General features: G+C 39.4%; 3 protein-coding genes across 3 annotated transcripts; all 3 read right to left on the bottom strand.

Annotated features, from left to right (window-relative positions):
* Positions 1-23,215: 23,215 nt before the first annotated feature.
* LOC140235936 (uncharacterized) lies at positions 23,216-26,517 on the bottom strand. Its single transcript, XM_072315927.1, has 3 exons — positions 24,981-26,517; positions 24,387-24,733; positions 23,216-23,602 (listed from the first exon to the last, which is right to left on the bottom strand). Exons 1-3 carry the CDS (start codon positions 26,515-26,517, stop codon positions 23,216-23,218), a joined length of 2,271 nt encoding a protein of 756 aa, XP_072172028.1.
* An 11,373-nt stretch (positions 26,518-37,890) lies between these two features.
* Positions 37,891-40,557, bottom strand: LOC140235935 (uncharacterized). The gene has a single exon (XM_072315926.1). The coding sequence runs from the start codon at positions 40,555-40,557 to the stop codon at positions 37,891-37,893; it is 2,667 nt and encodes an 888-aa protein (XP_072172027.1).
* A 43-nt stretch (positions 40,558-40,600) lies between these two features.
* On the bottom strand, positions 40,601-41,932 carry LOC140235933 (uncharacterized). The gene has a single exon (XM_072315925.1). It carries the CDS (start codon positions 41,930-41,932, stop codon positions 40,601-40,603), a length of 1,332 nt encoding a protein of 443 aa, XP_072172026.1.
* Between the last annotated feature and the right edge of the window lie 30,157 nt (positions 41,933-72,089).

Below are 72,089 nucleotides of genomic sequence, written 5' to 3'. Positions count from 1 at the left end.
CAGCTAGAAATTAGGCTAGGGTCGGTGACGCTTGTCGCTACTGGGGTACTGAAAATGACAAAATTATCACAGTTTTTGCATTCATTTCATGAAGAATTCATCAAAACGCCATAAAACTATACATATGTCCATGTTGCTAGAGATGTCAGCAATACAATGGGATACAGTGTAAGGTATAATATTGTGCATGGTTACCATGGTAACCGGATGCCTACAGGTGATTGGTAACCCCCCCCCCAAAAAAAAAAATGAATAAATAAATAAATAAATGAAAATAAAAATATCTGGAATCTAGACAGGTTTGTTTCTTTTGCCTGTCGTGCACTTCTGTAGCAGGGAGGTGGGAAGTATTCCCACCTCCCTGATTGTAGATCGGATCTTAAAGTACCTACCTCAACACTATAAAATTAGCCTGGATAAAAGGGAAAGGACGCCCAAGATTTTTCCCTCATTCTCTCCTTAGCATGAATTCATTACTGCACGTTTTGATACAAATTTACATATCATGATTTTTAATTTTATTCTTCTTTTTTTTTTTTACAATAGCTAACGAACACAAAAGTACGCTGAATTCTTTGATGGATAATACAGCGTACGTGTATATTCCTTCTTTAGAAAGGAATATATCTCCATTCTTGAATAAACTTCCTTTAAGAATATGAACAATCAATAATGCTTTCCTCTGCTCTTTTCCAGGGTTGTTTCTAGTAACCATCGCTCTGTAAATACTCAAAAGGGCTAACATTATAATATAATTGGCTTTGGTCTCTGTCTTCACCTATATTTTCAAGGGAAATTTGTGTCCATACATTACTAAAACTACATTTGCCTATACTTTGAAGTCAAATTTGTGTTGAAAGTACGACGGATGCAACTTTTTCATGCATTTTTCTATTCGAAAATGATATCTTTCTTTCAATGGCCGTTTATTATGCCTTTGTTTACAAATTTTGCTGTAACTTGAGAATGCTTCAACATATTTTTCACATAGTGGTACACTTATGCAGAAGAAAGGACATGCTTATTGAGCTTTTTGAAATTATGGGCTTTAGTTTTTAAGTTATTGACAGCTGAATCCTAATTGGATAACACTGGTTGCCATGGCAACAGGAGAAAACTTTTTAACGATAATCAATCAAAATGTTGTTTTTTTTATTGCATCTATAAAAAAAAAGATATCAAAGTTTGCAGCAGTAGGAGGCATTTTGGGGGTTACCAATCACCTGTAGGCATCCGGTTACCATGGTAACCATGCACAATCTTATACCTCACAATGTATCCCACTGTATTGCTAACATCTCTAGCAACATGTACATATATAGTTCTATGGAGTTTTGATGAATTCTTCACGAAATAAATGCAAAAACTATGACAATTTTGTCATTTTCAGTGCCCCAGTAGCGACAAGCGTCACCGACCCTAATCTAATTTCTAGCCGTTTTTATTTCGTCTTTATTTTTCTGAGTTGCAGCTTGTGTATTGTGCAGAAGCCCGCTGTATTGCGCTAAGCCGAGTGAGGGCGCATACCCAGTGATTGCGACAAAAAACGGTTCGGGCGTCGCAATCACTGGGTATGCGCTCTTACTCGGCTTGCTGCAACTCGAAGAAATAAAAACGGCTAGAAACTACACTACACCGACCCCAGCTTGGCGTGAAAAGTTAGTTTGCAGGCAAAAACCCTTGTTTGTCGAAGAAAAAGTCTGTGTGCGCTAAGACTACTACACGCACCACTGGCACTGGCGCCTGTGCCAGTGGTGCGTGCAGTAGTCTTGGCGTGCGCAGACTCTTTTACGTTTGCTCCAACAAATAATGATGAAAAGTGCCCTGTAAAATTCTACTGATACCATAATTTGGAACCACATACTACCTGGGGATGTTCATGGAGGTCCCATCTACCACCCTGTCTGGGCAAACCTTTTCTGCGGGGTGGGTTGAACGAACTCCTTAATTAAGCCCCTTACAGGAATTAGCGCCTTGACTATTGCTGTCGGGCGAAAGCTCGGTGGTCTAGTGGAGATGATGCCTGTCCGGTGATCAGGAGGCCGTAGGTTCGAGTCCTGCTCGAGTATGTACGTCCATGATTTTTTTTTTTATCATGGCTACTTCTAAAACATTGATCAATTCAGTGCTTATTTACGTCGATGTAGGGCAATTTGTCAATCAGTTTCAAAGGTAAAAGAACTTGTAATGTTATTTATGGTGTAATATTCATAAAGGAGAGTATGAAAAGAAATGAAATGAATTGAATTGAATTGAATTGAATTGAATTGAATTGAATTGAATTGAAAATATGACATGTGTGACCGCTATCAGAGAAAGATGTGCAAGTCGCCTTTTTGTTAGTATTGCTTAGTGCGTTGCCATGGTAACGGCAAATTAAAAAAGAAATCTTACAAAATGATGTAGATCGAACAACTCTCTCATTATTGGAGCAATTGACCCCAAATTTGACATATGTGACCGCTATCAAAGGTAGATGTGCAAGACACCGTTTTCGTTAGTATCGCATTATGCGTTGTGATGGCACAGCATAGTTTCATTAAAGAACTTGTGGAACGAACTGCTCTCATTTTTTTTTTTTTTTGAGCAATTTGGCGTATATGACTGCTTATCACAGGTAGATGTGGAAGACACCTTTTTTTTTTTTTTTCGTTAGTATTGCATAATGCGTTGTCATGGAACCGGCAAATTTCATTAAAAAACGACTTACAAAATGTTGTGGATCGAACTACTTTCTCAGTTTTATAGTAATTCAGTTGAATTTTGGAATAAACGATCAATATAATGTGTAGTTGTGCAGAACGCGTTTTTGTTTGTGAATAAATCTGTTTTCATGGTAACAACTTTTTTTTTTTTTTTTATACCAATCACACAAAAATGTGTGGATTGACCTTGCTCCATGGGTTTTTGAGTATTTGGCTTGAATTTTGGCACATATGACCACTACAGTATGTAGATGTGCTGAACTTTTTGTCTCTCGATGTTGAGCAATGCGTTTCCATGGTAACAGCATATTTTCACTAAAAATAATGCAAAAATATTGTGGATTCCCTCAGTCTTTGAGCATTTGGCTTTAAATTTGGCACATTTGACTGCTATGGCACATACATGTGCAAATTTATTCTTCCGTCATTGTTGAGCAATGTGTTGCCATGGTAACAGCACATTTTGAATGAAAATCATACAAAAAATACTGTGGATTCAGTTAACTCCCTCGTTATTTAAGCATTTGGCTTGAAATTTGGCAAATGCAACCGCTATAGTACAAGATGTGCAAACTTCATCTTTCGTCATTGTTGAACAATGCGTTGCCATGGTAACAGTATGTTTTGCATGGAAATAAAAAAAATGGAATCCAGCTAACTCTCATTTATTTTTTTCTTTTAGCATTTGACTTCAAATTGGCAGGTGTTACTACTATATTACCTAGCTGTGCACAATTTATCTTTCGTCATTGTTGGAAAATGTGTTGCCATGGTAACAGCATATTTTTAATCAAAAACATACAATAACATTGTGAATTCACCTATCTCCCTCAGCTTTTGAACATTTGACTTGAAATTTGGCACAATCATGTGACAGCTATGATATTATATAATTGTGCAAACTTCATTATTTTTTCTTAATATCAAACGTTGTGTTGCCATGGTAACTGCATTTTTAATTGAAAATCATAAAATTGTTGATTTATTTTCTTTACTCACTTAGGTTTTGAGCTCTTGACTTTAAATATGACATATGACTATCAGTAAGTAAAGTATACATGTATTCATTGTTGAACAATACACTGTCACGGGGTAATTAGGTGATCCGAGTATCCTCTCGGATCACCTTCTGTATCTGTACTGATTCTTTGTTAGGTGATCCGAGTATCCTCTCGGATCACCTATTATATCTGTACGGATTCTTTCTTCTTCTTCTTCTTCTTTATTTCTTTCTCCTCAAATCTTGTGCAGAGGTTAACTCAAAAAGTCCCCTACCTATCACTTTCAAACTTATACCATATATGTATCATGTCCTAAGGACGACAGATCTAGTGTATCAATGTGATCAGTTAACCGTGACGTCATTATGACGTCATTATCTAAAATCACGTTTGCATCAATATCTCATTAATGGAACGGAATTTTCGAATGAAATTAAGATATCATATAGTTCAAGTCAAGGTCTATTTATATAATTCATAAAATTTAGTCACGTTCATAGTAAACGAGCGCGTACGCGCGCGTTGAAATTTTAACATGCTCTAATCAACCTCAAAATTGTTTTGCACACGTTTCAGTTCATTTACAGCATTTCAAAAAAAATCGACGGACGCGTACGCGCGCGTGCACATACGCACGCACAGCTCATATGCAATAGAAATTTCCCATTTTATCGCACGAATCGAATGTCTGAAATGTCAAGGAATATTTCTACCAAGTTTCAAGTCGATCCGACTCAATATGACGTCATACGGGCCCGTCAAAGTTGAAATTCCGCGCGCGCGTCAATGGCGATATACAGTGAAACTATGCCAAAAAATCGCCAATTTTAAATCCGATTTTACTCGTCAGGATGGACGGTGACCCCCCATTTTCTTTACATATTCTAAAAGCTGATGAGTTGTACATGTCATTTCATGGGTTGGCGATCCTGAAAAAATGATTAAAAGATATCAAATTTCTTAATAAAGTAAAAAAAGTAAATTTTCAAAATGACGTCATCAAATTTCAAGTTCACTCAAGCGTATCTCACCTATTCTTCAATTGATTTTCGTCCAAATTTCAATATGTTGTAGCTTATTAAATGGTCTTTCAGTCATATAATAACAACATTTTGATTAGATGACAGCATCATCTCGTAAAAAGGGATTGAAAGTAATCTTGTCAAATTTGACCAGTTTACGTGTTATCTCTATGGGAGTGCAGTTTTTCTGGAAATGAAAACTGACATGACTATTTTTATCGAGCACTAGCTCAATTATGCTTCGGTGAATTTCTCCGATATTTTAGTATGTTGTAGCTGAGACTTTGGGCTATCGTAAGTGTGCCCTTCGTTTTTTCATAAGGAGTCGGCATCACGTCCAAAAACTTGGTTGAAATTAAAGCTTATCTTCGATGTATTGAAATATTTCTTTCTTACTGCAACTTTCTTTGCAATAACTCAAGAAAAACAGCCCCTATCACCACCATATTTTGCACATGTTTAGTTCATGTCACGTACATTATTTCACAAAATAACAACTACTTGATCAGACACTATCTTGGGTATGTAAATTAGGGTCAAAGGTCATAAATGTTTCATCCTGTATCTTGGTGAATACATGTCCTATCTTTCCCATATTTTGCACACGTAAAAACCATGTTACAAGGATCATTTCACATAACAACCATTTTTGGCTCAGAGGCCATCTTGTCTGTGCAAAGTGGGGTCAAAGGTCATATGTACTTCCTCCTGTATCTTCGTTATGACGTGTTATCTCTATGGGGGAATTTTTCTAGATGTGAAAATTGACATGATTGTCTTTATCGACGACTAGCTCACTTACCCTTGGGTGAATTTCTTCCAGATTTTAGTATGTTGTAGCCAATTTAATACTCTTTAAGATTTGTTCAATCAAAGTTTTAATCGGATGATGTCTTCACCTCGTGAAAATGGATATAATGTAACCTTGTCAAATTTAACCAGTTTACGCGTTATCTCTATGGGAGGGAATTTTTCTGGAAATGAAAATTGACATGACGGTCTTTATCGAGTACTAGCTCACTTATTCTTCGGTGAATTTCTCCCAGATCTTAATATGTTGTAGCTGAGACTTTGGGCTATTGCCAATAATCTCTACATTTTTTCATACGAGGCCGAGATCACGTCCAAAAACTTGGTTGAAATCAAACTTATCTTCGATGTATTGAGATATTTCTTTCTTTCTGCAACTTTCTCTGCAATAACTCAAGAAAAGCAGCCCCTATCATCCCCATATTTTGCACATGTTTAGTTCATGTCACGTACATTATTTCATAAAATAACAACTACTTGATCAAACACCATCTTGGGTATGTAAATCAGGGTCAAAGGTCATAAATGTTTCATCCTGTATCTTAGTGAACACATGTCCTATCTCTCCCATATTTTGCACACGGAAAGACCATATTACAAGAATCATTTCACAAAATAACTACTTTTTGCTCAGATGCCATCATGTCTGTGCAAAGTGGGGTCAAAGGTCATATGTACTTCTTTCTGTATCTTCGTTATGACGTTTTATCTCTATGGGAGGGAATTCTTTTATATGTGAAAATTGACATGATTGTCTTTATCGAGCACTGGCTCACCCTTTAGTGAATTTCTCCCAGGTTTTAATATGTTGTAGCTGAGACTGTGCGCTATCGAATGTGTGCCTTCGTTCCTTCATACAATGTCGGGATCATGTTAAAAAACTAGGTTGAAATTAAAACTTTTCTTCGATGTATTGAGATATTTCTTTCCTTCTGCAACTTTCTTTGCAATAACTCAAGAAAAACAGCCCATATCACCCTCATACTTAGCAGATGTTTAGTTCATGCCACGTCCATTATTTCATAGAATTACAACGACTTGATCGGACAACATCTTGGGTATGTAAATTAGGGTCAAAGGTCATAACTGTTTCATCCTGTTTCTTGGTGAATACCTGTCCTATCTTTCCCATATTTTGCACACGTATAGACGATGTCGCAAGAATCATTTCACAAAATAACCACTTTTTGCTCAGATGCCATCTTGGGAGTGTAAAGGTGGGTCAAAGGTCATATGTATTTGTTGCTGTATCTTCGTTACCTAGTGTATACAGAATTTAGTACCAAGGATGGCAGATATGACTCCCTTTTCTAAATGAGAATCCAAACATCACACGGCCAATCTCTCTGAATACAGATGAAACCTGTATGGTCATGCGTATTGCGATCAGGACTCGAATCATTGATAAAAAAAAAAAATCGGATCACCTTAATTTGTCAGTGATGACAAATTACAATCTCTAGTTTTTCTTCTTCTTCTTTCTCCGCAAAAATTGTGTATCGCTAATCTCTTCAAAGTCCTCTTCCTATCAATGTCAAAATTATACCATACATGTATCATGTCCCAAAGACGATCCTCCTAATAAAATCATAGTGATTAGTCGACCGTGACGTCACTGTGACGTCATTATATGAAAACACATTCTCAATCATATCTCTTTAATGGAATGAAAATCTTCAATGAAATTTACGTCACATATATTTCAAGTCAAGCGCATTCTACTCATATAATCAAAATTCGTATTTTCTCTTAAAACGTGCGCGTACGCGTGCGTTGAAATATTTGTATGCTCAAATCGAGCTCAAATTTGTTTTGCACACGTTTCAGACCAATTAGAGCATTTTTTGAAAAATTGAACAAATTGGACGGACGCGTACGCGCGCGCACACATACACACGCACAGCTCATATGCAATAGAAATTTCCCGTTTTTTCACACTTATCGGATGCCTGAAATGTTAAGGAATATTTCTACCAAGTTTCAAGTCAATCTGACTCAATATGACGTCACACGGGCCCGTCAAAGTTGAAATTCCGCGCGCGCGTCAATGGCGATATACAGCGCAACAATGCCAAAAACCCGCCAATTTTGAATCCGATTTTACTCGTCAGGATGGACGGTGACCCCCCGTTTTCTTTACATATTCTGAAAGCTGATGAGTTGTACATGTCATTTCATGGGTTGGCGATGCTGGAAAAATGATTGAAAGATATCAAATTTCTTAATAAAGTAAAAAAAGTAAATTTTCAAAATGACGTCATCAAATTTTAAGTTCACTCAAGCGTATCTCACTTATTCTTTGTTGATTTTCGTCCAAATTTCAATATGTTGTAGCTTATTATATGGTCTTTCAGTCATATGATAACAACATTTTGAATGGATAACGGCATCACCTCGTAAAAATGGATTAAAAGTAACATTGTCAAATTTGACCAGTTTACGTGTTATCTCTATGGGAGTGCAGTTTTTCTGGAAATGAAAACTGACATGACTATCTTTATCGAGCACTAGCTCACTTATGCTTCCGTGAATTTCTCCCATATTTTAGTATGTTGTAGCTGAGACTTTGGGCTATCGTTAGTGTGCCCTTCGTTTTTTCATACGGAGTCGGCATCACGTCCAAAAACTTGGTTGAAATTAAAGCTTATCTTCAATGTATTGAAATATTTCTTCCTTTCTGCAACTTTCTTTACAATAACTCAAGAAAAACATATCCTATCACCACCATATTTTGCACATGTTTAGTTCATGTCACGTACATTATTTCACAAAATAACAACTACTTGATCAGACACCATCTTGGGTATGTAAATTAGGGTCAAAGGTCATAAATGTTTTATCCTGTATCTTGGTAAATACGTGTCCTATCTTTCCCATATTTTGCACACGTAAAGACCATGTTACAAGGATCATTTCTCAAAATAACCATTTTTGGCTTAGAGGCCATCTTGTCTGCGCAAAGTGGGGTCAAAAGTCATATGTACTTCTTCCTGTATCTTCGTTATGACGTGTTATCTCTATGGGAGGGAATTTTTCTAGATGTGAAAATTGACCTGATTGTCTTTATCGACGACTAGCTCACTTACCCTTCGGTGAATTTCTTCCAGATTTTAGTATGTTGTAGCCAATTTAATACTCTTTAAGTTTTGTTCATCAAAGTTTTAATCGGATGATGTCTTCACCTCGTGAAAATGGATATAATGTAACCTTGTCAAATTTAAATAGTTTACGTGTTATCTCTATGGGAGGGAATTTTTCTGGAAATGAAAATTGACATGACGGTCTTTATCGAGCACTAGCTCACTTACTCTTCGGTGAATTTCTCCCAGATTTTAATATGTTGTAGCTGAGACTTTGGGCTATCGTCAATGTTTCTTCAATTTTTTATACGACGCCGAGATCACGTCAAAAAACTTGGTTGAAGTCAAACTTATCTTCGATGTATCGAGATATTTCTTTCTCTCTGCAACTTTCTTTGCAATACCTCAAGAAAAATGACCCCTATCATCCCTATATTTTGCACATGTTTAGTTCATGTCACGTACATTATTTCATAAAATAACAACTACTTGATCAGACACCATCTTGGGTATGTAAATTAGGGTCAAAGGTCATAAATGTTTCAACCTGTATCTTGGTGAATACATGTCCTATCTTTCCCATATTTTGCACACGCAAAGACCATGTTACAAGAATCATTTCGCAAAATAACTACTTTTTGCTCAGATGCCATCTTGGCTGTGCAAAGTTTGGGTCAATGGTCAAAAAAACTTCATTCTGTATCTTCGTTATAGTGTATACCGAATTTGGTACCAAAGATGGCAGACCTGACTCTCTTTTCTAAATGAGAACCCAAATATCACACGGCCAATGTCTCTAAACACAGATGAAACCTATATGGTCATGCCTATTGCGATCAGGACTCGAATCATTGATTTAAAAAAAAAAAATCGGATCACCTAATTTGTCAGTCTTGACAAATTCCGAGTCTAGTTGTTGGTTGTTTTTTTTAAACTAAAAAGCATACAAAATAATCATTGCTAGTTGAGCTAACTCCCTCAGTGTTGGGTGAGGGTATTAAAAACAGTGAGTGATAGTTCTAGTTTAATCTTCCTCAGTCGAAACGAAAAAAAAATCGTCAATGCTATGAAGACAATAGTTACTGAAATTTTAGTTTTAATTATGGCGGATCCAGGGGTTCCCTAATAAGGGGGTGTGAGGGGGAGGAGGGGGAGTTATTTTCAAATTTTCTGCATGCTCTTGAAAAATCTATGACGAATTTCACCAAACTTGGCAGATGGTATCTTTTTAGTGATAATGATCTTAATTTGTTAAACTAAGCCCAAATCTAGCATGGCTCGTCGATTTTGTTTTCATCTGTAATCTAAAGGAGTATAGGCCCAGTCCCTGTATAAATCCGTGCTTGCACGGGCTACTCCCTACCAATAGATGGCTAGTCTAGCTAACTACAAACTATCTTCTACAAACGTGATACACTCTGAGACATGCTTGTAGTACAATTTTTCTTGTAACTTGCACCGAATAACACCTAAATACAGGGCAGTATAGTTAATCTAGGCCAGATGTGAAGTTCACTCAAGTCAATAAGCAGTGCGGTTGACTACAACACAAAATTTATTCCGACGAATCCCGATTGCCAAGACTCGAATGACGTTTTTAAAAAGCGATTCTCAAAGAAATTGCAACAAAATACGGAAGAAACTGTATTTAAGATTGATGAAATTGATAATACACACAATATCTACCGGTAGGGGATATTAACACTTTCCCTCCGAAATAAAAATAAAATTTAGCCAAGATTTAGTGAGAAAATAATCGTCGACAAATCACATACCAGTACACAATATCGCGTTGTACTACTCGCAGTTAGCGCAGCTAGCTAGCTCGATCGATTGGAATGACACGTGACATTTCTCCTTAGACTCACGTCTCTGGCAAATATGGCGTTTCTCAGTTCCGATTCGGAAGAATCTCAGAATTTTCCGAAAATCTAATCAACTTTTAATCTTATTTTCACTTTAGTATGGTTAGATTGGGCGACAGTATCTCCATCGTGTTCACAGCGAAATAACATTCCGAATGAGGTGTATATTCCAAACATAAGATTTTCTTCCGTATTGAGTTTTAATAAAGATCATATCCACAATAAAAGAAAAAAAATATATATATAATATATATATTCTGCCAAGTTTGGTGAAAATTAGTCGTAGATTTTAGGCGCCTCGGCAGATTACATTGTGCGGGAAACCCGCGGAGTGGCCGTTCATCGGCGCTTTGAGCGGTCTTTTGAAAAGCCGGCGATGCATCGGGGTACTCAAGCGTGTTTTCACTTTGGCCCGCTCTACGGCGTTTCTTTCAAAACGCCGCGCGGGTCCTTTCTAATCATTAAATGAGTAAGAAAGTCCAAGTTGTCAAAAGTGTGACAAACCACATTTTTAGCACGACGCCCTCTCGTGGCGGCGTTTGTGGCTAGCACAGTATTGCGTTACGTTTTCACACCTTGTAGGGAGCGCAACACAGATACTATCAATATGTTGTTACATGACTCGTGGATTTCATTTTATCTCCCTAAGTTCACAAAATAAATGCAGCTTCAAACGTTGAGAAAAACAGGAATAAGTCATTATAGTTTCTACGTCATCTTCCTTTGTTTGAATAAGCTATGATTTTATATGTTTTTGGAGATCTATAATTTACAATTTTTGTTAGGTATGTTTTAAATCTTTATTCACATCAACGCATGCAGTGCACTCTGCCAGCGACGGTCTAAATGATCAAGAAGGGGACACTTTTGTCATCTTGTGTTTGTGTGTATTGTGTGTATGTGTGTTTTTTCCTGTATTTTGCCCTGTTTTGTTTTTGTTTGTTTGTTTGTTTGTTGTTGTTGTTGTGTGTGTGTGTGTGTGTGTTTTTTTTTTTTTTTCGGGGGGGGGGGGGATGTCAATCAGTGAATTATGTAGGCCTATACAAAAGTACCCGTAACCAGTTGTGAAATCATGGCATGTTGAAAACGCTATCAATCCATGGGTTGTGGGTTGCACGACGATGGACGAGTACCATTATTGTCTCTCATAACAATTTATTTGAATTCTAGATATCTTTCTATCTGTTTAAATCTGTCAGTACTTTACAAACTTGCAAACTCCAAATATCATAACGAGAATATTATTTTTATTATTCTCTTTCCAAAAGCAAATTCGATCATAAATAAACTAACAGGCAATGTTAGCAGATCATTTCATGTCCTCACCAATTCAACTAAAATTCAATTTCTTCTGATGCGGCAGTTCACAATCTCACATCGCCATCACCCACGCATGTACGGACACAAAGTAGGTTTTTATATTATCTGATTTGCAACGCGGTTCTCGTCTACATAAATCGTAGGCAGGAGCAATACGTTTCATATACGAAAGGGCGAAAGATATTAGATTGCTGACATATTAAAAAAGAAATAACAGAAACAAATAATTACACATGCAGTGGATGTGATGGATACATACACTTATTTCACCATGTAGTGAAACATGACACACCATTTCATAAAAACAGCATGTCTCGAAGAGGTCATAATATTCTGTAGCATGTATGGTATTTTGTGAAATGAATCGAGTCTCTATTTAGCTCACCAGCCAATGTATATTGTTTGACATTTATGGATCGCTCAAGTCCATGTCATGTATAGGGCTATTATATAGGGACTGCAGCCAAGAGATAGTGATCGAGGAGGCTGCAGCGAAACGATTGAAAAAGCTGCGACCAAAGAGTCCAATGGGCCGCGGTAAAATAATCACAAGGGCTGCAACCAATTATGTAAGGGGCCACAACCAAAGCCACCGAAGGGCCGCGGGAAGGGTGAAATGGGAGAAAGAATACAAAAAAAAAAAAAAAAAACACCCACCTATTTCTAAAGATCGCCAATAGACTGCGCGTATACAAATCGGCATACAGCGAAGTTGCTACACGTACAATAGATTTGAGACGTAGAAGTCTCTCTTGAGTGCCCTACCCCCCCCCCTTTTTTTTGTCCCGAGAAGATTAACTCTTCCGCGATTTTTTTTTTTTTTTTTGTTTCAAACAATATTTTATTTCGATTCCATCATCCATCGTTGATTACAATTCAACAATTAGTTGTGTTGCCTGCTGCGTGACATTTCAAACGTATATTAAAATATTACAAAATAATTCTTAGGACTGTCATTGTGTCAATTTCTGATTATTCTACTATACCATACACAGCAACTGCTTCACAAATATAGTCATCCCCGCAATAATTATAAGATCAATTTTTGATAATGGGTCAGCAATACCATTATGTATGTACAATACACATTACAAAATATATCCATTGACTGCGTCCTGTATACTCATCACAGCAGTAATTATTAGATAATGGAATCAAATATTGTTGAGGGGTCAAACAAAAGGCCTGCATACCTATGTATCAGGGGTCAACAAAAAGCCTACATACCTATGCACACACATACATACAAAAGCTTTACAAATCTACATGATCAGTGTCTGTACATAATCCATACCTATAAAACATTACCCCTTCATCGCTCACCCGTATAACCTCATCAACACTTCCTCCTCTAGATAGGCATACTCCATGTATACCTCACTCCAGCACAGATGCACACACACACACACACACACACACACACACACACACACATACACACACACACGCCCACAAACACCGAACCTGTTCACCAAACAATCAACAACAAAAAGCACAAAGAGGTAGCAATAGATGCGGAATACGAATCACCGTGTCATTAATTGATTCCATTTCCTGCTGTGCAAGGCCAGCGTCCCTCGTTTCATTAGGTGATCCGAGAATCCTCTCGGATCACCTTCTGTATCTGTACTGATTCTTTGTTCTTCTTCTTCTTTTTCTTCTTCTTTATTTCTCCGCAAAAGTTGTGTAGAGATTAGCTCAGAAAGTGCATTGCCTATGAATGTCAAACTTATACCATATATGTATCATGTCCCAAAGACGACAATCGAACTAAAATCAAAGTGATCAGTCGACCGTGACGTCACTATGACGTCATTATATGAAAACACATTCTCATTCAAATCTCATTAATGGAATGGAATTTCTCAATGAAATTTACGTCACATATATTTCAAGTCAAGCGCATTCTACTCATATTCTCAAAATTCATATTTACGCTTAAGACGCGCGCGTACGCGCGCGTTGAAATATTTGTATGCTCAAATCAAGCTCAAAATTTTTTTGCACACGTTTCAGACCATTTGGAGCATTTTTTGAAAAATTGAAAAAATCGGACGGACGCGCACGCGCGCGCACATATACGCACGCACAGCTCATATGCAATAACAATTTCCCGTTTTTTTACTTTGATCGGATGTCTGAAATGTCAAGGAATATTTCTACCAAGTTTCAAGTCAATCCGACTCAAAATGACGTCATACGGGCCCGTCAAAGTTGAAATTCCGCGCGCGCGTCAATGGCGATATACAGTGCAACAATGCCAAAAAACTGCCAATTTTAAATCCGATTTTACTCGTCAGGATGGACGGTGACCCCCCATTTTCTTTACATATTCCGAAAGCTGATGAGTTGTACATGTCATTTCATGGGTTGGCAATGCTGGAAAAATGATTAAAATATATCAAATTTCTTAATAAAGTTAAAAAAGTAAATTTTCAAAATGACATCATCAAATTTCAAGTTCATTCAAGCATATCTCACTTATTCTTTAGTTGATTTTCGTCCAAATTTCAATATGTTGTAGCTTATTAAATGGTCTTTCAGATATATAATAACAACAATTTGATTGGATGACGGCATCACCTCGGAAAAAGGGATTAAAAGTAACATTGTTAAATTTGACCAGTTTACGTGTTATCTCTATGGGAGTGCAGTTTTTCTGGAAATGAAAACTGACATGACTATCTTTATCGAGCACTAGCTCACTTATGCTTCCGTGAATTTCTCCCATATTTTAGTATGTTGTAGCTGAGACTTTGGGCTATCGTAAGTGTGCCCTTCGTTTTTTCATACGGAGTCGGCATCATGCCCAAAACCTTGGTTGAAATTAAAGCTTATCTTCCATGTATTTTCATATTCCTTTCTTTCTGCAACTTTCTTTGCAATAACTCAAGAAAAACAAGCTCTATCAGCCCAATATTTTGCACATGTTTAGTTTATGTCACGTACATTATTTCATAAAATAACAACTACTTGATCGGGCACCTTCTTGGGTATGTTAATTAGGGTCAAAGGTCAAAAATGTTTCATCCTGTATCTTGGTGAATACATGTCTTATCTTTCCCATATTTTGCATGCGTAAAGACCATGTTACATGAATCATTTCACAAAATAACCACTTTTTGCTCAGACGCCATCTTGTCTGTGCAAAGTAGGGTCAAAGGTCATATGTACTTCTTTCTTTATCATCATTATGACGTGTTATCTCTATGGGAGGGAATTTTTCTAGATGTGAAAATTGACATGATTGTCTTTATCGACGACTAGCTCAATTACCCTTCGGTGAATTTCTTCCAGATTTTAGTATGTTGTAGCCAATGTAATACTCTTTAAGTTTTCTTCAATCAAAGTTTTAATCGGATGATGTCTTCACCTCGTGAAAATAGATATAATGTAACCTTGTCAAATTTAACCAGTTTACGTGTTATCTCTATGGGAGGGAATTTTTCTGGAAATGAAAATTGACATGACGGTCTTTATCGAACACTATCTCACTTACTCTTCTGTGAATTTCTCCCAAATTTTAATATGTTGTAGCTCAGACTTTGGGCTATCGTAATTGTCCCCTCCATTTTTTCATACGGCGCCGATATCACGTCAAAAAACTTGGTTGAAATTATACTTATCTTCGATGTATTGAGATATTTCTTTCTTTCTGCAACTTTCTTTGCAATAAGTCAAGAAAACCAGCCCCTATCACGCCCATATTTTGCACATGTTTAGTTCATGTCACGTACATTATTTCATAAAATAACAACTACTTGATCAGACACCATCTTGGGTATGTAAATTAGGGTCAAAGGTCATAAATGTTTCAACCTGTATCTTGGTGAATACATGTCCTATCATTCCCATATTTTGCACACGCAAAGACCATGTTACAAGAATCATTTCACAAAATAATCACTTTTTGCTCAGATGCCATCTTGGCTGTGCAAAGTTGGGTCAATGGTCAAATATACTTCATTCTGTATCTTCGTTATAGTGTATACCGAATTTGGTACCAAAGATGGCAGACCTGACTCTCTTTTCTAAATGGGAATCCAAACATCACACGGCCAATGTCTCTAAACACAGATGAAACCTATATGGTCATGCCTATTCCGATCAGGACTCGAATCATCGATTAAAACAAATCGGATCACCTAATTTGTCAGTCTTGACAAATTCCAAGTCTAGTTGCTAATTTCCTTTCTTCTTCTCGACTTTCTAACATTCTTTCTCTTATCAATGGGGGCCTGCTCTTTCCCTTCGAAAATACAAATATCATCCATTTTATCAATAATATCAAATGGTTTATGAGTTGCCCTTTTCCAATATCCTGCGTTTTAATACCGACATGAACAGATTGCCAATCTAACGTTTGCATCTGGTGTAAAACAAAAACCTCACTACACAATTTCCAAATCTGATTGACTTCCCTACAATAAAAAAACAAATGTTCATAAGTCTCAACCTCAGAATAACAGAATGTACATTGGTTATCTCCTACAAAACCAAAAGAAAATAACTTCGCTTTTGTATATATCAAACCATACAACATTTTATATTGAAATTCACGCAGCTTACAATCAAGAGTAGACTTCCGAGGCCTTAGAAAAATCAATCTAATATCTATTTCCTCAAAATTATATAAACCAACTAAATCATTATATGCTGATGATGTTCCAATTCCATCCCTCATCAATGCTTTATAAATAAGTTTTGACGTTATATCCTGTATATGATATATTTTATTCTGCAAATAAAATTCAATGTTCAATTGAGTATCCTCCATATTCATTTCTTGTTTTAATGTACTCTTCCATGATGACGGTAAAGCTAAAAACATTTCAAACATTTTTCCAATCATTTCTTCACTAAATCCTAATCTTAAAAACTCCCTTCTCCCTTTAAATTCCCCATTTACATCTACCAAATGATGAACTTTATATACATTCCTAAGAAATAACTCTTTATCAAATATTGTATATCCATCAATCAAAATGAATTTGTTATTAAAGATTACCTCATTCCTTTTTGAATCCTCTTTCAGGATCAAGCTTCTACTTCCCATCCAAACCTGCAACATATCATTGTAAAATTCTGGTAAAGTTAACCTCAACAACCCTAAAATCGCCTTACTATAAAAAATCAAAATACCTCCCACCGATTTAGTGAAAACTTAAAACATAACTTCCCCTTCATACTATGATCCCCTAAAATCAAACGCTTAAACCACATAATTCTTTGTGCTTTAACAAACACACGAAAATTAATGAACTTTAATCCTCCCCTATCATAATCTAAATACAAAATATTCCTTTTTATTTTATCTCTTCCCCTCCAAATAAAATCAAACACCACCTTATCTAACTCCTCAAATACCCAATCAGGTGTTACCATGAGTGAAGAGATAAATCAGCTTTGGTAAAACAAAAATCTTTACTAATTGAACTTTCCCCATCAGCGTTAAATCCCTCTGTTTCCACCATGATAATAATCTCTTTATCTTACTCAAAATCTCCTTATAATTCATAACTTCTTTAACATCAGGGTTCAGAGAAAAATATATTCCTAATATTTTTACCACGTGTTCTACTCTACCAAAAGGCAACACATATTCCTCCCTCGGAATACCTAATAACAACACATACGTTTTCTCATTATTAACTTTTAAACCAGAAATTTGATGAAATACATCAAATAATCTTTTAATCTCCTCAACAGAATATCGATCCTGAAGAAATATAGTAACATCATCAGCATAAAGAATTTGTTTAATTTCAACATTATCAACCATTAACCCATGAATATTAGAATTCTTCCTTATTGCCTGTGCCAAAATTTCAATACACATAATGAATAAATACGGGGATAAAGGATCTCCTTGCCTTACCCCCTTCTGTATTGGGAAATAACCAGTAGACTCCTTACCATTTATAACACAACTACAGCTATTCAAATAAAGTATTTCAACCCAATTACATAACATTGATCCAAAACCAAATATATTTAAAACTTTCTGCAAAAATGTATGACGGATCGAATCGAAGGCTTTCTCAAAATCAATAGCAAACATATAACCAGGTAAACCACAACTCGATGTATAAAAGATCATATCATCAATCAATCGAATAGCCTCTCCAAATTTCTTCCTTCTATATATCCAACTTGATCGACATTAATTATTTCATGCAAAACATGCTTAATACGGTTTGACAAAACTTTCGCAAGTATCTTATAATCTACATTCAATAATGAAATGGGTCTGTAATTCTTTATATATAAAGGATCTTTTCCTTCCTTATGAATCAAAGTAATTACACCTTGTTTTTGAGAAGCAGACAATTCTCTTCTGTTATATGCCTCATTAAAACTGTCCAACACCACATCCCCTATCACTGACCAGAATGTAATATAAAATTCGACACTTAATCCATCATTTCCTGGAGATTTATTTAACTTCATCTGATTCAAAATAATTTCACATTCTCTTTTAGAAATATACCCCTCACAGGATTGAATAGAATCCCCACTCAATGTTGGCAAATCTTGAAAAAAATATCTACTATCGCCAGATGTATAACAATCAAAATTCTCAGAATAAAGGTTACTGTAAAACCTTTTTATTTCTCTAATTATTTCCTTAGAATCACAAACTACCTCATCACCCATACACTTTTAACAATCATTTTCCTCTTATTAAATTCCATTAACTGTTTGAAATATGATGAGTCACCTTCTCCACCTTCATACCACGAAGCCCTTGAACGAATCTTTATCCCTTCATTCACATAATCATAACATTTTTTTTCAACTCTTTCTTTTTATCTTCCAACAATCTAATTCTATCACTATCTAACATCAAAAATACATCATTTTCTAAAATCTCAATTTCTTCCTCAATTCTCTTAATTTTTCCTTACGTTGTTTAGCCAAATTTATAGAATATTTTCTAGTAAAATTACAAATTTTCATTTTCAAAAAATCCCACAAAACCCTTTTATCTTCTATTTCATTCCGACATTCTCCCAATATTTTAATTATTTCATCTTTCATTTTACTGACATATTCACCATCTTTACACAAACTGTTATTAAATTTCCAATATGACGCCTTAAAACACCTATTATTTCCCTTATCATCATTAGGTTTATTCAAAAGTTGCAAAAAAAAAAATAGCTGAATGATCTGGCGCAATAGAAGTTAATATCTTGCATTCCTTTACAATATCATGCAACCCACTCGAAATAAACCAATAATCAAGTCTACTTTGCATAAACGGAAATACCTGTCGATAAGTATATTGTCTATCTAAATTATGGGTGACCCTCCATATATCTATCAAATTACATTCCTCGAGAAAATTATCAAAACACTGATCAAAATTTGTATACTTCTTTACCATTGCTCTCCCATTATAATCTAATTCAAAATTTCGTATCAAATTAAAATCTCCACCAATAATAATTAAATTTCCTTTATCAACAAAAGGATGCAGAATCTTTTCAAATTCAGACAGAAAATCTCTCCTCTCTGTTTCTTTACCCCTCACTGGAAAATATACATTTACAATGACAATTTCCATACCTTGTAACACATTTCATCAAAATATATCTACCTCCTTGATCTATATGCACATGTGAAACATTCTATTTTAAATTTGCATTTACTAACAACCAAACACCTTTACTATGTGGTGTACCATGACTAAAGTAGGATACTCCATCCCACTCCTCTCTCCACTTTTTTTCAACTTCAGGAGAGCTATACGTCTCTTGTAATAACACAACATCTGCTTTTTTATACATACACCAGTTAATAATGTTCTTTCTTTTCCCTGCATCCCTAATACCTTTTACATTTAACGAAAGAAAATTACAGCAAATATCTAAATCATCCCAAGCCATAATTACAGACGAGTACTGCCAGAACAAGCACAGTTAATTCACCTGATTTCGAGATACATCCACAGCTACCATCTGCACACACACACACACACACACATACATATACACACACTCACACACACCGATTACACTCACAATTACACTTACACTCACAGAGTCCGGAAGGACGTCCATGTACACTTCCATAACCAACGAAACGAGTCTCCCCCCCCCCACCTCCCACTGCGTTGAACTAACAAAGAATGGACGCAGGCAATGATTTCCCCTATACCTATACAACTGCATAACACTTGATCAGCCTCTGAAAGAAGAGGAAAGGAGTAAGATGAAGAAGAATAATCAAGAAGAAGAAAAATAAAACTAACACCCGACTTATACAGCTTGACCTTATATTGTTCCTTTCTTGGGTGCCCCTGGGATATGGCTAACGAGGTTGTAATACCTCCGAGACCAAATCGGACTGTGCATAGCTATGACAAAGAAGACAGCTTGAGAGGGATACGCCCTGTTCAATATACAATCTACTAAAAAAAAGAAGAAAAAAAAAACACCACAGTGTTAAGGGGAAAAAGAAATTAGAATCTAGTATCTTCTGTTCTATTTAACAAAGGAGCATTTCTGTCGACCAGACAGGAGTCATTATCAGACTACCAAACAAATTAAACTAGGACATGACAAAAGGAAAAGAAGGAAGAGGAAAAAAGAAAAAATCGGGACATGACAAAAGAAACAAAAGGTACGAAAAAGAACTGAAAAGCCATTAAGGCTTGACCACCTGCCATCCCATTTACTGCACATGCAGAACGATCTATCTGTGTCTACTCGTTATCGGCGCTTGAGGGCGACAAACATGCTAACTGATTACCAATAAGAGGGGTCATTGACTAACAAATATAAAAGGGTTTTCAGTGGTATTACAAGAGAGTTGCAATACAAAAGAGCTTCGAACATGCATTCATGATTGACCAATAACTAAACACCTGGCTTCTTAAGCAAGTCATTACATCAGCTTTGTATTGCTCTTGAAAGACCCATGGCCATATAAAAACAATTCGCACTACTCCCGAAACCAGATCGGTCCACAGGCATGACAAAACAAAAATGAAACAAAACAAAGCAAAAGAAATCTTTAGAGGGACACGCCTTACGTAATTGTACTCTACCACCAATAGTAAGTACGTCCCCACACTAAAGGAGGTTCTAGCTGTAATGCCAGTGAAAATTCCACTGCTGTAAGTTTTGTTTTCTATTCAAACTTTTAGTGGGCCAGACAGAAAACATTAATGCTGTCATCATAATAAACGTGTCTTAGCCCAGTTTCCTATTTTCCATCACGGCCAGAAAAGAAAAGAAAAAGAGGGCAACGCCTTGGGAGGTCGTGCCTATGAAAATCTACCCAAACAATCAACTTACAAAAGTGAAACATTGCAGCTATTTTTGAAGGACACACCCAAGAGACAGATACTTGCATTGCTTCCATCTGCATGCAATCATTACACACTAAATGGGTTATGTAGCAATCTCTTCCAATAGAACAAACAAAAAACGACAAGCGCAGATTGTTCTAACTCGCTTGTATTAACAAGAATCTAGTTCGTTTCCATTTAGAACATATTGTAGTCAAAAGTAGGTATTCTATGTTGAACCTAATTAACGCATATGCTGTTACCTGATAACGAGGAATAATGATGTGTTAAAAAAAAATGTATGAGTTACTGCAACCAACAAAATATTCCTATCTCGGTTACGAGGAATTGCTGTGATTGCTTGGGTAGGTTTTAAAAATTTAACAATTGACAATTAGATCAAAAGAGAGAGAGAGAGAAAAAACCCTCTGTAATTCAGAAACCTGTTTCAAAATCATGTTCATATTACTTCTGTCGAAACACATAAAAACGGCTCCATATTATTCAGTTATAATCACAAATATTCGCTGTACACATTATACATCGTGTCACATTCCCTCGCACTTATTTTACGCAGGCTCAACGCCATCGTGATTACAAAACACACACAATGACAGTCCATATCTTCCGATCTCAAACTAACTCTGACCAACGGAGAAACGAGCATATGACATCATTGCAAGTTTCCTGCATTCAATCTTATAATACATTGATATCTGATTTGCTTTAGCGGAAGAAAAGAAAAAAAAAATAAAAAATTGTATGAGTTGCTGCCATTAAAGCAATCAACCAGAATGGTCCTATCTCGGTTACGAGGAATTGTTGTGATTGTTGACAATGAAAATGACAAATAGATCAAAAGAACCTCTGTAACTCTGAAACCTATTACTTCTGTCGACACCAACAAAACGACTCCATCTTATAGTCACAAACAGTTGATGTACATATTATACATCGTGTCACATTCCCCCACACTTATATTACAGGCTCAACGCCATCATGATTACAAAACACACACAATGACCGTCCATATCTTTCGATCTCAAGCTAACTCTGAACATCACAGTAGAAAACAAACACACTGGATCAGCGGGGAAATGAGCATATGACAACATTGCAAGTTTTCCTCATTCAATCTTATGCTATATTAATATCTGATTTGCTTTAGAGGGAAAAAAAAATGTGTATGAGTTGCTGCCATTAAGCAACCAACCAGAATATTCCTATCTCGGTTACGAGGAATTGCTGTGATTGTTGGCGAGGAAAATGACAGATAGATCAAAATAAAACCTCTGTAACGTACTCTGAAACCTATTACTTCTGTCAATACCAACAAAACGACTTCATCTAATAGTCACAAACAGTTGATGTACACATTATACATCGTGTCACATTTCTCCACACTTCTATTACAGGCTCAACGCCATCATGATTACAAACACACAATGACCGTCCATATCTTCCGATCTCAAGCTAACTCTGAGCATCACATTAGAAAACAAACGAACTGAATCAACGGAGAAATGAGTATATGACATCATTGCAGATTCATGCATTCAATCCTATAATACATCTATATCTGATTTGCTTTAGACAAATTTGATTTCCTCGCCAATACCATAAGCCAACCTTCAACCACTTTCAATGACAGCGTTAGTAGTATCTCCCAAAGGGTGTATATCCCAAAAGCTATTTTAAACAAAATTTCATTTTTTTTAAACGTTTCTTTTTGTGAGGTTCTTTCTTATGTATATATATATATATTTTCCAAACTCATAAAACAAATCCTCACCATCAAAAATGTATATATTTCGCGCCGAACATCAACAAAATCTACCTAAATGTGTGAAATTATGTTCCAGTAAACATGTTGTAAAACCAAACAAAGTCCAAACATCCAAATAGATTTTCTGTCCCTGTTGCGTTCATTATAATGATAATGACACTCAGATCACTTCCCGTCTCCTCCTCTAAAACGATATGCGTTTTATATCCCCAGCTTCTTCTTCTTCTTCTTCTTCTTGTTTTCCTCCCTCCGTTATTGTCGGAGATTGGCGAGTGTGGATCGCAGAGATGTGTTCAGGAATGGGCACCTTCCTGTTAAATAGGTGAAATCAGGGGGCAGGGTTGGACAGATTGTGGTTCAGTCGGTTAATATGGAGTTTGTATATAAAGTGAAGGGAGCATAGCAGGATTTTGTCATTGGCAGACTGTGGGAAGTTAGGGTCATATGGTAAGAGTGTGGTGCATGTAAATTGGAGCGCAGTCTGGGTGTTATAGTCGTTGGAAGGAAAGGGATGGTCCAGCAGGCACTTTCTATTCTGTTGGTTGAATTCATGACGGATTCCAGTGGAGTGACGGCAGGTAGCCACAAAGTGTACGGTGGTCTCATCACCCTCGTTGCATAAGGGGCATATGGGGTCCATCTGCTTCTTAATCTTGAGGAGTCTTGTTTGTAGGAGGTATGTGGCTGTTAAGAGTTGAGCTCTTGCTGTCAGGGCCTGTCAGATGATATGGGATGGAGGGTTTGAAGGGCAGAGTATCCTCGGGTTATTGTGATTCCAATGTGTCCAGAATTCAAGTCAGGTTTTGAGATTTATCTTTTCTGTGAGGTCCTTTTGTGTTGCTGCAGAGATGATATTTCTTGCGAGGCGTTTCCAGCGGGGATATGGCATGAAGCAGTTCATAAGGTCATCGAGTTTAGGTAGGTTGTATTTGGAAAGGGTGGCCTTTAGAGTAAGGATGAGTGAGGTGTTGCAGCTTACTGCATGGAGGAAGGTACGCCGCTCAAACCTTGTGTGGTCTAGGTTGAGGGTCTGGCCAAGCAGTAGAAGTGTTTCAAGATCAATACGTCGTGACATTGGTTGTAGGCCGGGGAGGAGATATATACTTTCATCTGCTGCAGACAGGGGTAGACCGATGATCCGTTTGAAAAGGTGTGTTTGCGCCTGATCGAGTTTGGCTATCATACTTTTTGTTAGGTGGTATATGGAGACCCCATAAAGCATGCGGGGGAGGCAGAAAGTATTCCATAGGTGTGCGGATATTGTGGGGATGAGACCTAAAGTGTGGGCTCCGACTCCTGAGAGGGCATAAAAGGTTTTAAGGCCTTTTGAAATGATGGTGTCTGTTGGGTCGACCCGGGTTCCAGATTTTCTGTTCAATGGAAGTGCCGTTCATTGTCCATTCCATTTGTCTGTCTGATCTTTTACTGTTTGTTATGACTATTGCGCTCTTTGAGGGGTTAATCTTGTAGTGCCATCGGTCTGCATATGTCTGTGTAACATTTAGCATCTCCTGGAGTTCGTTGGGTGAAGAGCTCAGTAATTCTGCGTCGTCCGCCAAGACGATGACTCCTGCATATCTGTTCAGGAAGGTGCATCCAAGGTTTCTATTGCGTAGTTCTTTGATGAGGTCATCAATGAAGAGGGTATATAGGGAGGGCGAGAGGACTCCACCTTGTCGTACTCCCTGGGTGATAGGGAAGGGTGGTGATGTTCTCTCTTGCCAGAGGACTCGGCTTGTCATGCCATCGTACATGTCTTGGACGATATTGTACGTGCTGCGATCCAAGTGGGCAGCTCTGAGTTTTTGTAGAAGCCCCTTGTGCCACACTTTGTCGAAGGCTTTTTCTGCGTCGAGAAAGGCAATGAAGGTAGGTTTTTTTTGCAGCATTGTTTATTTCGATGGTGAGTTCCAGGGAGAGAGAGGTGAGTTGGCAGGAGAATCCCTTGCGGAATCCAAATTGAAGTTCATCTGGTATGTTCATTGTTGTGAGCTGTCTTTCGAGGTGTGGCTTTATACATTGTTCAAGGAGTTTGCTAAAGACGGAGGTGAGTGTGATCCCTCGGTAGTTTTGGGGGTTCATTGTGTCTTTACCTTTCCCTTTATGAAAAGGGAGAATGATGCCTTCCTTGAGGGATCGTGGGCAGAGTCCGCATCTGATGATGGCATTCAACACCGTTAGTAGTAATCTCCGTGCGCCGGTCCCCAGGTTTTTGAAGTGCTCTGGGCTGATATTATCCGCTCCACTTGCCCTTCCGGTCTTTAATCGCCCGATTGCCTCATTGAGTACGCGTGAGTTAAGTTGCCAGTCACTCTTGTTAGAAGGTTCCAGGCAGTTGTTGCATGGCTGGGTAGCGCTGCTATCTATCTGGGTGAGGGATGAAGCGGGGTCATGTGCTAGATCTGCGAAGTATTTGTGCCAGCCGATTAGTACCTCCACATCGGTGTAAGTTATGCCGGCGTGCGAGAGTGAGGTGGTCTCTCTTTCATTACAAGAGGTGTCTCTGTTTCGTTTGATGAGTCGGTAGAACAAGGCTTGGTTGGCGGTTGAGGCTGATTCGATCTCTTTCATGAGAGAATTCTTCTGTCGTGCTCGAGCCTGACGAAGGCTGCGTCGGAAGCTCTTTTTTTGTTCGATGTGATTGTCATAGAGGGTTCCGTCTTTCTCACCGCTGCCCCTTTGCCATGTTTTCCAGGCACAATGTGCTTTATCGAAGGAGCTTTGCAGTTCAGAAGACCACTCTGGTTTTCCTATGTTCTTCTTCGATGGAAAGGAGTGTGGTAACTTGAGGGAGCAGTTGATCATGTTTCTGGTAAGATGTTCGAGAAGGGTTTCAGCTGTGGTAGAGTCGATCTGTCTGACGTCCGTGATCTCCTGGAATAAGTGCAGTGGTGACATTTCCATTGGGAGTGTATAGCTTTCCTTGATTTCTTGTTTGCTTGCCTGTTTCCACTTGATCTTCAATCTCTTTAGTGGTTTATACATTGTGGTGTGGGATTTGTCTGTCTTTGGAGTTTTGTCTGAGGATAGTATTCGGTTGGTGAGAACCATAAGGTGATCTGAGGTGTTGGTAGGGCCATAGCCGGTGATGTTGGTATTGTGAAAGAGTCTGGCCTGTGAGGAGGGTACCAGGATGCCATCTATGCTGGATTTATTTCTTCCGTCATCGGAGCGGTAGGTGGTTGGATCATCATGACAGTGTAGAGCAGTGAGGTTGGTGAGTGCGTACCGGTTCATGAAGTCCTTCAGGATCGACTGTGTTTTCTTGGTCTTTTTGCAACCGACAGTGTCTGCATTGAAGTCTCCGGCTATGATAATTGCTCCCGGCGTGGAGGATATGATTTGCGACATCACTGCTAGGCAGGAGTGGTACTCTGCCTGGTCCGCTATAGACGTGCCGCAGGGGAGGTAGCAACATATGAGTGTTATGCTGTCTTTGTTCTGGAGATGGGTCGTGATAGCTATGATTCTGGAGATTTGGATTTGGATTTCAGCCACTGAGATGGTGATAGATTTCCGAATGAGAATCGCGACACCTCCTTTTTCCCTGGTTCTTAATCGCACATAGGAGTCTGCAGTATTGTCGGCAGGTTTACAGTACACTGCGTGTTGTGCACTAATTTCATCCATTATCCATCATCCATTGAATTGCAAGGATGTCTATGGATTTGATCATCTCCCTGATAAAGTGGAAGGAAGTGGTTATCCCCCTAGCATTGTATGTGCCAATCACCAGCTTTGTGTCAGTGCGAGCAGTGGCTGTTGTGAGGGACCGATTGGACATTCCGATTAGTTTTCCAGTTGTTCGGGTTGTGAGTTGATCCGTTGGGTAGGAGGCTTGTTTTAGCGTTGTGGAATTTGGGGAAGGAGTACCAGGCTTGCCTGGGTGCACTCTATAATCTGTTGATGGAGATGGTGGAGGAATGGTAGGTAGTGGGTGTCTTGAGTTTGTGTCTGCATGGTCAGGTGGTTGAGTGCCATTGAAGTTATGAAGTACACTTTTTCCAGGAGGATTGTGTGTACAAGGCTGGAGGCTCGGCCATGCCGAAAATTCAGGGGCAGATTGGAGTTTTGATTATTCGCTGTAATCGCGCTTGGGTGCTTGGTAGAAGGATTCTCGTAGGACGGGTTACATGTGCTTTTTCGCATTGGTGACGTGTTTGCCATTAGGTCAATGGTCTCTCCTTTCCTACTTGGATCGGGTGTTTCTGTGAGCTTGGTTGTTCGCGTCTCCACGCCCGGTGGAGTGTTTGCGGTTAGGTCAATGGTCTCTCTTTTCCTGCTTGAATTGGGTATTTTTGTGCGCTTGGTTGTTTGTGTATCCCAGTCTGGATTGTAGTTTCTATTGGAGATTTTCATCCTTCCCCCTTTGAAGCTATATGTCTTGGGGGACTTCGGTTGGACATTGTGAGTAACTTGAGCTCTCGCTGCTCCTATTGAAGAGTTGGGCACGTCAATCTCAATGGGGCTGGGTACACCTTCATCTGTCTCCTGTGTGCCTAATACCTTGGGGCGAGAGTTGTACCTTTCAGTGACTAGGTGGGGTGACCTTTCCTTAGAGGTTCGCGGGATAGCTATTTTATGAGTTGGGGTAGCTGGTGCATCCTGCTGTCCTTCACCATACTGTTCCCTGACTTTCTGCTTGACTGGAGGTTTGGGTCTAGGATGTTTCTCATGTGTGGGACCAGTTTTGTTGTGCAAGTTAGTAATCCGCTGAGCATTGCACGTTGTAGCAGACGGCGAATTTTCCCAGGGCTTTTGTGACCTGTGGTTGTGGATAGGTGCGTGTTGTTTCCTGTTTAATTGCGCAGCGTGTTGAGGTTTGTCGTCTCTATCGTTGGAATTGCTCATATTCCCGTCGAGCATAACTTTCAGGACAGCATATCTATTACTCAGATAGGGATGTGAGTCCAGAGTCCATTTCTTGCTTTGGTTTCCAGGAGGTTGGGAGTCTGGGGCTGGGAAGGCGCTCGAAGGGCTGGTAGGAAGCATATCTGTTGTGTTTATTCCGTTGTTCATGCAGATCGAGTGGAGTAGGTCATTTGCTGAGAGGAGATTTGTTATTTCTTGTTCGCTGGATCTTACCTGCAGCTTGAGATCTGCTATCTGTGCCTCTTTTTCTGTGACCAAGGTTTTTAGGCTATTCAATCTATCTTCAGCTGTTTTATGTGTTCTTCTGAGCTGCATTAGTTCCACAACCACTTTTTCGTGTTCCTTCATTACTGTTTGGCAGGTTGTTGTCTGTTCGTTTAGCGCTACTTTTGTGGTTTTCACCATCTTGTCCAGTGTGATGCATTTACCACAGGTTGGGTATCTGTTATTTTGGTCCTTTTGCTGGTTATCCTTTTGTGTGGGTGGAGCAAATCCTACATGTATCTCTTCTGTTTGTGCAGGAACAGATCGTAGAAAAGGGGTAGAGGGATCCGGTATGCTGATCATGGAGGTTTGGGTGGACTTGCTGAGGGAAGCTGGTAGGATCATGTCGCTGTCGGCTATGGAGGGGACATTGCTCAGTGTCATTTGTTCAGTGGTCAGGTTTTCTGGCTGTAGGTCAATCCTTGTTTGGTTGCCCTCCTTTTCGGGGGGGGGGGGGTGCTGAGGTGATGAGGAATCCAAGACCAGGGTTTGGAGGGTAGGGAGAGCCGCGGAGTGAAGATCTTGTGAGCATATAAAACAGGCGAATTCTTCATCTAGTTCGGAGAATCTGTCAATCTCTGTTTCTGTTAGTTTGTTGCATTTAAAGTGTGTCCATCCTTTGCAAGTGGAGCATTCGATTGAGTCAATGCAAGCATGTTGCTTGCAGAGGGAGCATGTAATGTCTTTGTCCTTTGGGGTGTAATGGCAGGTTGTGGGGGATTTGCAAATCCTGGGCATCAAAGGGTTTGCTTGTAAGCTTATTTCTGTCAGAAGCGTAGAGAGATCATCCGTGTGGAAGAAATTTGGATGAGATTTCTGCAGTTTTGTAGAGATCCATGGTAATATAGGATCACTGAGTGGGGCGACGTTCTTTCCTTTCACTTGGATTTCTCCCTCTGTGCAGTGAAGTGTAAGCTCGAAGAGTCTTTGTTTGCCGGCTTTTCCATTTTTCAGCTTGTTATTAAAGATGATTGAAAGTTTATCTTGCATAGTGTTACTTCCGGGTGACCATGAGGGAAGGATGTCTGCAAACATGCTATGTTCTTTTGGTAGTGTAGCAATTATGTCTTTCAGTGCTTTGAGCACGCGTTGGGGGAACTGTGCTATAATATTCTTTTCACCTCTCTTTGACGTGCTTGATTCCTTCAGAGAGAATGGTGAGTTTCCTTTCTCTAGACTTTTGCGTCTGCTCTGATTCAGTGACATTTTGTTTTTTTATTACAATTACAAACATAATGATACTATCGGATGTCACAACCTCCCCCCCCCGAAAAAAAAGACACACATTTTACTTGTCTTTAATAGTACCAACTTTCTGCTTTCCATATTCATTCCCAATTTGGCGATGAAATCTCTTCTCCCATCTAATATACCAGATAATAAATGCACTAGATCATCGTCTGCATGGGTTCATCTACCCATAATCTCAATACTGATATCATATTCATTTTCTTATTACCAAAACTGACTCACTATAAATGTAAGACGCATTATAACTTCTGCCATTTATATCAATATATTTTCATCAAATCATAAATATCCTTTTAAGTTATTCATAAATTTCAATTTTCAATATTTCAACAACAACAACAACAAAATCTGTTTAAATGACTTTCTCGGCAAGAGTTCCTTTTGTCAGAACATTGCCAGAACTAAGAAAGTCATCCCCTTTTTCTCCGAACATTGTTTTATCAGGCAACCAGTGATTTCCCCAATCCATGCACTCGCACATGCATATTGTATATACACGTGTATCTATCTTATCTACATCGACTCGACGGCTTTGCCAGATATCGCTATATTGTTGCGGACCTCACAAGGGAAGAAAAAAAATGCCAAAATGGATAGGTAGATAACTTAATAAACAATAAAAGTCATCTCGACGAACTCTAGAGAGCAACTACATACTTACATACGCAAAACTGCCTCAAAATTTAAACAAAATTGTGGAATATGAACCTTGAACAAACTCGTTTCAATCAAAATAATTATACCAACATGCAACAAACATATTCCATATGCCATAACTAGATCAAGTGTTTAATACAGCTCTACTGCAAACTCACGAGACCTCTTGTACCGTTGCTGTTGTCTCCATATCCATCATATGTGGACTATTTGAGTTATTCCCTCCTCTTGTTGGGGTCCGCATCGCTGGCGAATGCAGTTCCCGGCTTTCTGGTGGTGATTCTCTCTCATCGCGATCTCGTTGCCGGGCCCGCGGTTCTCCTGTGATTTCCATGATGAAACTTTCCTGATGTTCTTTCCTTAGCAACACGCGATCTACATAGAACTTGGTTGGTTCGCTTCGTGAGAAATATGCCAATTTCCCCGCGCTTCTCGCCGCTTTCAGGGCTGGAATCTGGCTTTGTCGCTCCACTCTTACACGTTTGGGTAGGTCGTCTGTGATGAACATCTTGTCCCCGTTTCCTTTCAGATTCCGTGCATGCTTTTGAATTAGCACCTTGTCAGCGAATTTCACATATTTGATTTTGATGGGGTTTGGTTGTTTCGCTGCGGGAACCCGATGAGCTCTCTGATGTTCAATTCCCCTTACTACGTCAGGAGGAATTTTTAGCTTATTGACGTAAAAGTCGTGCAGAAGTTCATCCACATTCTCCACCTCCGATTTCCGTGGAATGCCCAGGAAAACTAGGTTTTCCCGTGCTACATATGTTGCTAGTCGGTCGATCTCCTCATGTATAGTTCTGTCCTTCTCCTTTAGCTCCTTCTGCAGCCCCACCACTTTCTCCTTTAAAACTTCCGTTTCCTGACTTTGGTAGTTGAGCGAGTCTCTGATTTCTTGCAGGCTCTCCGAAATTTCTTTCCCGTGGTCTTCCAACTTTTTCTCAAAGTCTTGTAACTTTCCGTCTATCTTTCGAATATGATTTTCAAGAAGGGCACGGATTGACGGCATAGACTCTTCCGGGCTATGGGGTGAACATGGTGAATTCGGTCTCGGCCTCTTCGTCACTGCCGTGGGTTTCGGCGCTGTGGTTTTGGGCACCACCGACCTTACAGCAGACATCCGCGTACCTGTTGCCATGTCTACCGTAACTTGCATCAAAGTCTGTGGGGAGGAGGAGAAGACTCGTTTGTACGTCCTTACTCGTCGAAAGTCACGATGGGTACCGTGAATCGATCATTACCCATTGTCTTTCCCGGCCAACACGTATAGCTGTGATAGCTCACGCAACGGATGCTCATACTGCGTGAGTGGACAGTGATTTGTCGCATTTTCCGTCTACAAATTAAGAAGAGCAAGAAGACGTGATGAAATTGTCAAAGATGATGAAATTCTTTTTCACCCTAAATGCCTTCTCAAACTAAAATCGTGCACAGTTTTTCTTTTAATATTGTTTATCTGCTTCTATTATAGTTTCCCAAATTGTGATTTCACCATTAGAATTATTTCATTTTCTTGATCCGCCCTGGAGATGAGGTTTTTCTGCACTTGGAGTGATCACGTAGCTCCTGATCTTTCTACCTATCTCTATCTTTCTGACAGTTATTGACATTCTTTAACATCCATTTTGTCAATCTGTTTACCAGTCATCTATCACAGTGGCCAATCGGATGGGGGTGCACCGGGTGCGCGCCCCACTTTTTTTTTTCTGCTTAAACAAAAGAAATTCTAAGAAAAAATGGATGGGGGGGGGGGCGTGCGCTCCTCTTTAATTTTGTAAAGGCGCCCCCTCTATTAAAAGGAATTCCCGGATCCCCCCCCCCCCTTTATCAGCCTCAATTCATCAAGTTTTTTTTTTTTTTGTTTTTTAGATATATGAATCTCGATGATGTATCTCAAGAATAGTTCTGCTTAATTTCGCAGATGCATTTAGGTGGAATTATTGTCAAACTGATAACGTCAATTAAGTTGTTATCGTGAATTTTGCATGTATAAGGTTTCTTGATTCTACACACACAAAGCAGTGTAACTCTATGCAATGCATTAATTCAGCACATCTTTACAGTAATTGTACTGCACTTTAATGCTACTTCCAAGTTCAATATGTTTTTAAAATTAAAATTCCTGTTCACGTATCATTAGCCTTATTCGAGAGTCTCCTTTCTGATTCAGGACCTGTAATTGGATGACACCTCATTGCCATGCAGTTACCACCAAGACGTAGCTCGAAGATTTATCGGAAATGAAAACACCCCACCTCCTTTCCCCCTCCCCCTTCCCGGAAAGAAAAAGAAAGACTCTTAAAATATTTGTGATGATATTCGTGTTTACTTATGTAAAAGATTGCAACCTCATTATGCAAACACTACAAGATGAGAGAAGAAAAGGTATATACTATGTACATCTACCTAGCCCCGTCATTATCTACTTTGAGAATGGGTATTTAGGATCCCAGAGTGTTTGTTGTTGCGTGGTTTGCTTAAAAGTGGCAACATTGCATAAGTTAAAGCAGTATCTCTATTACATTCTTTTTAAGCTTATTGCTGTTCCTTTTGAATTGCTGCGCAGCGTTAAAATACGCACTGTTTAAAGCTGCAATAGTCCTTATTTATCTCAGAAGGTCATGATTGTGATGATGATGATGATGATGATGAAGGGAAAGATATAGTAAAGAAGTCGTGAGGAGTGACATAATGTTGTTAGGCGTATACTTGCTTGCACCATCATCCAATGGCAGCGTACATGATGTGGTTGTAAATTGGATAGAAGTGGAAAGTAAAATGTATGTTACACTATCTAGACGTTTGCAGAGTTATAATGAAAAGATGTTGTATCCCGTTTTAACAAAAATCCATCGAATTTCTTATATGATAGAATTATTAATATTCTATATACCAAAGCCAGCGGGAGAGGTGGTCTCCATGCTTTCAGATAGGCACGATCTACCTATTTGCTAGTTGGGTTTCCAGACCCTCTGCCACCTGGACTCTGCGGCGACGAATTCGCAGCCTTTGCTGAAGGCAAATCAACCTAAAGTTTTGTCCAGTTTTCGACGTTGAAGGCGTCACTCTAGAGCGAAAGCGTACGAGCAGAGGGTCTGGAATACAGACAATCTGGCTGTCGCGTATTGTTCCGTACAGAGACAAAAGGTACATAATTATACTGTATAGCAGGCTGGCCGCAAGGCGATAATCCGCTATGTCCGTGGCACACGTTTTGTATGATGATCACAAGTACACGTATCAAAGTTACCACAATGGATTTAGTCAGGTAGTGGATAATGAAGGCAGGGTAGGCCAATAAAACCAACGAGTAATCCTAGGGAGTACAGATCCCTATGCAGTCTGTGTGTTTCTCTGGGATAAATCGTCAATGGCGTGGGTGTCGCTCAACACAACTTCAGCAAACGCGAGAAATCACGGAAACTCAACGGGCAATAACAATTTTTCATCAGTTGAACTCATGAAAAAAAAAAATCGATGTGCACTACCCGCTGTACTCATTTTGACATTTTTGTTTCTGTTTTAGAAATACCTAGAGCCGGTTGAGTAATGACTGTGGAGGTGGAATATAATTTCATCCTTTTACATTTGTCTTTTTCTAAAAATGCGTGTGCATGAAAATGTGTCCAAACATACTTGAACCAAAACTGCTGGTTAAAGATGTCCCCGTCTGAATATTCAGAATAACGCATGTTACTAGATCAAGAAATCACGAGTTCAAATTGTCTAATCATTGATACTCCTCATAATTACACGGGACATGCATGAGAAGTTGTATTTTCCCTGGGAGGTATAGTAATAATGATAAAAGTGTGAGAAATTGAGCAAAACACAGCACGAAAGACGGTTTTTATGTTGACACATGAATTAAAAATAATAATTATGGTAGCATGAAACTGATAAACAGGAATTAACTATTGTGCAAATTCATTAAATGCTGCGAAATAAGAATACATCAACAGAGTTTGAGAGAGGTTGGCCAATACAGCAAAAAGTAATGCAATGTCAAACTTTTGGCTAAGTTCAGGTTCCACCATTGTTGGACAACAAATAACGTTATGTTACACTAATTGTATCACGAAAGTATGAAAAATATTCCACATCTTTTTTTTTTTTTTCAAATTATTCATACACACTCATTCCTTTGTAACCGACCTTTACATATTACATCCCCTCTCCGGAGGAGGTGAGTAGGTGCCGCTCTTTTGTTTTGTTATGCCAAAAATGACAATAAATTAGTCATGCTCTGCGAATATTACTCTGTATCTATGTGTTCATGACCCCTTTCCTCCATTTATACATATTGGATTTTCGATAGCATTAAGTTGATTATACTAACCAACATTTTAGAACTGTCGTTTTTTTTTTAATCAAACATACACTGATCTGCATTCACATTCTACATTCACTGAAGACACTCATGGGAGTGTACATTAACGATATTGTTGGAAGAGGTGTACCTATATGTAGTATTAATATGCGTGCATCTTACAGTAATAACCTTCTCCATCATGTCATTATCAGAGGCGATAAAAGTTCACAAAACGAATCTAACAAAGTAAATTCGTTTAGCAGCTGGAATTGCTCACATGGCGGTAGTAGCTTTTTAAATGATAATTAACAACGTGTGGTGTATTAGCATGTGTCATGGGCCGTATTGTTCACCACACGCTTTGGCTGTGAATTTATATTCTCAGAGGGCAAAACTTATAGGATACATTTCGGACACTCCCTCTATAATGAGCGTCAGTCTACCAAGAGCGACGGGTGGCAAGAGATACATAAATAAATGTTAGACTTAGATCAAAGATTAATAAGAATCTCTGTTAATAGTTTCTAGCAAAGGGAAGCAATGTCTGTACGATAGTATCATTATTTCATTCTGCTTGCTGTATGGTTTGGTTTGGTTTGGTTTGGTTTGATTTGATAGTGCATGCGTCACTTCGATTAAGGTAGTTGCCTTTCCATTCCTGTTCAACCAAGAGCGTTTAAAGTTATACATGATGGTATAACATCATGTAACATGCACACTATTCACATTCCATTCATATCTGCCTATACGCTGTGATAGTAGAATACGGCGTCAAACTGTCTTCTTAAATTCCTTAAGCAGTATGTAAATTAATCACTGTGGTATTTCTAAACAGTAATTCTTTTCTCAGCGGATCAAAACTGACAAAAAAGAAAATGAAAGCCGCAATTTGTTAATTCCTTTTAAATTCCGCATGTAGGCCTACAATGTACATTTTTCTGGATTCCACAATGGTAATCATGCGTCATAATTTCTTTTTCAGGGCTGATGGAATGTCACATCAAAGTTATCAATGCTTTCAAATTGGCAAATGTCTCAGGTATCAGCTGCTTCAACTCCTACATCGGCTCAATTTAAAGAGCAGGGGAGATTCTTCCCTACCTGTCAACATAAAGATACAAATAATCATTGCCCAAAATCATGAAAACCTTTTACTTGATTGTTAAGTTTACCAGAAATAAAGGTAACTGAGTCTCTGAAAGTCTTGGGTTTGCATTGATGTTTTCCCACTTTACAATGATCATTGCAACGTTCTTTTACACAAAACCACAAGATGGAAGAAACATAACAAAATATTACATTGTCTTGCATGTCACCATTTACCATGTATACCGTTATCGTTAAAAAAAAATAATAAAGAGGGGTGTAGCCTCGTCTGCAGGACCTTACTACATTTGTAGATTTTTAACGTTGCAAACGCACTGTTCATATACACGCACAGTCAGAATCTGAATCATAACACTTGTCATAGACGCAGTCCTTTGCTTTCCACTGGCTATTAAAGTGACTTTATTCAGTTATCCAGCTCATGCAGCTCACAACAGCATAATGTCATCTGTGTGACGTGTGTATAGCGATGTCAAGTGACGTGTAGTGAAGTGTAGTGCAGTGTAGTGCAGTGTAGTGTAGTGTAGTGGTTCACTGCGACAGAAACACATGAAGAAACATTCATATTAGTTACACTTGTATCAACTTCAACCGAATTGATATACACCAATTTAACATAATTACTTAGCGCTTAAAGACTTAAATGTAGCTTGCGCTCTACGACAAATTGTTCATTATTATTACTGTTTGAGTAATATTATCACAAACCTGTTAATTACTTAATGCAACATACAGTAGTCGATCTGAATATGACATATATCTGTCAGTATATTAATTCCAAACTGCTGTCAAACTTTCATATAACTTATTTGTGGCAAATGTGTAGAAGTCTATCCATTCAAGCTGAATAAAACAAATTAAATACACTGTTTGTATTACCACTGCCAGTGCTAGTACAACGACGATGGGCAAAAGCCCCTAAGCTTCACTGGGCAGTTTGTTTGTTTGTTTCAGTACTTAACTTCCTTACTGAACTATATAGTACAGCTGTACAGGGTTCTGGATTACATCCCCCTACCAAACTATCCTGTGCACCGCACAGCTAACTACACAAACCATCACTGTTCTGGAGTAGTCTCCATGGCAACTATCTCTACTTGGGGCTGCACTGCACCCACCACTCTCTCTCTCTCTCTCTCCCCCAGCCATGCTCTGGGTCCTAAAACACACACAGGCATATATACACGATATACAGTGAACAAGTGAAATGTACTACACTTTGAATATCCATGCTCCAAACAAGTTAATCTATCTTATATGTCATTAAAGTTAGTCTTCCAAACTGTCTAGGAACACTTTAGAAATACAACACCTTTCCATCACATATTATACATTATGTAATATACCAATCAAAGTATTCTTCTCGTACTCATGGAAAGTTGATTCCAATAACATTCTACCCTGTGTGGGTTGAATATGTCTACACATCGACATGGAGCATGAAACAAAGAGATTTACTCTCATTCAGATACTCATTAACAACTTAATTACTCTGCTCTCAATTAATGAGGAATATATGTGTATACACAAATCAAAGAAGGATATCAATATGAATTGGACTTACCAACTGTTACGTATCCTGGTCACTAGATATAACTCTCCTCATTGCTCTTAGAAGACACTACTTGTCCTCAAAGCTTCCAAACTCACTCTGCTAACAAAGACTGTGCACTGCCTTGGAGGTGAAGGCATGTGCTCTATGCAAATTAGCTTTGGTGTTCTACTATGCAAATTAGGGTACTGAACAGAGCATGCATTGTTTTGGGGTTTGGGGTTGCTCTACTATTTTAAGGGTGTTAATGACTATCTATTGAGGGATAGTGTTGTCAATATTAAACTTCTTATGCCGCTACATACCGGCCCCCAATGACCTGACTACAGGAAGGTCATTTCTTACCTTCATCTAAAAGCGGCATTCTTTACAATGGTACTTAAACTTTTGACAACACTTAAACGGGTGAACATCAAACATAAACAATACTTCACTTCTTGCTAAACTATCACGTATAGCTGTGAATGTCAACATTGACAATATCATCACTTTTCTGGTCATATGCAGCTTCCAGCATACAGAGTTTGGAGATCGGTCTCCTCAGAAATATTGACCCTACTTTGACTTCCGCCTGGCGGACTAGTCCGTCTTTACCCGGGTACACCTGGGACACCTTTCCAAGCGGCCACTGGCCTCTTGGTGCGCGCTCATCTGCCACGAGGACTAGATCATTCACAGCCAAGTTTCTGCGCGGAATCAACCATTTTTGTCGTTCTTGTAACAGAGGAAGGTACTCTGCTTGCCATCTCCGCCAGAAGACTGTCGCCAGGTACTGTACTTGTCTCCACCGGCGCCTTCCGTAGCAGTCTCCCTTGTCAAACTTGCCGAGTGAAAGGCTGGGGTTCTGTTTCATCAACAGCAAGTGATTCGGGGTCAGGGGTTCGTTCTCCTGTGGGTCCATACTCAATTGTGTAAGGGGGCGTGAGTTTAGAATACCTTCTACTTCTACTAGCACAGTGGACAATACTTCGTCAGACACCGTCTGTTGTCAGAGCAGGCTGCCTAGAATCTTTCGAATTGATCTTACCATTCTTTCCCACACCCCACCCATGTGACTCGCCGTTGGGGTGTTGAAAGACCAGTTTACTCCTTGGTCTAGAAGGTAGTTGTTCACCTTGGTCTGGTTGAGGGACTGTAAGCTCTCACGTAACTCTCGTTCTGCACCCCTGAAATTTGTCCCATTGTCACTTACTATCTTCTCCGGCTTGCCTCTCCTAGCAATGAATCGTCGCAAGGCATTGACGAATGAATATGTATCGAGCGAGTGAGCGACTTCAACATGAACTGCTCTGCTGGTCATGCAGGTGAACAAACAGCCATACCTCTTTACTCTACTGCGGCCTTGTTTCACCAGAATCGGTCCGCAGTAGTCGACTCCTACATATGTGAAGGGGGGCTTGTCTGGTGTAACTCTGTGCAGTGGAAGCTCAGCCATCATCTGTTCCATTCTCGGTGCGTTCCTCCTCTTGCACTTGAAACATTTTCCTACAACCTTCCTCACCGCAACTCCTCCTCTCATCACCCAATACCTGGTTCTCAGGGAGGACCACGTCATGCCTGCTCCAGAATGTCCCACCAGATGGTGATGGTGCAAAATGAGGAGCCTCGTAACGTGATGATCATGAGGCAAGATGACAGGATGTTTCTCATCGTAGTCAAGAGGAGCGTTGCCGAGCCTGCCACAGTTTCGGACGATACCGTCTACTACGATTGGATTCAGCTTTTTCACAGCACAGCTTTTCAGTTCCTTGCCGTCGAGATGATCACCAAACACACCTCTTTGCATGATTTTGATGATGTCTTTCTCCTCTTCTATCAGCTCTCCTGCTGACAATGAAGACTTCATCTCGCCGTTCCCTTCACCCTTTGCCTTTGCGAGAAGCCACTTCTTGTACCGGAGAAGCCACGCCATGGCTCGCTTCAATTTATTCCATGAGGAATATCTGCTGAAGAGGTCTTGCATGTTACCTCTTACAGATGTCGCAAACACATGAATCTCTTTCTTCACTTCCGGGTCACTTCTTGGAACCTCGAGCACTTCTGGAGGTGAAGGCCAGAACTTCTCTTCCTTCGCAAGGAAATCCGGTCCAATAATCCAGCGCTGATATTTCAGAAGTTCTGATGCTTTCAGTCCACGAGATCCATCATCTGCTGGATTTGATTTTGTGTCGACATGTCTCCATTGCTCAGGTGCAGAGGACGCGTGGATTCGTGCGACTCTGTTCGCAACGAATGTCTTGAACCGTCTGCTTTCGCTTCGTACGTACTGTAGGACAGCAGTAGAGTCAGTCCAAAAGACAGTCTCATTGATCTTGATTTCGAGCTCTCCCTTGATGCATTGGTCCATGGTCACTGCAAGGACGGCAGCCATCAGTTCCAATCTTGGGATTGACACCACCTTCATTGGTGCTAATCTTGTCTTCCCGAGGACAAATGCACAATGTACTGCGCCTGATTTGCTTGTCAGGCGCAAGTAGGACACAGCCGCGTATCCAACTTCAGACGCATCACAGAAGTGATGAAGTAGAGCGGATTCAATTTCCTGGAATCTCTCTGGCTTCAGACACCTACTTATTTGGATCTTCGTGAGCAAAGGCAAATCATCCCAAGTCAAAGGCAAATCATCCCAAGTCAAGTCTCGTCTGCATAAATTCTGTAGGAGTACCTTAGCCGGTAGCACGAATGGGGCGAGGAAACCCAAAGGGTCATAGAGGGAGCTTGCAACAGACAAAATCCCACGCCTTGTTGCCGGCTTCTCCTTTACCTGGACTTCGAACTTGAAGGAGTCTGTTTCCATGTCCCACAGGATTCCAAGTGTCCGTTGAACTGGCAAATCCTCGAGATCTAGATTCAGCGCTGACTCGGCCCTTTCCGACTCAGGAATTGAAGCAAGGACGTCTCGATCATTGCAGAGCCATTCAGTCAGTCTGAAATCTCCTTGGGCTAGAAGACATCTCAGATCTTCCACTAGACTCATCGCATCATCTTGGCACTTCACTGATTTTAAACAGTCATCAACGTAGAAGTTGTTCAGGACTGTATCGATGACTTCTTTGTTGAACTGTCCACGAGCATCCTCTGCAGTCTTTCTTAGTGCGAACCCCGCGCAACTTGGTGAAGATGTCGCACCAAAAAGATGTACTGTCATGCGATATTCTGTAGGCTCCTTGGACAGGTCACCATCCCTCCACCACAGGAATCTCATCGCATCTCGGTCTTTGACTGGAACCTTGACTTGGTGGAACATCCCTTGCACGTCGGCAACAAAGGCAACTTTTTCCTGCCTGAATCTTGTGAGTACTCCGGCCAAGTTGTTGGTTAGATCTGGCCCTTGTAGTAGCTGATCGTTGAGAGCTGTGCCATGATAGCGAGCAGCGCAATCAAAGACTACTCTCACCTTCTCCGGTTTGTGAGGATGCACGACTGCATGGTGTGGGAGGTACCACTTCAAATCATTGGGTTCCTTTGATTTCTTTTCTCCACCATCTGTACTCTTGGACTGGTGATCAGATTCGTCTTTCACCTCTTCTGCGTAGCCATTGGATATGTACTCGCCTATGGTGGTTGTGTACCTGTCATGGAGTGCTTCATCTTTCTCCAGCTTCCTTTTGAGGTACTTCAATCTGACTTCTGCCAGATAGCGATTGGACGGCATCTCAGGTGGCCAGTATCGCCATGGTAGGCCGACTTCATGATGGTTACCAACCTTCCTTGCTGTATTTTCCATCATCTTCAAAGCCCGCTGGTCCTCGATTGACATGCCCGTCTTCTCCTCCTGGAGATAGCCTCCAAAATCCAGTTCCCAAAACTGCTTGAGTTGGCTGTGCAGAGCGTACTTCTTCTTGTTGTACGAAGTTGACACTAGCTGATGAGGATCTGCTCTTAGATGACGTCGGTCCCAACAGATTCCATCCCAACGGCGTGCGCACAGCATATGGCTCCTTAGGATTGCCCCTACGTTGGTCTAACACACAGAAAGCTTCCGGGGTGTCTCCTCCAATAAGAAGCTGCACATCTTCTTCATCAATGTAGGGTAGTGTGATCCCCTTCAAGTGTGGCCATCCTGCTAAGTCTGCCCTTGTAGGAATACAAGCGTGTGAGATGTTCATCTCCTTGACAGTCCAAACCGTAGGAAGATCGATGGTCTTTCCGTCCGTGATGTTGCTCACCATCAGCCCAACTTCCAAGCCCTTTTGGTTAGATAGACTGTTACCGACAGTAGTCAACTGGAAGTCCTTTGGAGCTCCTTGTATGCCTAACTGCTTCACCAGTCTGTCGCTGCAGAGAGACACATCGCTTCCTTCATCCAATAGTGCCCAAGTTTGGATTACTTGGTCATTTCCTGCAACATTTACAGGAACAACACGAAGGCAGACCTTTTTCCTCGATGAAGAAGTACTGAGACACTGACCTCCTTCTGTCTTTGATGTTGTTGGATCACTGGTTGCAGTCGCCATGCTGGTCCCTGTTGATGATGTAGGTGTGGATGAATCATTGCGTCTTTCTTCCTTCTTTCCGCTTTGTGGAGGATGAAGAAGAGTGTGATGTTTCTTGTTGCATCCAGCTTTCTCACACTGTGGTTTTGCTGAACATCCAACAGCAAAGTGGGAAGGTTGAAGACAGTTATCACACAGACGTAGTTGCCTGGTCAATTTGATGCGTTCAGAAAAGGGTCTTTCCTTGAATTTCTGACATTTCTCGAGTCCATGCTGCTGGCTACAACAGGGACATTTCATACTTTGTGGGTGTGCCGTAGAATTTTCACTCCTCATACTTGCCTGAGTGGTGAAAGTCATGCGTTGAGGTCCCTTCTTTGGCCCACTTCCTACAGCTAGTTTTGATGACTTCCTTATGTTCTGTCCGAACATGTTGCTCGCAAGCTTTGCAGACTGCTCGACGAACTCAGTCATGCTCTCGAAGGTTGGGCAGACCCCTTTGCTCATCATCATGTGTGCCTGCTTGGCCCACTCAGATTGTAGGTGCATTGGTAGGAGGTCTTGGATCTTGAGAAGATTGTCGGAACTATTCATATTGGCTGAATATCCCATCTGGGAGAGAACCATTTGACACCTGCGCATGTCCCTTGCCAAGTCCCACAGTCGCGCTCCATCGTTCGGCTTCACCTGTGATCGATTCAAAACCTGCTGTATATGGGAATGAGAAACAATGTATGGTTGGCCGAACTGCTCAGCCAAAATATCTCTGGCCTTACGATAACCTTCCTTTGCACCCAACAGAACACAATTCTCAATGCTTTGTCTAGCTTTACCAGTACAATATTGTATCAGGTATGTTAATCTCATACGATCATCACATGCCTTATCTGCTACGACTACATCAAAATTGTTCATGAAACTCCAGTACTCTATTGGATTACCACCAAATGTCACCAGTTCTGGTTTTGGCATATTTGTTGCCAAATTAAAGGCCTGAAACATGTGAGACATATTATTCTCAAGAGCAGCAGCATCATTTTCAGATTTGACTTCTCTACTTGTGAAAACTGGGGCATGTGGATTAAGCTCTTTCTTTACTGCTGGAGAAGATTCAAGATTTGTACTCTCTACCTGAACATTGTGATTTTGCACATCAACTTCTTGAAGAGGTTCACCTCTTCAAGTTCTTCATTTACTACCTCTTCTTCCCACAACTTTTCTTCTACCTCTGCATTAGTTAACTCATCTTCGATCTCCATCCTAGCTAACTCCTGACCTAACTTAAATTGTTCCAGTTTCACCCTTTGTGATCTTTCAAACTGCACTTTCTTGAGTTTGGCCAGTTCCTTTTTCACTTTCGCCTCCCTCAGCCTTGTAGACGATGAACTCGCGCTGCTCCTTCACGATGACCGGCTGCTAGTCGTGGTCGCAGACCTCACAGAAGCGTTGTCGTCATGTCGAACCGATTCAGCGCCACGCCTCTCGCCAGCCTCCTTCCAGTCCTTCAGTCTGCCACGAAACTCCTCTATGTTCTGTTTGCTCTGTTCGAATTTCTCTAATGCAGCTTCTGCATCAGCACCAACTAGCTTGCTATGATATTCTCTGAATCTGCCTTCATACAGCTGGAACACACTTTCAAGCTGATTGTGCTTCTTCAAAACTGCATCCTTGTTGTCAAACGTCGCCATAAGAACCTCGAGTTCCTTGTACATTTTAGTAAGGCTACCCATGTAACCTTGACAGGACTGTCGCAATGTTTTAACCTCATCTTGAGCTGGTTGAGAGATTTCAGATTCATGTTCTGTGCTCTCCATCGTGAAACCATCCATTTAGTTTCAAGAGAACGACTTGAGTTGGAGTTATAAAGTTGAGCTGAAGAGTTGTGAACTTAAAAATGTAGCCTCGTCTGCAGGACCTTACTACATTTGTAGATTTTTAACGTTGCAAACGCACTGTTCATATACACGCACAGTCAGAATCTGAATCATGACACTTGTCATAGACGCAGTCCTTTGCTTTCCACTGGCTATTAAAGTGACTTTATTCAGTTATCCAGCTAATGCAGCTCACAACAGCATAATGTCATCTGTGTGACGTGTGTATAGCGATGTCAAGTGACGTGTAGTGTAGTGAAGTGTAGTGCAGTGTAGTGCAGTGTAGTGTAGTGTAGTGTAGTGGTTCACTGCGACAGAAACACATGAAAAAACATTCATATTAGTTACACTTGTATCAACTTCAACTGAATTGATATACACCAATTTAACATAATTACTTAGCGCTTAAAGACTTAAATGTAGCTTGCGCTCTACGACAAATTGTTCATTATTATTACTGTTTGAGTAATATTATCACAAACCTGTTAATTACTTAATGCAACATACAGTAGTCGATCTGAATATGACATATATCTGTCAGTATATTAATTCCAAACTGCTGTCAAACTTTCATATAACTTATTTGTGGCAAATGTGTAGAAGTCTATCCATTCAGGCTGAATAAAACAAATTAAATACACTGTTTGTATTACCACTGCCAGTGCTAGTACAACGACGATGGGCAAAAGCCCCTAAGCTTCACTGGGCAGTTTGTTTGTTTGTTTGTTTGTTTCAGTACTTAACTTCCTTATTGAACTATATAGTACAGCTGTACAGGGTTCTGGATTACATCCCCCTACCAAACTATCCTGTGCACCGCACAGCTAACTACACAAACCATCACTGTTCTGGAGTAGTCTCCATGGCAACTATCTCTACTTGGGGCTGCACTGCACCCACCACTCTCTCTCTCTCTCTCTCTCTCTCTCCCCCAGCCATGCTCTGGGTCCTAAAACACACACAGGCATATATACACTATATGTGACCCTGCACCTCAAAACAAACAAAAAGTCGCCAGACATGAATTTTTAGTTAAGACCATATTCTGAAAGAGCAGACTTTCAGCTTTAAAATGATGTATAACTCAAATCAAATGGACTCTCCTAACCTATCTAAATATTGGAAAGAAAGCACAAACTCAGGAAAAGTGTGAACTGAGAAAAGAGGCTCTGAAGTACAGTGTCTATTCAAGCGCTTAATCTTTACCAAACCGTGCTGGCTGTGCGATGAATGGAACAAAAAACAGGCAGTAAACCACCAGAGTAACAACAATGAAGGGATTATCAGATTAAACTGAAATTGAGCATGCCTCATTAACACATTTTGTCCATAATCAATCCCAACTTTCAAAGCCGTAGCACTATCCTTTCAAAAGTTATCAGAGTTGAAAGTGAAGAGTGTGGACAACGTTTTTCAGAAATGAAAAAGGGATTCTAAAGACACACCTAATCACACTATTCTACCAAAAATGTTCGAGATAAACTGCTAAAAAAACCCCACTTTTCTGCCCGTTTTATGATACCAAATTTTAGCATAATGTAAAAGAAGACCCGCTCTTTCAGAAAATATGAAAAAGTCAAGTTCGGCTAGGTTGACCCATTTCACTTATTTTCAGTCCTCACGCAAAATCAGTGTGTGCGACTTTATGTTCGTTTTGAGGTGCACGGTCACATATACAGTGAACAAGTGCAATGTACTACACTTTGAATATCCATGCTCCAAACAAGTTAATCTATCTTATATGTCATTAAAGTTAGTCTTCCAAACTGTCTAGGAACACTTTAGAAATACAACACCTTTCCATCACATATTATACATTATGTAATATACCAATCAAAGTATTCTTCTCGTACTCATGGAAAGTTGATTCCAATACATTCTACCCTGTGTGGGTTGAATATGTCTACACATCGACATGGAGCATGAAACAAAGAGATTTACTCTCATTCAGATACTCATTAACAACTTAATTACTCTGCTCTCAATTAATGAGGAATATATGTGTATACACAAATCAAAGAAGGATATCAATATGAATTGGACTTACCAACTGTTACGTATCCTGGTCACTAAATATAACTCTCCTCATTGCTCTTAGAAGACACTGCTTGTCCTCAAAGCTTCCAAACTCACTCTGCTAACAAAGACTGTGCACTGCCTTGGGGGTGAAGGCATGTGCTCTATGCAAATTAGCTTTGGTGTTCTACTATGCAAATTAGGGTACTGAACAGAGCATGCATTGTTTTGGGGTTTGGGGTTGCTCTACTATTTTAAGGGTGTTAATGACTACCTATTGAGGGATAGCCGCTACAAGGGGCATGCGAGCCTATTCGTGATTCTTTGTATTTTCATCCCATATGGCATGTGAAAAATCATCTTGCGTTTTGTTTTGGATGATTCAAGCAACAAAACGAAAGAGAAATTTCACACCGTGATCCATGCATACAAAGTAATAGATATGGGGGATATAAATTGTGTGCTAGTGTCGTCCTGTCCTGACGATTGAATTCTGGCCAAAAGTATTAACGTCGCTTCAAGAGTTTCTGTCAATTACAGCTTCTAAATCTTCATTTTAGTTTTATTCCTTTCAGCAACCTTACCTCTGCCCTAAGGTGTTTTCACATTTATTCAACCCGTCTACCTGTATCTAACGTTCTGATCTTCTGGTTTATAGGCCTACGTATACGCGATAAGGTTGGTAGGTGACGTTTCTTATGTTCATTTTGTATGGTAGCCGGAGCTGCAAAACAGAAAAAAAGAGTTTAGTATTAGAAGTAGTTGTAGCAGTTACAGTGGCAGTGGTAGAAACAAACCATTTGTGAAGTGTGATAATAATTATATAGAACAGCGCTGAAACCCTCGAAGTTGGAAGGATTTCTATCTAATCATTTCAATAATGTAAGTACGGTAGTTTCCATCAATGCGCTGAATCCTAACAAACCTGGAACGAGTTTAATATGCTGGACAGCAAAAGAAAGTACCCACTTCTGTCAAAGGCCACACACAAAAATTCACCCCCTTGAAATAAACAATTTTTGTACAAAGGTATGCTGCAATATCCATTAGTAATCGCATACCCAATAGCAAGTAATTATCAATTATTACAAAGGAAAGAATGACATGCACAGCATCTTGGTCACTGAATCAAAAGTCACAAAATGTAACAGAATGAGCCTTACAATTTTTATGCAAAAAATCAGTGTCACAGGACGAAAAAAAGCAGTCACAAACATCAATTTTCAATAATGTGTATGTCCTCCTCGTGCCTGGACACATTCCAGGCATCCCTGACGCATGCTCTGGACAAGCTGTCTGGCGTAGTCCTGGGGAAGTTCTGTCCATTCCACAGCTCATCCCTATACCCCTTTCCCGCTGCCCCTCTCGGTGAACCACCGTTGGATTCCCCGGTGAATTCACTGGGGAACCTCCCGGTGAAATTTTTTCATTGCCGTCGTTTCACACCTACGACAATGCTCTCGGTGAATCTTGTTATACAACTTTCCCCTAGATGTGTTTTCTGCTCGCACCGCGGCCGATCCCAGCTGAAGTGTGTAATAATGGCGCGATTCGCCCGCTAATTATTTTGAACATGGTCTGGTGGATATACACTTGTTGTACTGTACTACAGTGCGTAGTGGTTCGAAATCGTAACTTCTCTATATCACCTCTATCGATCGTAATTCGCATTTTCGGAGGGCCTTCATTTCATTGCTCACAGTGTTGAAATTCGCGATATTTGCAGCTCATTATTGTATACAAAAAAGAGAAAAAAATAGTATGGAATTTGCTATCATTGTGTCATTGATGCTTCTGAATCAACTCGGACTGTTTAGGAAACCGAGTGATGTTGCAATCGCAGCAGTATAGTCGAGTACGAAGACGGATGAGACTCATCAGCGTACCAGACTGGAAGAGGAATCAAAGAAGAAGAAGACACGGCAACTCGAGTACACTCTAACTAATCAGCTCAGTTTATTTGTATACGGCATGCGTAGACGATACAACACCAAGATGCAATACTGTACAACAATGCCGTCGTGGCTGTGATTTCAAGTCACACTAACGACATACTACTGTAGTCGTGTGTGTGTGTTTACATGGAATACACGAATTACGTGTGGATTAATTTGGGAGAGCGCGATAGCTAGCGAAAAACGTGTGCATGACCAGAAACAAAACATTTTGCATGACCTTTGACATAATTTGCATATTTTCCCCGGTGTTTCACCGAGACAACCTTTCACGCTGGGCGTTCCTCGGTGAACCACCGGCGGTTTTCTCGTGAACTATCGGTGTTTACCCAGGACGCTTCTAGGGTAAAAAATGCCCAAAATTTAATCGGTGTTTCACCTAGGCTTCCCCTAGGTTTCAACCGAGTTTCCTTTCACACTGTGGGGTTTAGTAGTGGTAGAAATGGAAGTGAGAGGTACCCGGTGGATTCTTATTTCAATTAGTGTGAACTAAAGAATTCTATCCAAAATAGCTGCTGGAGTGATGATCCCCGTGCTTTCAAAACATTTGGCGCATTTGTACACATCGCTCTCTGTAGCGCATTGTTCTGTATCGAGACAAAAGGTATTTTATAGGCAGGGCGCGAATGCTAACTTTCACACAGCCGTATATTAATCCGTTGCTGTGTATGGCACATGGCGTTCATGATCATTATGCATACAAATAAGGGTTACATAATAGAAACCAGTGGAAGAGAATGAAAGCTATAAGGTCAAGTCTTTTGAAAAGCGAACAGGAATGAAGGTTCTCAAGGGAACACGTCCCCCATCAAGGGCGCCGGAAGCGGGGGGGCAGGGGTGGCACTTGCCCCCCCAAACAAAATGTTGGGGGGGCAAAACGAGTTTTTGCCCCCCCAAAGTGCCCCCTGTAACAAATAATTAATCACTGATTTAAAGACCAAAATGAACAATAAAGGCATATTTCTTGTCTAAATGTTGTAATTTCGTAACTGAAAATGTAAAAATTTTCGCCCCTAACGGGGCGAAAATTATAATACACTAACAACAAACATTATTGTATCTATACACTAATAGTAACTTATAAGTAAATTTAGTGTATAGCCTCGTGTCCTCGAGTGTGCCCGCTGAAACATACCTTTAGTACATTTTTCATTTTCTTCTTTGCTTTCTAGCAGTATAAGAATATTTTTTTATTGTTCGAACGATGCGATCATGTTTAAGCTTTTAATGAGTACATTTCAGATAAATTGCAAAGTGAAAGTAGCTCGCTCGTTCTGCCCGTACTTATAGTAAAATGAAAAGTCTTCATAAGTTATTATCATAGTCCTTCGCAGTGATTTCTTTTACTGGGTTTAATGCCTCAGAAATTTAATTTAAAATGCTGTATAAAAGCGACTTTTATACTCTGTTTTTACAAAAAGTCCCTACCGTGGGAGGGGGTATCCCCCTCCCACACCCTCCCCCGCTCGGTCGCTTCGCTCCCTCGACGAGGATCTCACACCATCACATAATATACCCCCGTATTTTAAGATCATAGTCCTTCCAACTGTTTTTTTTTTCAATATGTTAATTCCCTAGAAATTTGCTTTTAAATGTTCTATAAACGCGACTTTTATACTCTGTTTTTACAAAAAGTCCCTACCGTGGGAGGGGGTGTCCCCCCTCCCACACCCTCCCCCCGGGCCGCTCGGTCGCTTCGCTCCCTCGACGAGGATCTCGCACCATCACAGTATTAATGTACTCCCGTATGTTATGATCGTAGTCCTTCCAACTGATTTTTTCAATATGTTAATTCCCTAGAAATTTGCTTTAAATTCTCTGTAAACGCGACTTTTATGCTCTGTTTTTACAAAAAGTCCCTACCGTGGGAGGGGGTATCCCCCCTCCCACACACTCCCCGCGCTCGGTCGCTTCGCTCCCTCGCCGAGGATCTCACACCATCACATTATTATGTACTCCCGTACGTAATAATCATAGCCCTTCGCACTGATTATTTTTCACTATGTTTAATTCCTTAGAAATTTGCTTTTAAATGGTCTATAAACGCGACTTTTATACCCTGTTTTACAAAACCTCCCTACAAGGGGGGGGGGGGGAGGTATCCCCCTTTCCACCCCCCCCCCCCGCTCGCTTCGCTCCCGCGCCGAGGATCTCACATCGTCACATAATGTGCCCCCGTTGAGATTTTGCCCCCCCCCAAACCAGAAGTGTTCCGGCGCGCTTGTCCCCCATTGTATTGATGGTTTGACGCTGTAACGGCGTACTCCAGTCATGCTTACGTAACTACACGCATACCCTGTATACGCTGTTATTTTCACGTACAGATATTGTCGCGAATGAGGTCACGAACATTTTCGCGAGATGTTGTTTTCGCGAATTGACACAGACGCCTACATAAGTGCACTACTATACTACTTTAGCGTATGGTGACATTTTCGTGTGTTGTTAAATTCGCGGTCCAACTGAGATTCACGAAATTCGCGAAAATTAAACCCTCGCGATAATAAGAGCTTATTCAAGTACATGCAGTTCAGCGTGGGCATTGATGACAAGGAAGGGGGGTGTATGGGCATAATTTATTCATGATTATAAATACAAGCGGAAAAGCTGGGTTGCCATAACTTCAACACTGCTTGCACACGCTAAAGTTGACAAATGCAATTCTACGTTTACGCTTGCAGGGTATACATGGGTGACTTTAGAAAAGAGTCAGGAATACTGACATAGATGAATTGTTCCAGTAAATTTTCCCGTCGTCTTTTGTTTCTTGTCATTCTTCTATATTCTATTTTAGCAATCTTGAGTTTTGCTTTTATTGTGTTTCATATAAAAGGATTGTTCTGTTAGAAATTGGCGCACAGCTCCTTTCATTACGAATTTGAGTTTATTTGTTGTTGTTTTTTCTCGAGGGAAATATGAGGCCTGCTCAATAATACTTTATCAGACGTTTTGCCCCCTTTTAAACACATAATCCATGCTTTGAACCAGGAAGACCGATGTTTATACATTGTAAGAAACTTAATTCGAACAGTAATAATAGTCTAGGTAATCTCAACATTGACACTTTAGGTGTATTTCTAATTCTGACATTTTCGAACTCATAGGCATCTAAATCAACTGTTAACATTCTAGCCATAGGTGATATCCTTTTGCGTTCGGGCCACTTCTTTACTAATAAATAGTAAAAGGACGAGAATATCCTGTACTTTACAAAATATTAATTCTGCCACAGAAATAGAAATCATCATCTAATTGTGCAAGAAGATGACATGATCAAGCATCAATTGAACATTAATGCAAACCTACCTCATGTTCAATTTGGACCGTCTTCAAGTTATTCGATTGCACGCCAAATCGAAGAAAGACAAGCTATGTAAAAACTTTGTAAATCGCGAGGAGAAGAAGAAGATGAAGAAGACTTTTTCTTCTTTTTTTTTTCCTATGGCAAATCGATGGAACGAACATTCCATTGATTTGCCATAGGAAATAAAAAGTCTTCTTCTTCTCATTAATGCTTACTTTCATAAATCGGAATACTCCGATGATCGAAATTCTCGTGAAAACAATGGAATCGAGAGAAGTCGTTGACCATGCGTATCACTGGGGACTTGTTTCCCGACATAGTTAGGAATGGCATGTGCGAATACTTTGTTTGTAACGCATGTTTGATTTAACGTGTTTAATGATATATTCACAAGTTAGTTCTGAGTACTATTATGACCCGAAAAAATGTGTATAGGGACGTATTCCCTCACGTCTAATCCTTTTCACGGCAATTTCCTGCTCTGGAAGAGACCATTGATAAATTGTGTGCCTCTATTTTAATGTAAATATCAGCTTGTAAGTGTTGGGTATCTGTTCCGTGACCTATTCAGGCATCTGCATGGAAACGGCCGTTTTATAAAGTATAATAGGTGTATTTGATTTGCGATGTAATTTTGTGGTAGGAAAACTGAAAAAAAAAAAGCCAAAAGCAATCGACTGATGACAAACTTGAAGCGGATGTCATTACCAAGAGCTGAGAGGACGGGTCAGCATCTTTGTAGTGTCGTGGAAGAAGCTTGCACCTCCTATACCATAGACATGGTCATTGTCTTCAAGAGCATACTCTTCTCTCATAAACAACTATATTGTACAATGTAGTCTAGAATGCAACATGGAAAAAAAGAAACGCGCACACACACACACACACACACACACGAAACAATAGGTTATATTGGTTGGTGCGACCAAGGACTGGGGTGACTGAAGGGGTGCTGTTCGTTATTCCGAAGGTTCGCTATTCCGAAGGTTCGTTATTCCGAAGGGTCGTTAATCCGAAACACACAAGTTCCCTATACCTAGAGGTTCGTTAATCCGAAAATGAAAAAGGGTTCGTTAATCCGAAAATATGTGGCGTTATTCCGAAGATTCGTTATTCCGAAGATTCAATAATCCGAAAATTAAATTCGGAAAAACGAACCTTCGGAATAACGAACCTTCGGAATAACGAGCTGTAATCAACTGAAGTCTATAGTGTATACAGTATGTCCCCCCCCCCCCTCCAAAAAAATATAATAAAATAAAAACAAATAAAGCGGGGCCCTTCGCAATGATATCTTTGAAAATAGTCAATCAATCTAAATACAAATTCAGGGTATGAAACTATAACTCATTGCCCACATCTTACAGAAAATCCCATTCGATTTGCTTCAGTGGTCAAAGAGAAATTAAGAATTTTGTAGAGGATGTCGGTAATCTCTTCCGTCCAAATTCTGTCTATTATTCACACACAAGGGCATTGAATTGCTAAAATTGGAAGAATCAGACTCATGACATGCTTTACAACAATCCACAATCTGTAACCGCTTAACCAAATTAAATGGGGTTTTCTGCAAAATAGAGCTAAAATGTTATATTTTAAGGCCCTAAAGTAGCATTTAAAAGAATTCATCACATTGGGTGTTATCAGTGAGAAAATGTGATTGTAATTTTTTGGGGAAATACTGCAGTAAGTCGCCTCAAAAATTACAATTAGATTTTCGAATTGATAACACCCAATATGATCGACCTGTCTAAGTGCTACATTAACTCTCAGGGTCTTAGAATATAACATCTTAGCTATATTTTGCAGAAAATCCCATTCAATTTGGTTAAGCGGTTACAGAGAAATGTCGATTGTTGTAAAGCATGTCATGAGTGTGATTCTTCCAATTTTAGCATTCCAATGATCTTGTGTGTGAAGACAGAATTTGGACGGAAGAGACTCCCAACATCCTCTACAAAATTCCTCATTTCTCTTTGACCACTAAAGCAAATCGAATGGGGTTTTCTGTAAGATGTGGGAAATGAGTTATAGTTTCATACCCTGAATTCGTATTTAGATTGATTCACTATTTTTAAAGATATCATTATGGAGGGCCCCGTTGTATTTTTTTTTTTTTTTTTTTGGGGGGGGGGGGACATAATACGGTACAGTATACGAGTAGTGCAGTCTCGACATAATATGCCGAATCACATGCAGGCATGATGGCGTAATCTGTCTTTGGATATCAGAGTAATATGTTCATGCTCATTGAGTCTTTAAACCATTTCCGATATCTGATAATTAGGAAAGACCATGCGAAGACGAAAGCAGTTCATTGTCATCGAAAGTGCATGGTAACAACCCAATATACTTGTCGAGATTGTACGAAGGTTAATATTCACAAAGCAAACATTCAGTTTATATAAGATCCCGCTTCCTCACGATATATTGCTAGAGATTTTTGAAATATTTCTAAAATCAGTATATGTATAATTACACATTTTTAAAATACTTTTTGGTTGTAGACTTTGTGTATATATCTGTAAGAGATCTAAATTTAGATACCAAAGTTGTAACTAGGACCTTAGGCCCTATTCATTAATTCTACACTGCAGCACACTGTGCCTTTGCATTGTCTGTATAATACAAGAAGTTGTTGGCGCTGGGATTTGATGATGAATATCACTGTAATTGTACTGGTGTTTATCCACTAGCAAAATGCCCTTATAACAAATAAACAGGACCGATCTCTACGAATATAAAGAAATGCAATGTACCATAATTATCGCTGCGTCAGTTATTACCATCGTCACGACAACGAATCGGGACAGAATGCCTAACTGTTTTCACCAAAGTTTCATTTGTAACATATTTCATGGAACACATCACAATTTCACACATTCGAAAGGCAACAAACAGTGATACAATTTGCAAACAAACGCACACACACAAACCACCTTGAAGGACGCATTGAAGCAAGGGCCATAATCCTCCCATTGACCTAAACTACTATCCCCCTCTCCCCCAGAAAAGATAGGATAATGCTGAATACCGCCGACATAAAAATTGCCTTTAATAATTGCCTTCCTCTGTATTACGATTTATCATTGTTCGTATTTCATTCAATGTCTTTGCGGTAACGCACTTGTATCACCAGTTTACATGTTCCAAGGCTTTTTTTTTTTTCAGAAAGCTATGCAAAATACTCTGAGAAGAGATGAGAACAAGAAACAACCAAAGACAAACGTATGATATGAGAAGGGAAACTTATAAACGGCAAATATACAGCAGGAGATAAACATTCAACGTTTGCCTCATGTAATGACGTAGTAGTATTGTTCCCTTCTTATGTAGTACTCTTTTATAGGGTAACTATCTTTTTGCGTTTCATATTCTGACGTTAACAGCCCTATACACGGCCTTTCGGGTGGCTTTCGGTTGTGACCCTTTCGATCACTATAGTAGAAGTTGCCACAGCCCTTTTAATTGTTCGGCCGCGGCCCTTCCATGGCTTTGGTTGGGGCCTTTCCATTCACTAGTTGATGCAACCCTTTTTGTTTGGCAGCAACCCTTCGGTGGCTTTTTGGTTGTGGCCTTTCATTCACTAGTTGGGGCAGCGCTTTTAATTGTTTCGCCGCGGCCCTTCAGTGGCTTTGGACGTGGCCCTTTCATTCACTAGTTTGTGCAGCGCTTTTGATCATTTTGGCCACGGCGTTGGTTGTGGCCTTTCATTCACTAGTTGGGGCAGTCTTTTTAATCGTTTCGCCGCGGCCCTTCAGTAGCTTTGGTTGTGGCCCTTTTATTCACTAGTTGGTGCAATCCATTTTGTTTGGCAGCGACCCTTCTTCGGTTTTGTTGTGGTCCTTTTCATTCACTAGTTGGGGCAGCCTTTTCAGTCGTTTTGCCGCGGCCCTTCAATGGATTTAGTTGTGGCCCTTTCATTTACTAGTTTTTGGCCACGGCCCTTTTCGATCACTCTGCCTTGGCAGCGGCAGTCCTTTTTTACGTTGCTCTTCATGACGACACTGTAACGCGCGTCAGCATGTGAGCTGAATGAAATGGGCAGTTCACATCACAAGGATAATACAGGCTATTTATGACTTCTAAAATGTTGAGAGGTTTGGGTTTTTGTCCGGGTCGTGGATTGGGGCAAGATGAAAAGCCTAGAGATGTACATTCAACGCAATCATAGAGCAGTGCGAACTGATAACCTCGCACAATTGTAATATACAAGGGGTATAACTGTACGGAGTATAATAGGCATGTCTCCGCACATAGAAAAATGAAATTTACTGTCATTCTAGAAAAACGAATAGAATTTTAATGCCAGTTTAAATTCCTGATATTCATGTTTTGATACATAAAGTGGTATGTATCAAAGTCTAACACATCTGGAGATGCATGTTTAATTGCCGCCATCAGCGATGTAAGAAAAACATCTTCTACTCTATGATATGAAAATAATTATGATTTATTATGTACTTGTTAATAATTGTGACTGTCTATATTGATGCCGGGCTCTCCTGTTTTGTTTGCCTGCTTGTTGTTGTTGTTGTGGTGGTTGTTGTTGTTGTTGTTGTTGTTGTTGTTGTTGTTGAATTAATTTCTAGATTGATATAAATTACGGTGCTGTAACCCGTCACGGCAAATGTCGGAGACGATGTCATGTCGGGTTGTTTTAATTCCCCAAGGTTTTTGTATCCACAGTATTGTTGGTCAAAACAGTTGGTCCATGATTATCCAGGTTGTATATTGGTGTATAGACCGATTCAAGTGACTGTTCATGGAAGTGCGCCCTCTTATGGCGACGCCATAACTGGGGGCCAACCATGCCCAGGCCGGGCCGGGTCGGCAAGCGCCCTGCGTGCGTGGCAAGGGTGCCAGCGGCAGCCAGTGCTTTTACCACCCGGCGCCAGCCGGCCAGCTAGCTATCTCTGGCGCTGGCAGCGATCGACGCATCTGGATTTGTGACAACTAGAGTCTACTTTATTTTTTTCGCTAGCTAATTAAAAAGAAAAAAAAATTAAACAACTTCTACCGACTATGAGCGAATGCATGGGTAGATGACATACGGCTGTAGCCAAAACTTGAATTTCAAGGTAAATATCGGTACGATCCGTGAGTGTTTGTAGACTCTATTTCTTTGGAGATGACTTAGTTACTCGCGTGTAAGCCCCATATATTCACATTTGTGTAAGAGAATAAAAACCGCTGGGGAGAACTATGGCTAGGTGCAGGCAGACGTCTTGCTAGTAAGCATAGACTGTTGAGAAGTTAACTGGTATAATCAAATACAACTAATGAATAAGAACCTTGAGCTAGAGATGGCGCTATAAATTGCAACCTATCAGTTAACTTGAACCTTTTTAGGCTTTTGCCTTTACTCGGGAGTCTCGGGCCAGCGGGGTAGAATCTGTCTAGATCTAAGTTAGATCTTGTCTAGAATTCTAGGCAAGAGTCCAGACTAGATCTAGACCTATTGACTTCTAGAACCCTACATCCTATATCATTTTCGGTTGTCGATAACTTCAGGCAAGCCTAACTAAGTAAACCAAAAGGAATACAAATCTAGGCGTTTCTAAGCCGTATAAACTTAAATTACGTTGCCTGATGTCAACAACCAAAACTACTTGGGTCTAAGTAACCTTGCATAACATCACCCTAACGCCTAAGATCTGCAAAAGAGATTTTCAAATCATACTTTCCTAATAAATTATGATTATGAAACGGATGTTTGCCACCATCCATGGTTTAATATTTAAAAGTATCACTTTATCAAAAATCAAATTCAGAGTTTCAGGCCAAAATTGAATATGGTCAATTCAGTGCTGAACATTAAAGAAGTGAAATCAATAGGCCCCTATAAGAATTGAACGCATCTTGAAACATTTATTTAGCTGTAGTGTAGGCTGTAAAATGTGTGGCATAATAATATAATATATTATAGTATAGCCAGGAAGTGTATTCTAACTTTGGCAAGTAGTGCACACAAGCATTAAAAAAATAAGTCAGTGAATTATCAAAATCTTTGATCTGAACTTGTCTTCTAAAATGAACAACATATTTTACGAATATGCAGTGAAAGCCTAATCAAATAGAGAATCTAGTAGGCATAGTTTGTTTCGATATCTACGCATTTTTTATACCGTTGTATTTCACTTAATTGTCTCTAATTGTATATTTATCATGCGTCAGTGGTGTCTGAATTGCACACACTGCCGTGAAGCTTCCATTTCCATTGTTTTTTTTTTTCTGTTATTTGTGCACCCAAAAACTGCACAATATGTTTTCCTGATCCTTCCTCTGAAGCTTTCATTGTAGATCAATATGTCTGAATCACTCAATTTGTCCAAAAGAAAAGCATTAAAAGCCGCTGAAAGACTTTTCCCACAGTGAGTAAACAATCACAATATTAGCGCGGCGCCGGCGGTCGCCGGCCGCGGCGCAACGCCCGCGCCCGGCTAACTATGCGCGATGGGTACGCTAGGCTGCTGAGCTGCAAGTGCAACTCGCTGGGTAGCTAGCTCACTGGAAGCCCCCGTTGGCCCCCAGTTATGGCGACCGTTATAGCGCCGCTAGCGGCGGTAGGTGAATAGGTCATCGAAATTGAATCGGTCTATAAGCCATCACAAGAAAGACTCTCAATCAACAGGACTGGTATCATTATGCAAAGCTGTTTTGGTTGGTTGTGACAATCTCGTGGTTATCATGGTTTGTGTTAAGAAAGATTGCCCACCTTTCGAGAAGGAATATGTAAGGCATACCGACTCGCCCTCACAATGATGTTTTTATTTCATCTACCTCTTAATCTCTAAAAAAAAAAAAAAAAGAAAAAAAAAAGAAAAAATGTTGCGACAATCCGTGACGGGCGTTGGCGGCACGGATTGTCGCCCGCCCTCGAAGCTGGGTAATATCGTTCTGGACATAGTCATTGAAATACTAACACATAACTTACATGGCTACATCCATGCAAATATGCCATGTAAAAAGTCATGGTGAGGTTTCAAGGAAGTGTGTATGTGCGCGTGCACATGATAATTTAGTGTCCGTTTGTGCGTGTGTGTTGTATGATGGAAGAATGTGTTTATTATGTCAGCTTTTTGCGTATGTGTTTTTTAGCTGCGCGTGGGGAGGGTACCTAGTAAGCTGTTGCTGGCATAAACGTTGATATTGATCTTATCAGCAGCTTTGACTTTGATGAGTTTGTTTGGCGGATTTGTATATGAATTCGCAGTGGAGTGTAATGTAACGGGTGGTGTTACATTTGGAATGTTATTATGAAGCAGAAATGAAGGAGCTCAGGTACAGCTTTGGTACATTTCATCGATGCAAAGTATTTATTCACAATCGTTCAGAAATATCATGATGAAGTTCAATGACAAGTTAAACGACGAGTATGTACATCAGAGTAAAATATAGAAGTATCAAGATGCAGGAGAGAGAGCAATATCAAGTAGAGGTTGACTCTCTGATGTCGAAATCATGATCTCTCTTGGGGCCTTGGAAAGAACACCAAACTTGGAAATGTTCAATGGGTGATGGGTGAGAATTTTGGTAAGACAACCAATCAAAAAGGGATAACTAAAAAGAGTGACCAAAGGGGTTGTCCTAAGGGGTGATGTTTGACCAATTAAAAGAGGGGGATTCTTTTGTGGAGGAGGAAGTATTACAAGATAAGGGGCAGACAAAGAGTCTGGTGGTTCACAAGGTGTGTGTATATAATCTTTGGGTAATTAAACCAGGGACAAAGAAGGGTTGTTACGAGGGTGATTAAATGACTCCTTGATGTAAACATCAAACAAGGGTAATTAACGACAGGAAATTAATAGTAAATAATCTTGGTGTTATATTCTGAGGTGAGTTTACAAAACAAGGGAATTTAAGTTGAGTTGTTAATGAACAGGAAGTTATCCCCAAAATATCCTAAATATACATTACAGGAGCTTACGTGCGGGCGGATGCTGCTTTTCTGCATACGGTCCATTATGTCTTATTTATCAACATTGGGAAGTCGTTTCATCAGGAAGGAATGTACAATGCGGTATCGGTTCGGGTGTGCGTGTGTATGTGGGGAGGGGGTTACATTTCGTTATTGCAAAAGTTCGTTATTCAGGGGCGTCACCAGCTTTTTTTCAAGGGGGGTGCGTTTTGACACTAAATGTTCACGAGATTTTTTGGACAGACATTTTGGAATATAGGAAGCTCTCAATCCCTAGACTTTTACTGTTTTTGAGGGAAACCAAGCGGGGAAAGGGCACCGGCGTAGCTAGGATTTCATCTGGGGGGAGCGAGCAAGGAGGGGGAGGGGGAGGGTGTGGAAGTGCCGGAGGGGGTTGTACCCCCTATAAATGGATTATGGAATGACGGTGTGAAACGACAAATTACTGGCAGCGATATCAGGAGAAAGGCATATCGACTACATGCGAGCGAGGGGAGCGAGCGAGCTTGAAAATTTTGACATTTTACAGTCCAAAAACTGCCGTTTGTAGCCATATTTTTTTTTGCTTTGTAAATAAAAAGGGGGGGGGGGGCGCACCGGGCGCAACTGCTGGCAATTACTGGCAGCAACATCAGGTGAATTGCATAACAATTAAATGCGATCGAGCGAAGAGAGCAAGCTTGAAAATTTTGACGTTTTACAGTCCAAAAACTGCCATTTGTAGCCATATTTTTTCGCTTTGGAAATAAGGGAGGGGTGGGGGCGCACCGGGCACAACTGCCGGCAATTACTGGCAGCAACATCAGGAGAATTGCGTAACAATTAAATGCGAGCGAGCGAGCGAGCGAGCGAGCTTGAAAATTTTGACATTTTACAGTAAAAAACAAACAAACTCCCGTTTGTAGCTATATTTCTTCGCTTTAGAATTTAAGGGGCGCATCGGGCGCAACTGCTGGCAAATACTGGCAGCAATATCAGGAGAGCATAATGATTATATTCGAGCGAGCGGAACGAGCGAACTTGAAAATTTTACATTTTACAGTCCAAAAACTGCCGTTCTTAGCCATATTTTTTCGCTTTGGAAATTAAGGGGGGGGGGGGGGCGCACCAGGCGCAACACTGCCGGCAATTACTGGCAGCAACTTCAGGAGAATGGCATTACAACTAAATGCAAGCGAGAGGAGCGAGCGAGCTTGAAAATTTTGACATTTTACTGTCTAAAAACTGCCGTCTGCAGCTATTTTATTTTATTTTTTTCGCTTTGGAAATTAAAGGGGGGGGGGGGACGCCCGGTGCGCCCCTCCCCCTGGATCCGCCACTGGTAGTCAAGGGTGTGGGTTTATGTTCATGACTGGGGGAGGTATGACCAGCGAGGTGGCGTCGAAGTGACCAAGCGGGGAAAGGATGTCCAAACTCTGCACTTTAGAGCATCCCCTAAACTAATTGTGCGTGTTTGTTTGTGTGTGTGTATTATATACATGGAAAAGTTAGGAATTAGCCCAGGTCAAGTCTTTTTATTGGCAATGCAAGAAATTTTTATATAGACAAGTATGTAAAGCAACACTGCAAAATCAATAATCTAGCTTTGATATAACGAAGCGTAAGGTACAAAGGTGTACATTCTACATCACATTGCGCAACATTGTAGCGACTCTTCGTTCGGATGTACTGAGTACACTGCGCACATCCTGCTTATGTGCAGAATGCCAACCAGGAATCACAATCTTTTGTCGGGTCCGGGCTTTTTGAACAATGTTTCACACTATATACCTATTTAATTATGGTTAAAAGAAATCAAAGAAAAATATCTTATTTCTGGATCACCCGTTCAATCAAAAGCAGTTTACTAACACTTGAACTGCTATTTTGGTAAATCTTTTTTTTTTCACCAGCGGATTGGGAGGGGGCGCACCCCCCCCCCCCCCGTAGTTACGCCACTGCTTTTTGGTGAAATAATTGGACAGATTTCTTGAATTCTAAAAAAAAAGCAAGAAAATCTTTTCATCGCGGGAATTATGATTTTGTGGGGTGGGGCAAATGGTGCGCTTGCCTTCCAATATCTGTATGGGGCAACATTTTTGTTTTCTTTCAAAAGCAAGAAAATCTTCTCATTTCGGGAATTATTAATTATGAGGGAGGGGGGCAAAACTAAGATATGCTCGCCCCTCCATTTTTTTTTTCTTTTTTTTTTTAATGAGGCTAAGGCTCGCTCTTTATGGGCTGGCAATATGGATTGGTCAGAAGTAACGTACATAGACCCTACATACTTGTAAGTAGCACACGTACATGCAACATGTATAAGTGCTCCGTATCGTACGGATGTACAATACGGTCGATGAATAGTAAACACTGTATACAATACTAATAGATATGTATAAAATCAGTGCTGCCAGAACCAGGGGTGCAATTTTGTTTTTGCCGACGATTGTGTGTGTGTGTGTGTGTATGTGTGTGTGTGTGTCCCTGGTGCAGAATATAAAAAAAAAAAAATAGAAAAGAATAATTCTTTAGCGTCCGGCGTTGACGTCGCTCGCAGACTGTTGTTTTTTTTTTTTTTTTTTTTTTTGTGTGTTTTTTGTTTTTTTTTAGGATCTGAAGGGGGGTGCGTTCGCATCCAACGCACCCCCCCCCCCCCCCCTGGTGACGCCCATGTTATTCTGAAGGCTCCTTAGTCCGAAGGTTCTTTATTCCGAAGGTTCGTTATTTTGATTTTCATTTTTGGATAAACGAACCTCTAGGTATTAGGGAATTGTGTGTTTCGGCTAAATGCAGCCTTGGAAAAAACGAAACTTCGGAATAACGAACCTTCGTGTGTGTGTGTGTGTGTGTGTGTGTGTGTGTGTGTGTGTGTGTGTATGTGGGTTGGTGAATGTGGGTGTGGGATGATTTAGTTGGTGGGTTTGGGATTGGATTTGAAGAAGGATAGTTATAAATGGTATGACAGATGTTGGTAGGATTTAATATTTAGGATAGATGTAGGCCCTAGATTTGTTTCGGTGGGGGGGGAGAGGTCGGGTTTTTATGACTGATTTCATTCTAGATTTGTGTGATGTATTTGTGATTTTTTTATGTATATGCCCTTGTAAGTAAGAAGGTGTTACATGATCCAAGCCAATATATTCAAGGAATATAGGTTTGGTAGGGCCCTGCATGTCAAAACTTTCTCGTGAAGAAATTATCAGTAGGGTTGGTCTATAATCGAGTTATCTATGTTGAAGTGAGATTATTTGTAGTATAAATATTGACAAATGGATTTGTTTGTTTCGAATTGCCATTTGTAAATTTTTTTGTTCATGTTACACCTAGAATGGGTCGATTTATGAATGATTGGAATGAAATCAATAAATATCAAGGGGAAAAAGTGTTGAGTTGGTTTATTTCACTTTGAGGATTTGTTTGAGTGTTTGTTGGTGTTTGTTTGTATTACGTATGTATTAGCGGTGTGCAATGGCAGTTCGTTTGTGCTAAAATCAACTAACGATTGACAAATTATTTACGGCGTGTGGAAATTATTCGCTCATGCATAAAGCATGCCAAACCTATTCTGGGACAAAGAATAGTGGTATGGACGTTGTAGTTAAGACTGATGGAAGAAAATGACTGCAGTGAAAAATGAACAAAGACAGATAACATTTGGGGAGGGTACCTCCCTCGTATGTATTAACTTTCTCTCGGTCTCTCTCTCTCGCCTAGCCCGCCTCACCGCTGATATTGGTTGGCACACCCATACTATTTTTAGATCAACGCTGGTGTGAACTAATTAAACACGTGCTCATACACGCTGAAGGCATTTTCATTGCCACAGTAGTGCCTGCTGCTCAAAAAAGCTTGTTCGCACAAATATCAAAACACTACGGAGCCCGCCAGGTGACATGAAGAAAAAAAAAATCTGCATGGATTATTGCGTTCCCTCGCAATAATGATTGCGTTCCCTCGCAATAATGATTGCGTTCCCTCGCAATAATTATTGCGTTCCCACGCAATCATTATTGCGAGGGAACGCAATAAATTTCCGAGGGAACGCAATATTATTGCGAGGGAAGGCAATAATATTGCGAAGGAACGCAATATATTGCGAGGGAACGCAATAATCCATGCAGATCGAGATTATTCATATACCATCGTTACGTATTATACCGTTGAAGTACATGATTTGCACATTATTCGCGGCAGCGTTTTTACAATTCCCGGCAAAATTAAACCTTTTCCCGGACGGACGTTTTTACATTTCCCGGCGTTTTTACAAATCCCGGAGAGAAGTTAAAAAACAACCACAGCAACAACAACACGGTGTATTTACTAATCCCGGCTTCACAGGCCTTTGACGAGGGTGTTTGATGTCAAATGGTATGAAATTGCGTATAGATCCGAGTTAGGGCAGTGAGAGTCGTGTGTTGACGAGGTCGGATTCGAATTAACGTCTGGCTGTTGTGATGGTCGATGGTGCGCCAAATCGTTTGATACAGTAAGTGAAGAGAACTCGAGCAACTGTCTCGGCTATGATGTCGCTTGTGGGGAAGGCTTCTGGCCATCGTATGAAGCAATCTACGCATGTAAGTAGGTATGTTTGACTGTTTGATGGACGGAGCGGCCGACGATGTCGAAGTAAACGTCGTCGAATTTTGCATCGAGAGATGAGAAAGTGCCAATTCCGAAGGGGTGCTTTTTTTTGCGATGAATGTTGCTGCGTTAGCACTGCACACATATTTTGGCCCATGAACAAACATCGCGATAAATGCCGTTCGAAACAAATCTGTCGATGACCAGTTTTTACCTTGCTGTTACAACTGGATGTGAGAGCTAAAAAAGAGATTTAAAGATCGCCTTACGATGAAGGGTTGGGATGGCAGAACGTTGAACGGACCGAGTGATGCACCACATGGTTATGTGTAGTCTCCCATTTCGTTTACTATGTTAACAAGTGAAAGCCCAGGAATCTCATCTGGTCGTATTATCAACATTATGCGCTGATGGTACATGACAAGTATGCATCGTATTTTAGGTTTTTCTGACCAATGTCATCAGATTTGCATTCGATTTATGCAAAAGGCGTTCAAATTCAACCGATTTTGGTCACTGATCTACTCCCACTGTTCATTCTAATTCTTTGAGATTTTAATTTCGTTTCATGCCATTCAATTCAGATTCTTTTTCATTCAATTTAGAGAGAAATTCATTCAATTTAACTACTAAAATTTGCCAATCACTTTCACGCCAGCTAGATAGGCATTCAATTTTGTCCCAAGTACCTATTTAAATTTCATTTATAGGAACACAACTTCGCACCTTTAACGTTCAAAATTAAACAACATAGTTAAAACGGGTTTTTACGAATCCTTTATTACCCTGTGATATATTGGATTATGATTAAATTTCCATTTCAACGTTTCATTTAATCAATTATTCTAATTGTACTTTATGTGGGCTCTAGCCTTTTCTTTCCTGTCGACCTTTATTCCATTTTCAATGTATCCCCTAACACTATGGATTTAACATTACTTTTACAGGGAATGGACATACATCTTAATTTCTCGTATTTCCACATCGATAATTAGATTTTGGATTCCACTCCTACATTTAACGTGTATATATGGCAAGTTACAACAATCTGCTCAGCTATAGACCTGTTTCACCCTGATGTAAACTCTACTCTACAGCCGCTTAAGTCATATTTGAACATGGGTTTTCCCGCCCAAGTTTTAATCAGATTTGCATTCCACTTAGATCGGTCAGTCAAGTTCGAGTGAATTTGAACGATCACCGAGATCATCATCACAAAGGTAACTAGTTTATTTAGTTTGATTTTATCTGCATGTGATTTTGTGAGTTTCTCAAATAAACGTATAAGATGGGCGGTCAAATAAAAAAATGAACGTGCAACGCATTCAAATTCGTATTAACACCGCCGTGAAGAGCGTTAAGAAATTCAAATTCACCATGAAGCAAACATTTACAACACATGGGCGGTGACTTTCGTTGTTACTTATATTCTTTGTAGTTGCTGACCTTTTTTAATTTGCAAACTTAATGTAACTTGAAATGGCACGTTTGCCTCATATAGCTAATAGCTCGTATATGTAACCTCACTTTCAAACACATACAATTACATTAATACACGCTGCTGCTAAAGAGTGTCTATGCATGAAATCTCGAATACTTACAGAATTTGTGGGTGAAGCGTTTGACAACCAACAAGTTCAGTGGCGATGTAACCCTTTGATGAAACAAGTCTATCTACGGCTTAGCCAAATGTGGCAATTTATGATATGGATACGGGGAAGTATAATGAATGAAATAAAAATGTATAATGATTGTGGATTCGGACTAACGATATTCTGCGATTCCTTAAAGGTACTAGCCCACATTTGCAAACCCACGAAAATCAAAACTGCATAAAACAGGTCCAATATGACTTCAAGTACAAGTTATAACAGTAACATACCTCACCTGTCGCTCTTTGTCTATACCATTCGATTAAAGAGAGAAAATCATCGTGTTAAAATCAATTTTCAAACCGGGTCAACCCGACCGAAAATCGAATTACGAACGCGGGCTATAGCTACGTACATTGTACAATTCATGTAACACGTACGTGGACCGGAGCTAGCGAGCGTTATACGCATGCATACGGATTACGGTGCATTTTCATTTATTTTTATGAAAACAATGGACTAATTGGAACGAAATTTTGCACAGGTGTTACTGCAATCATACCCAAACTCCATGCTAACTATGAGACCAATTGCTGCAGGTTTACAAATGTGGGCTAATACCTTTAAATGTTACATTCATACTGTTAGGGATAAATGGATAGTTGAAGAAAGATCAACAGGAGAGAAATACATACAATACAATTAAGATTAAGTGATTGAATGAAACTTTGAAATAAAAAAATTATAAAATTGTATAGGTTTCCCCGCCCAATTTCATCAGATTTCCATTCATTTAGCGATGCGGTCATGATAACCGAGATTGACATTCATAAAGCTAGTAGTTCATTCAATTTAATTTCATCAGCATGCGATTTCATGAGTTTCTCACGCAACTATGTAAAAAGGGGATTCAAATTAAGAATGCAAATGCAAAGCATTCAAATTCGAATGGTCACCGCCGTGGAGAGTGTTGAGGAATTGAAATTCATAATAAGGCAAACAAGTACAAAGTACGGGCATTTTTTTTTTTCGTTGTTGCTTTTATTCTTTGTAGTTACTTAGCTGTTTGAATATGTAAACTTGATTGACTTTGATTTTTTTTTTATACTCATACTCGCTAATATCGCGTATAACCCCACTTTCAAACACATATATAATATATATATATATTTTTTTTTTTGCGCTTTATTCATACATTACTTTAGCCGCTACTACATTACAGAGTATGCATGAACATCTCGAATACGGACATCAGAATTAGTGAATGAAGCATGATCTTGAAAACCAGCAAAACTGGCGATATAACCCTTTGGTAAAATACACCTACCTACAGCTGATCCAAATGCGGCAACTTATGACATGGTCACGGAGAACTAAGGAATGGAATCAAAATGGATCAGTATGGATTTGGCCGTTTAAGACCCCTAAGATATACTGATATATGGCTATGTACTTTTACTTTAATGTTACATCCATATTTTTCGGGATGAATTGAAAGTGGCAGAGAGGTCAACAGGAAATGAATACATTCAATACAATTAAGATAGTTAAATGAGACTTTAAAATGAAATTGGGATTGTATCATCCAATCGTAAGACAGTGAAAAAAAGCCCGTAGAAATTGTGTGTGTTGATTGAACTCGAACGTTCAAAGTGCGAAGTTGTGTTCCTATAAATGAAATTGAAACTGGTATTTGGGCATGAAATTTAACGTTTGTCTAGCTGGCGCGAAATTGAATACCAACTTTGAGTTGTTAAATTGAATGAAATAAAATCTAAAAGGAATGACATGAAATGAAATTGAATACTCAAACAATTAAACTGAACCATGCAAGTAGAGCAGTGACCGAAATCGCTTGAATTTGAACGCTTTTCCATCAAATATCAATGCAAATCCGATGGAATTGGGCGGGAAACCCTATATCATTCAATATATCACAATGAAAAAAAAAAACAAAAACAACAACATAGAATCACGTAGAGAGCTGAACTCGAACGTGTAAAGTGTGAAGTTTTGTTCGTGTGAATGAAACTGAAATTGGTATACTTGGGACAGAATTGAACATCTATCCAGCTGGCGCGAAATTAAATTCCAACTTTGAGTCGTAAAATTGAATAAATTTTTTCTCTAAATTGAATGAACTAAAATCTAAAAGAAGTGCCATGAATTGAATTCTAAAAGAATTAAAATGAACCGCGAGAGTAGAGCAGTGACGAAAATCGCTTGAATTTGAACGTCTTTCCATTAATTCGAATGTAAATCTGATAAATAAATTGGACGGGAAAACCGAACAAATCGTCGCTGATACGGCAAAGTGACACAAACCCAAATTTTGGTCAGATTTTCGATTTTGAGTTTTTGTCATTAAAAGATTGCTTTTGAGGTACTGTAACAACTATCAAAATTTCGTGCCGTGAAAACTCATATTTTTTGAGAAAAATGAGAAAATGTAAATGTAAAAAAATCCCGACCTTGGCATATCGAGAGTTGACGAACTGACGAAAAGCGTGTTCGTCGCTTCGCCGGCTTTTGTTTATGCATGGAGTGAATTGCATGTAAGAAGTTGACGAACTGACGAAATCAAGTCCCTTCCGTAAGTAATCGAAGGAAAATGCAGATTTCGTAGTTTTTCCTCTCATAAATTTGTTTGTAAATGCCTTTAGGACTTATATAATGTACCCTGATAGTATTCAGAAAAGGTACAAATATTCATTTTGTCCTCAATCGCTATGGTTACGATCGTTGTTTAAGGTCTAGGCGTCTAAGTCCCACACATACATAAATCTGCTTGTTGACCCTAGCATGTCACGGCGAATCTGCGTGTCACTGTCAGACACTGTTTTACATTTGAAATGAGAGTTACAGTGTGACAACCAATATTTGTCAAGTACTAGTACTATCTAGAGAGTCTGGAATAAATCTATAGAATGTCTGAAATCGTGGGGACTGTTGGTACCAGCAAATTGATCATTGTTTAACAAAACTGGTGGGGATAGTGTAGCTTTAGGATTTCTTCTTGGTACCGGTAATCTTTAGACATATCCAAAAATATGTTATAGGCATTTGACAAAGTGTAGGCCCTATGGCAGTCAAAGACAAAGCTAGTGTAGGTGGTCATCCAAGTTCTTCTCAATACTGCCAATGTGTGTATGAATAATAGATACCACTTGGTCTAGATCCTACCACTGTAAAACTAGTAGTTACGTGTACCTACTGTACTAGTGTACTTCTCTAAACTATGCAAGAATTTATTTATAAAATCTACAGTAGATAAACATAAAGATTCTGACCACAAAAAAAAAAAAAAAATGTGTCTAGATCTATCTTTATAGATACAGATCTGAGGTAGATGTAGACCTTGTAACCAGGATGCTCATTGATAAGACCTAGTATAATCTGAGGTCATTAATCCCAAACTATGGGCCTACATGTTGAAATGAGACAACACAAAATTAATGAATTGTCTTTTGGTTCAATAATCAAAAACTTCAAAAAAAAAAAGGTCTCTGTACATGTGAAGTGCATAATCATGTTAATAGATTTCAAATTTGATACAGATGCCAGAAATAACATGTAATATATGTAACATATATACTCAAACAAGAGCTGTGATGCACACTTTTTATTTTGTATTCACATCATTGATGGCAGTGTTACAACCAGACTTCTGAACCTTGCTACAAAGCCCAGAGTCAGACCGCTGAACTTTAGCCGGCCCAGAACCAAGTTGCTGAGTACGTCCCCACAAGAGCTACACTTCTATGGAAGTCCAGAGAGCTCGTCAAGATTCATCTAGGGCAAAATGCAAGTGTTTTAGTTTAAACTTTTAACTACTATACAGCATTATGTGTATTTTCTAAAACTGCAATTACAACATTGTCTCTGAATTCTTAGTTGCATAGTCAGAGTCAAGAGAAGTTAAAAAGAAACAATGGTTGTTGTTATGTCAAACTAGATAATTGAAAATAAGCATTCTTTTTTTTTTTTTGGTAGTCATAATGTTGTAATCAAAAGTGACACGTCTAGGAATTGTATGCATTTTTTTTTAACTTGACATACTGATCAAACCAAAAAGATTAATATCATGAAACTGGGTGGACCCACTTGTCATCATTTAAAGAAGTCAATTTAGGCCTGTGGGAGGGGGAAGGGGCAAATACTGTATAAGAGTCACTGTGTAAGAGGATCAGGATGGAAAGTTGTCATAAAAAGAAAAAATGCTGAAAGCAATCAGTCATCAGATGACAATTACACTGACAAGTATATCTCTGTTTTCATTTGTTATCGTCAATGATTGTTTCCTAGCACTAGAAACAAAACTGAGTTATTAAGTACATACAATAGTGTACTGTTCAATTTCCTTAATTCAGTACTGAAATATTTTCATGCTCTTACAAAGCTGCAAACAGGAATACCCTGCATTATCTATGATTTGAAACTGGTACACCTCCTTTTCACAACTATGCATTTCCTCAGTTTATTGTTGGTTGCAAATAGATTCTTTGATGGATACTGCCCAAAAGCATCTCCAACATGCTTCAATCACCCTGCAAACTGCAATACGTGTGTATGCTTTTAATCTCTATTATGATATAGACCCAAAAATATAACTCTCCTTGCAGTTGAATGAACTTTAAACAGACAAGGACCAGACAATGGTAGAACTTCACCCAGCTGTAGAGAGACAGGCTGCAGCTGAGTCTCATCCAGGTGTATGGCGCGACTGCAGCTGAACTTCACCCAGCCAAGAATCAGACTGATACACTCCATCCAATTCAGAGGTAAGGGCAGGAGAGCAAGGTGTTCATCAAATGGTCAAGTGACTTTGGGATGGACGTCCTGCTGTCTTTATTTGGTATGTTCCGTAATTATTTCATAGCTCCTAAAACAAACTTGTTCTTTGATGTGCTGTGATTATTTGTGATTACAACCCCCATTTCTTATATCGAAACAACTTCCTGCTATTACAATGTTGAAAAAAAACCAATATTCTGCAGAGTTAACGGACAAGTTCACCTTCATGAACATAAGGATTGAGAGAATGAAGCAATATTAGTAGAACACATCAGTGAAAGTTTGAGGAAAATTGAACAATCGATGCAAAAGTTATGAATTTTTAAAATTTTTGTGTTAGAACCGCTGGATGAGAAGACTACTTCAGCTTGTGAGTCATATGCGTACAACAGTATAAAGAAAATGTAAAGGAAATTCAACATAGTTTCACTTTTTTCGCATAATAAAAGAGCACTTGACTTGCCTCTTTCTAAAGGCAGGAGGAATGATATTACCCATAACATATGTCGGTAACGAGTCAAGGGAATGTGTACTTTTTTTAAAAGATGAAATTTTGTGAAATTCTCTTTATATTTTCCTTGTATTGTTGTACGCATGTGACATCTATCTCAAGTTATTCATACACTGCAGTAGTCTTCTCATCCAGCGGTTACTGCACAAAAATTTCAAAAATTCATAACTTTTGAACGGATTGTCCGATATTCCTCAAACTTTCAATGATGTGTTCTACTAATATTGCTACATTCTCTCAATTCTTATGTTTATGAAGGTGAACTTGTCCTTTAATCGTTTCAATCTGTAAAAACTCCTTATTACAGCTTGTCACTTGATACTAGTAAATCATTCAATCTTTCAACATCAGTTGTGGGGCTTTTCAGTTTGATGTTATTGCTAGTTATAGTGAAAGCTAGAAATACACCCATCTCTAACATACTTTCTAATCAAACCATGTCAGGCACTCTGTGCTTTGTTTGTATAATCTTAGCTGTCCTTGTATTTGAATAAACTCCAAACAGGCAAGGACCAGAAAACAGGTGAACTTCATCCATTTCAGAGTGAAGGACTAGGGTCAAGGTGCAAAAGGAAACGTCCCAGACATGGATATTCCACTGTCTTCATTTGGTATGTTCAATCATTTTTTACCTCTTAAAACAAGCAATGGACTAGAAACTGTATATTGACATCCATCTATAAAAGAACACGGGCATGCTTTTCTCAAATAATTACCGGTAAATCTGAAAGTATTAAGACTTTCCCTAAATAAACAACTTCAATAAAGATTGAGGTCAACCAATTTCAGGTGATGGCTTATGAGATGCAGGGAATTCATTCTTTCATATTCTAGCTATTATTGTAGACTAGGTGACAGGCCATCTCACCTCTTATGTGGACTGTTCTATAAAGAAGTAATGAAGAAACTAGTGCATTTAGAGACCCCGTTTGGATGTTGTTTTTATGCTGAAGTCTGTGTAGTTCCTAATTGGGGTTTCAGTATTAGTGCTATCAATAAATGAAATTGATAAATGCATTGGCATAGCAATGCAGCTGACTTGTTGCATAACCTGTTGAATCATATTTCATTTTTACCTCGGAACCTCCAATTTACACGAAGTAAGTTACAATGCTGTACAACAACAACAAAAAAAAATCGATTTAGTGTTTGCTGACATGAATGTAAATTTCCGTCAAAGGAGTGTCTTTATTTGTAATCACATTCCCATATTGCATGTGGGTCATGCCTTTAGAGAAAGATTTTTTGTTATCAGAATGAAACTGCGAGACGAAGTCTCGTGTATAAAAATCTAGACATTTTTTTTTTGTTGTTGCTTGATTTATAACTGTTGTTTGCATATCACTGAGCACTGAAAAGCAGCTCTGCATATCTGTGCTAGTTGTGTGTGTATTCATTCAATCGAAACCCTAGCTACTTTTACCATTCTGTATGATGCACAGTGAATGTTATTTGAGTGTCATAAAATTTCAGGATGTTACCAATGTTAATTGTATTTCTGTATTTTTTCTTGTTTCGCATTTTACTTTCGTTTTCTTTCTTCCTTTCTCTTCTTTTAAACATAGATTCTCAAGGCATGGACCTTGCTGAGGGTGATGCAGACAAGTTGAGTGGAAGATATGATGGTTTTGGCTGCTATGATTTTTTATTTTATTTTTTTTTATTTTTTGCTTGCACTGTGATGACAGTCGCGAATGCAGATTTCAGAGTGACTTTTTAATAGATCATTATGACAAAATCTTCCAACACAACAACAATTTCTGAAATACTATGTCTTTCAAGTACATGTAAGTTCAAATTCAAATAAGTTCAATATCAAGTCCCTTTAGGCTATCATGTGAAAAAATAAGAAAAAGTATATTGTTGTGTGGTGTAGTTCAAACACATGATAATGAATTTCAAATTCCATGTGTATGCTACAAATAACATGTATAATGTTAAATTTATAAAACATGTTGACTGTTTATTTTTTGACTGATCTTTAATCTGTGTTCACATTAATATTATCAGCTTTATCTGATAATCCCTTCACTACTGTTGCTATGGAGCTTTCCATTATACTTTTGTCTCTTTCATGGTACTGGTAATTTTGATCTCTTAAGTAGACCCGATACTTCAGAGCCCATTTCTCAGTATACTTTTCCAGAGTGTGTACTCCTTTCCAACATTCAAATAGGTTAGAAGAATCAATTTCAATTGAGTTATAGACCATTAAAGGCTGAGA

This window comes from Diadema setosum, chromosome 12 (assembly GCF_964275005.1).
Source record: "Diadema setosum chromosome 12, eeDiaSeto1, whole genome shotgun sequence".
Classification (NCBI taxonomy): domain Eukaryota; kingdom Metazoa; phylum Echinodermata; class Echinoidea; order Diadematoida; family Diadematidae; genus Diadema; species Diadema setosum.
Note: the sequence above shows the minus strand (reverse complement) of the source record. Positions and strands in the feature narration are given on the sequence as shown.

Excerpts from the sequence above, each read along its gene's own strand:
- LOC140235936 (XM_072315927.1), bottom strand. The coding sequence starts at position 26,517 with ATGGATGAAATTAGTGCACAACACGCAGTGTACTGTAAACCTGCCGAC. Across the intron at positions 24,734-24,980 it reads CCCTTTTCATAAAGGGAAAG|AAAAAGCCTTCGACAAAGTG; the intron begins GTAAAGACACAA and ends TTCTCGACGCAG. Across the intron at positions 23,603-24,386 it reads AACTCCAGGAGATGCTAAAT|GCCCTGACAGCAAGAGCTCA; the intron begins GTTACACAGACA and ends ATCATCTGACAG.
- LOC140235935 (XM_072315926.1), bottom strand. The coding sequence starts at position 40,557 with ATGCCGTCCAATCGCTATCTGGCAGAAGTCAGATTGAAGTACCTCAAA.
- LOC140235933 (XM_072315925.1), bottom strand. The coding sequence starts at position 41,932 with ATGAATAGTTCCGACAATCTTCTCAAGATCCAAGACCTCCTACCAATG.